Here is a 72089-nt window from a genome sequence, read left to right as displayed (position 1 = left end):
ACCACCATGTCTTCTGAAGAACTGACATAATAGATTGTGTTCCTTTGGTCTCAGTTTCTGTGCCTGAATCTCCAACGACTGTATCGATGAGAGGAATATTCCATGAGCCTTCACAACGTAGATGACAACTTCAAAGACTTCGACGAGGACAATTTTTCAATTTTCTCTGGCCCACGGCTCAATCCGCCTGCGCAGAGTCTTCTTTTATAATATCTGCGCAGGCGGTAAAGACGTTCCATTTTCTGCTCCAACGTGGATGGCGAAGATGCAATTTTTTATGCCAGACCACGCGGAGCTTGTGTAGAAGGCCTCGGATTCCGATGTTGCACTATGTTGAAAGACAATATGCTGCTGGCCAAGTAGATGTATACAAATGACTCCATTGGAAGTTGATAGCAAGATGTGGACATTTTTGCGTTTGGTGGCGGCATTCAGAGCCTCGTTGGCAGGGTTCGCCGTGGGGTTTCGAACCCGTTACCAGCTCCCACCACGGGGAGGTGAGGTTGAATGCCGCATTGTTGGGAGCCAATGAATCCGAGGTCGTGATGGGGGTCCGGGGACAGGCAGAAGGTCGAAGTCAGAAAGGGAAATCCAGAAGGCCTCACAGAGCGTGGAGATGTTTAAGAAGGACCTCTATGAGGTCCTTCGGCATGGAGGTGGTTGAGTTCGCGGGTGTGTGAACGATGCCGATGATGGTGGTGATGAGGCGGATGGAATCGTCTTCGGTGAGGCGCCGGTGGTAGTGGCTGATGATGAACCTCACGCAGTTGAGGCCTTCGTCCTGCAGGCACAAACGGTCCTGCAGGACATCGCAGATGAGGTTAACGGCCCCCGTCAAATAGCCGGGGACCCGGTGGCAAATACGTAGTTCCTTCCGGAGGATGTCGAACGCCCCCGGAAGGCGGGACACGAGGCGTCGGTAATGCAGTACCATTAATATTGGCACTGCATCGGGTGACGGTAAGCGCCCGAGGATGACGGCAGCGAAGTAGGCGAGCAGACTCATAGTCGAGCAAGGGAGTCAGCGAGACAAGTTGAAGGGGTAAACTGATCCTCATCGTCTATGCTGTATATACCCTCCTCATCGTACATGCTGAAACGGTAGTTCGTAACTTCACCATTTTGGGTGGGTAACAGTCCAACTGAATTATGAGGACGTAATTGCGAGGAAAATGCGTTATTTCTTGATTCGCGTGGTGGGTTAAGTCAAGGGGTGTGTAGATGTAGGTAATGTCCACGTAACTGTACTTGATTATGCCAGTGGTTAGTGAAAATTTAGGATATGTGTAGAATGCCTCCTAACGTATCGTTGTGCACATCGTTTTTCAGAGTCATTGTCGCTTCAGTATAGAGCATACGAAGGTGGTAATTAAGTATAATTATCGCCGCTCATTAGCGGCAACAATCATTACCGTTTGTACAACTGTGCTTGCTATGCAACTCTCTACTCAAAGAATTTCAAGTAAAAATGAACTGATCAAGTCATTAATTACCAATATAGACTAAGCTAGATAAACACGCAAAAAGCGTACGCCAATTTCGGCCGCAGCGCGGCGCTCTCTGATGCGATACAATAGTGACGTCAGCAGAAGTGCGACGAAGCTGAAGTGCGTGGCGCGCGCGTCAGGAAACCTTGAATCAACTTTGAAAAAAAAATGAAAGGGAGGAAAGTTTAGTCCGGCATAGGCCGACTTGCTATCCCTTAAAATAAGAAGAAAGAAAAAGTTTCATCGCTATCCCATCGCTGGTGGTGATGCAGGGAATGAAATAATGAGGCCCTTCACAATCAGGGTTTAGTCGGCCGAGGACGCATACTAACCCCCCCTGTCCCCCACTCCTTCCTGCTGTCCTCTCTCCATCTGTCCACGTCTGTACGTCGCTCATAGCTCCGTTACTTCGCGGCGCTAACACCCAATAAAAAATAAAAAAATAAAAAACAATCAGGGTTTTATTATGCTGTACGTATCTTGAGGAATTTACCGAGAACGGCTTTTTTTATATCTCAGCAATTTTCCTGTAAGATGCCCTATTTCGAATACTTTTTTTCCTTCAGCACTCCGTGCTCAACACTCAAAATTAACCTGTTACAGTGCTGCTGTCTTCTTTACAATCCGTTATGTTGAAGGGCAGCTCCCTTCCTACAAACCAACCAATCCCAACACAACGACACATCGATCCTAAGCAAGCTCTGTTCGCTTGCAAGTATTTTTTTTTTCGAACGTATATTATTTTGTAAATACTAGAGGAATTGCTGACTGATGGACATCCTGAAATGCAAACCGCACTCCTAGTCGATAATATATTTGTTCAAATGAAACAGGAAACAGCAATCTCTCCTGGTGACCAATATTCAAGATTCTTAAATGTGTCCTGTAGTGAAGACTAATCTACTCTACAGTTACATTACTATTACTACATTACTCTAAGTATTTGAGCTTATAAATCATAGGCGCGTTCCTCATCCTGTGTCTGCAAGTTTTCCCGCCCAATTTACACCTAGTGTCATCTGATTTAGTCCGGATGCCATCTGAAATAATCCACGTGATATAAAATTCAATCCGAGTACCATCTGAATTAGTCCTTGGCGTTTTCAAGCACTACAACCGTGAATTGACACCAGGGACATTCCTGTAGAGTATTCTAGTGGAAAGAAACGTAGAAAAAAGAGACCTGCTGATGGGAATGAAGTTCTGACGTGTCTTATGTTGAACATTAGCGCAAAGTCGAGGTATTGGGAGATGGAGCGGGAGTATAGCAGACGACACCAGCCCCCCACAGCTCTCGCAAAATCTGTATCAAAATGCGTGTTATTGCGCACGAAGCAATCCGTGCCTCTCTATTGGTCGGACGCCACAAGCGTGTCCGGATTGGTTGCCAGAATTTGAAAACGGCACTTCGCGCCTCGGCGCTTCCTCGCCTGCGTGCTGCGTTCTCCTTCGGCGGTTTCATTTGAAATCTGAACGGTGGGCGCCGCGTTGGCGGTGTCTTTCGTTGGGAGGCAAGTGCGTTCGCCGATCGCCGTTTTATCCGTGTATTATGGTGCCATTGATCGTGTTGTACTGTTTCTCGCCACAAGCATCGGTCTACGAAAAGCCAATCGGATTTCAAACTGAAGTGTTGTCGTGAATTCTGGCTCGATGAACATGTTCGAGCGCCGTCAGATCTGCATAGCGGTGACAAGAAAATACGATTCATGAAGCAGCATTTTATGTTTGACGTGTAGCAGGCAAGGACATGATGATCAAGCGATTGTGCGAAAGTATGTGACAGTTGTTCGTTGCTGGGAATAAGCTGTGTCGATGTGCGTATTTTGCAAGTTTGAACTTTGTTCCAGTGTGCTAGGAAGCGCTACGCAATGGACTCAGTACGCTCAGTGCATGTATATGTGTCAACCTGCCGATTGTGTCAGTATAAATAAATTTGTTCATTACGACACTTTTCACAGTTGTTTGGGAATCACGGAATAACTTTACGACGTGCATGAAAGGTTGTAGACTTAGAGGTGAGTGGTATAGCCGGTACGGGCCAGTATGGAAAGCAGAAGTCAGCAACAGCCAGAACCGTTCGGGCTGCGAGCCGGACGGAAAGACTTCTGATTGGAGGATTGAGGAAGCAATCGCTGCACTCTCATTGGTCGTGTGCCCAGTGTTGCGTGAATTTAGCTATACTATGGGCTCTATGGGGAGTTGTGGAGAGCTGACGACACCACTGGTGCTGTCGTCTGCTACAGAATATCTTCTCACTGAGCCACAGGATATTCCGCGTAGTTAGAAGAGCACGAAAAGTAACGACTCACATAGCAGACGACACCCACTGGTGTTGTCGTCTGCTACACAATTTCTTCTGACTGAACTGCAGGATATACCGCGCGGTTAGAAGAGCATGAAAAGGCATGGTTCACATAGCAGACGACACCATTGGTCCTGTCGTCTGAGGGATGTCATTGGCACTTCCGTGGGACTGCCTGGGTTCTTCAGCGAGACGGACATAGCTCCTGCTCTTCCATTTTAAGCCGATGCAGTGTTGTTGTTTTTTATGCTACGCAACGTGCAAAGCAAAAAGAGAGAAGTAATATCAGTAGTTGATATATTAAACCGGATAATGCTTTGTTGTTACACGGACTCCTCGTTGGAGTTATCACGGAAATATTGGCGCAATATGGGCAAAATGGGCTTGCCAATATGGGCAGCTCATGTTGGTCCAGTATGGAGCCTGGTTGCGGTCCCCATATATTGGTCCCATATCGGCAGCCCATACCGGACCAACATTGGTAATTGGGCACATCCATATGCGTCCAATACTAGCGTCTTGTTTGGACAGTGGCGATGTTTGGGACTTGAAAAAAACATGTTCCAAGTACACCCAAAGAGCTTGAGGTACCTTTTATCCCTCTGTATGTAAATCGCTGGATTTGCGCTGGGCTTTCAGCGATGAATCTTTCCTCACCCTGAAGAGAGGACATCACGTACCACGTGACCTCCTGACGCCAACCACTCAAACGTTGCCGCCTTATGCACTGCTGAAGAGGCCCAGGAACGCCAAAACAGCTGTCTATAGCTGGTGTGGCGACGTTTGGGACTTGAAAAAACATGTTGCACCTACAGCCCAAGAGCATTCGACTACTTTTCCCTCTGTGAATGCAGTTCATTGGTTTTGCGCTGGGATTTCAGTGGTGGGTCTCTCCTCACCCTAACGGGAAGACATCACGTTGCAAGTGACATTCGGACGGCACCCGCTTAAACGTTGCCCAGCAGTACTCGACTGAAGAGGCCCAGGAGGGCCGAAACAGATGTGCAGTGTTGCTATGGCGCCGTCTAAGCTACGAAGTCGTCGCAATGGGAACGTCTGGCTCCTTCGGTCACCTGATGCCGCAGCCGTTTTTAGAATAAAAATCCGTTCGCTATATCGTCCGCAAAAAATTCGTGAAAGAGCACCATTTTTTTCTTTATTTTGATCATTGCGCATCTTCGGAGACGGTCTTTCCTTCACCCCCCAATATGAAAGGGTGAAAGTGCACATGCTTCTCGGGAAAAGGTTAAAAGAAGATAGAAAAGGCAACATATAAAGGCAGTTCCGATAGAGTCACCTGATACGTTTGTTTCTGTTTTGTTTCCGCAAGTTAAAGCCCATCTTCGACGCACGAAGTGGCACCGTGCTCCTTCACCCTCTCACATTAGGGGCGAAGGAAAGACGCTTCTCCGAAAATGCGCAATGAACAAAAGAAAGAAAAAGTTGTGTTTCTTCATCAATTTTTTGCGGACGATCTATCGAACGAATTTTTATTCTGAAAATGGCTCTGGTATCAGGTCACCGAAGGGACTAGATGTTTTTATTGGGACAATTTCGTAGCTTTTATAATTAAAAAGTTAATTATTGAAAGTTAATTAAGACAATGACTTAGGAGTTTGCTAATGCCCTCCTGAGGAGTGCCTTTCAGCATATGCTATACTGCAATTGATTTCATTTCTCAAAAACCGATATATATTAAAAAATATGTTCGTATTTTGCTGGGACACCCTGTATGTATTTGCTTTTATTACTTTACATCAAGTATCCCAAATACTCAACTTGGACTCCAGATAAAACCGTGATGTGCCAAAAGGAAGTTTTGTGCCTTGAAGCACCCTTGAAAAAGAAACTAAATCACTGTTGACAGTCTCCAAATATTGGCAAGAATGTAGTTTCTTAAAATGTTGTTCTGCAACTAGAATGCAAAGATACGCACCCATTATCAGACAGCGACCGATGGCGCGATAAGTTTTGCAATATCAAGGCCGCAATTGCAAGTATGATTCAATTGCTTCCTCTATTGGCAATTAACAATCGCATTTAGCTGGGACATCCTGTATGTGCCTCCCATGACTGAGATGATTCCGCGGTCTAAACTCAACACGAAGTACGTATAAGAGAAATGCAAAACAGATATACCGATAGACTATGTTAGTGCTTAGATTAAATGGACACACACACACAGATACATCGAATCCCCTTCACCTTTATTGGTTGTTCAAAAACGCAGTGGTTACTGTGCTTTTGCACTAGCGAACAGACTTCTGGGATACGTGTGGAGTCCGTTGATTCAGGGATCCGAACTTGAATGACGACTTTGGCGTTTGGCATCCATTTTCCTGCCAGACAAGGCACGTGCTGACGACGTAATATCCGATGACTGTTCCACATACATTACATACTGGGAAAGCCGTATCGTGTTTGAAAGCCCCAACAACTTGTCTCTTACACGTATGGCGTGATTGCTACAACAAAGCGTTTCGCTCGACGATGTCTCCTGTTGTATGTCCGAGTTTTGCAGATGAAAGTCTCTCCTGGGCGCATTCTTCTGTGTTGCCAACCGTTCCACGACATGTTCCGCGAGGACATCTTTGTCAACATTCCTAGTCAAAATAAGGAGGATGGTAGGGACGTTTTACTTTAGGGAGCCGTTATAACGTATTCTGAAGAGGTGACGGAACAAGAGGAGTATCTTCTGTGTCACTTCTTGGTCTCTGGTTCAACTGGAATTCTTGCAGATGAAATTCTCCTGGATACGTTCTTTGACCTCAACTTCCGTTCCAATTCCGTGGCATGTTCTGCGTCGACGTCATTTCTGCGTTCCCTGGGAAGCGTTTATCATAATCATATTTTCGGGCACCACTACCATGTCTTCTGAAGAACTGACAGAATAGATAGCGCTGTTTTGATCTCTATTTCAGTGTCTGAATCTCCAACGACTGTATCGACGAGAGGAATAGTTCATGAGCCTTCACAACGTAGATGACAACTCCGAAGGCTTTGACGAGGACGATTCCATGACATGTTCTGTGTCGACGGCTTTTCCGCGTTCATGGCGAAGTGTCTATCGCAATCTTATTTAGTGCACCACCATGTCTTCTGAAGAACTGATATAATAGATAGTGTTCCTTTGGTTTCTGTGTCTGAATCTCCAATGACTGTATCGACGAGAGGAATATTCCATGAGCCTTCACAACGTAGATGACAACTTCGACGGCTTCGACAAGGAAGATTCCACGACATGTTCTGCATCGGCGTCATTTCCGCGTTCATTGCGAAGTGTCTATCGCAATCTTATTTAGTGCACCACCATGTCTTCTGAAGAACTGATATAATACATAGTGTTCCTTTGGTCTCAGTTTCTGTGCCTGAATCTCCAACGACTGTATCGACGAGAGGAATGTTCCATGAGCCTTCACAACGTAGATGACAACTTCAAAGACTTCGACGAGGACCATTTTTCAATTTTCTCTGGCCCACGACCCAATCCGCCTGCGCAGAGTCTTCTTTTATAATATCTGCGCAGGCGGTAAAGACGTTCCATTTTCTGCTCCAACGTGGATGGCGAAGATGCACTTTTTTATGCCAGACCACGCGGAGCTTGTGTTGGTGACCTCGGATTCCAGTGTTGCAATATGTTGAAAGACAATATATGCTGCTGGCGACGTAGACGTATACAGTTGACTTTGATCAGTAGTAGCGTAGATGTACACATATTTTGCTCCATTGGGAGTAGATAGGTAGATGATGACATTTTTGCGTTTGGTGGCGGCATTCAGAGCCTCGTTGGCCGGGTTCGCCTTGGTGTTTCGAACCCGTTACCAGCTCCCACCACGGGGAGGTGAGGTTGAATGCCGCAGTTGTTGGGAGCCAATGAATCCGAGGTCGTGATGGGGGTCCGGGGACAGGCAGAAGGTCGAAGTCAGAAAGGGAAATACCGAAGGCCTCACAGATCGTGGAGATGTTTAAGAAGGACCTCTATGAGGTCCTTCGGCATGGCGGTGGTTGAGTTCGCGGGTGTGTGAATGATGCCGATGATGGTGCGGATGAGGCGGATGGAATCGTCTTCGGTGAGGCGCCGATGGTAGTGGCTGATGATGAACCTCACGCAGTTGAGGCCTTCGTCCTGCAGGCACAAACGGTCCTGCAGGACATCGCAGATGATGTTAACGGCCCCCGTCAAATAGCCGGGGACCCGGTGGCAAGTTCTTAGTTCCTTCCGGAGGATGTCGAACGCCCCCGGAAGGCGTGACACGAGGCGTCGGTAATGCAGTACCATTAATATCGGTACTGCATCGGGTGATGGTAGGCGCCCGAGGATGGCGGCAACGAAGTAGGTGAGTAGACTCATCGTCGAGCAAGGAAGTCAGCGAGACAAGTTGAAGGGGTAAACTGATCCTCATCGTCTATGCTGTATATACCCTCCTCATCGTACATGCTGAAACGGTAGTTCGTAACTTGACCATTTTGGGTGGGTAACAGTCCAATTGAATTATGAGAACATAATTACGGGGAAAATGTGTTATTTCTCGGTTCGCGTGGTGGGTTAAGGCAAGGGGGTGTGTAGATGTAGGTAATGTCCACGTAACTGTACTTGATTATGCCAGTGGTTAGTGAAAATTTAGGATATGTGTAGAATGCCTTCTAGCGTATCGTTGTGCACATCGTTTTTCGGAGTCATTGTCGCTTCAGTTTAGAGCATTTCTTTCGAAACGAAGGTCGTAATTAAGTATATTTATCGCTCATTAGCGGCAACAATTATTACAGTTTGTAAAACTGTGCTTGCTATGCTACTCCCTACTCTACGAATTTCAAGTAAAATAAACTGATCAAGTCAATATTAATTACCAATATAGACTAAGCTAAATAAACACACAAAAAGTGCATGGAAATTTGGGCCACCGCGCGGCGCTCTCTGATGCGTTACACCAGAGCTATTATTATTCAGCAGAGCATTAAGCATTAGGCAGAGTTATTAAAAGGGAGTCTGGCCATTGGGAGGAGTCACAAAAAGAGGCTCGACCTGTCAATCACAGTTTCGCTCCTCTGATTGGTTCGCTTTTTACCAAGGGGGTCGCCATGACACCATACTGCCACCCAAAATGGCGACAAAAACAAACACTGTGAAGCGGGGATTTCGTGACAAAATTTTTTCACAGACTAACCTGATTTTACGCTGTAAATGTACATCCTAATTTAAATTTTTCAGAAATCAGTTTCAACTTATGCTCATCCATCGATATCTAACTGAAAATAACACGTTTTGTCGCCGGTGTTAGGCCTAGTGAGCACGGCGATCACAACGAAATCATAACAAAAACGGCGCCGTGCTGTACAATCTTGTATTTAACAGCTGGATTTCATGGATATAAACATTCTTGCCTCTTATATTCCAACTATTCATGTAGATTTGTTTAAAAATCATACCGACAACAGAATGTGTCCCAGCAGGTGGTTCTGCCGGCAGCGGTACAACGACGGAAGCAGACGACAATTCCCGACGTGCCTTACGCTCCCTAGGTGGCGCTTATCAAATTTGCACCAACAAACCGCTACTTTTGCAGATTGCGAGAGGTATCCATTTCAATCCCATCCAATCCACTTGCCACCCAAAATGGCGCTGCCCATATTGGATAGGGGGGCAAATAGTGAGGATAGGCTGATTGATAGCGCCCCATATTTCAAGACTTCATTGGTCGGAAAGCTGAAAAAGTGGGTGGAGCTTCAGGTATAGGCATGACCCATTAATGGCCAGACTCCCTTTTAATATATGGCTCTGCGTTACACTAGATGACGTCAGCTGAAGTACGACGAGGACAAAGTGCATGGCGCGTGCGTGAGGCAACAACAACATTGAAAAAAAAGGGAAGAGAGGAAAGCTTAGTCCGGCATAGGCCGTCTTCCTATTCCTTAAAATAAGGAAACAAGAAGAAGAAAGAAAGAAAAGGTTTCATCGCTACTCCATCGCTGGTGGTGATGTGGGGAATGAAATAATGAACCGATTCACAAGGGCAGGGTATTATTATGTTGTACGTGTCTTGAGGACTGTACCGAAAACAGTGTTTCTATATCTTAGTAATTTTCGTGTAACGTGCCATATTTCAAATACTTTTTTCTTGTACGATTACGATTCTTCACTCAAAAATTAATCTGTTATTAATTAAGTGCTGTTGTCTTCTTTACAATTCATTTTGTCGCTCCCTACTAAGGGCAGCTCCCTACCACGAACCGACCAATCCCTACACAACGACATGTCGGTCCTCCGCAAGCAATGTTCGCTTGGAAGTAATTTTTTTTCGAACGTAGATTATTTTGTAATTACTAGAGGAATTGCTGACTGATGGACATCCCCAAAATGCAACCGGCATATATTTGTTCAAATCAAAAGGTAAACAGCAATCTCTCCTGGTGACCAATATTCAAGTGTCTTAAATGTGTCCTGTAGAGAGGATTAATCTACTCTACGGTTACATTGCTATTACTACGCTAGTAAGTATTTGACGTTATAAATCATAAGCGCATTACTCATCCTGTATGTACAGGTTTTCCCGCCCATGCAAGTCCAAGTGCCACCTAATTTGGTCCGGATGCCATCTGAAATAATTCAGGCGCCATTCAGTTTAATCCGGGTGCAATCTGAAATAATCCATGTGATATACAATTCACTCCGAGTGGCATCTGAATTAAACCTTGGCGTTTTTAAGCACTGTAACCGTGAAATCGCACCAGGGGCATCCCTGTAGAGTGTTCTAGTGGAAGGAAAATTGAAAAAATAACTGCTGATGCCGGGACTGAAGTGCTGCCGTGTCTTATGTTGAACATTCGCGCAAAGTCGAGGTATTGGGAGATGGAGCGGGAGCATAGCAGACGACACCACTGGTGCTGTCGTCTGCTGCAGAATACCTTTTGACTGAACTGCAGGATATTCCGCGCGATTAGAAGAGCATGAAAAGGCATGGCTCACACAGCAACGTGCAAACCAAAAAGAGAGAAGTAATATCAGTGGTTGATAATTAAACTGGATAATGCCTTATTGTTACACGGACTCCTCTTTGGAGTTATCACGAAAATATTGGCGCACTGTGGGCAAAATGGGCTTGCCAATATGGGCAGCCCATGTTGGTCCAGTATGGAGCCTGGTTGCGTTCCCCATATATTGGTTCCATATCGGCAGCCCATACCGGACCAACATTGGTAATTTGGCACATCCATATGGGTCCCTGAGGGTCCGAAGTTGGGGAAGTCGGTACATGACAAGTTCACACCACCGCAGCCAGAAACACAGACAAAAGGCACACACAAAACAGGACGAACTGCAACTCACGACTACTTTACTGTTGAACACACATACACTCTTAAATACCAGAGCAGGCACCTGTTCCCCTATGTATCTGACCTATTTTTTTTAGATAACAAAATTCCTCCTGTATGAGGGCGATAGAGGGAGCGCTGACACATTTTTCTCCTTTTTCCTCAATCAAGAATGCTTCGTATATCTCTCGATCCTGCTGTGATCGGAGATTAATTTCTATTCAAGTTTTATCAAAGGCAGGCGAGCATCCACATCTATCGCAGTGGAATGCCAAGTGGCCCGACGGTGGCATCCCTTTCAACAACCCCTCATACTCTATCGCCCTCATACAGGAGGAATTTTGTTATCTAAAAAAATAGGTCAGATACATAGGGGAACAGGTGCCTGCTCTGGTATTTAAGAGTGTATGTGTGTTCAACAGTAAAGTAGTCGTGAGTTGCAGTTCGTCCTGTTTTGTGTGTGCCTTTTGTCTGTGTTTCTGGCTGCGGTGGTGTGAACTTGCCATATGGGTCCAATATTAGCGTCTTGTTTGGGCAGTGGCGATGTTTGGGACTTGAAAAAACATGTTCCAAGGACACCCAAAGAGCTTGAGGTACATTTTAACTTCTGTATGTAAATCGCTGGGTTTGCGCTGGGCTTTCAGCGATGAATCTTTCCCCACCCTGACGAGAGGACATCACGTACCACGTAACCTTCTGACGCCAACCACTGAAACGTTGCCGCCTTATGCACTGCTGAAGAGGCCCAGGAACGCCAAAACAGCTGTCTAGAGCTGGTGGGCGACGTTTGGGACTTGAAAAAACATGTTGCACCTACAGCCCCAGAGCTCCGACTACCTTTCCGTCTGTGAATGCAGTTCACTGGCTTTGCGCTGCGATTTCAGTGGCCGCGTCTCTCCTCACCCTAACGGGAAGACATCACGTTCCACGTGACATTCGGACGCCTCCCGCTTAAACGTTGCCCACCAGTAATCGACTGAAGAGACCCAGGAAGGCCGAAACAGATGTCCAGTGTCGTTATGGCGACGTCTAAGCTACGAAGTTCCCCGAATGAGAACATCTGGCCCCTTCGGTCAGCTGATACCGCAGCCCTTTTTAGAATAAAAATTCGTTCGTTATGTCGTCCGCAAGAAATTCGTGAAAGAACACAATTTTTTTCTTTATTTTGCTCATTGCGCATCTTCAGAGACGGTCTTTCCTTCACCCCCAATGTGAAAGGGTGAAAGAGCACATGCTTCCCAGAAAAATATTAAAAAACAGAAAATGCAACACAAGATAAAGGCAGTTCCGATAGAGCCACCTGATACGTTTGTTTCTGTTTTGTTTCCGCAAGTTAAAGCCCATCTTGGGCGCACGAAGCGGCATTGTGCTCCTTCACCCTCTCACACTGGGGGTGAAGGAAAGACGCTTCTCGGAAAATGCGCAATGAACAAAAGAAAGAAAAAGTTGTGTTCCTTCATGAATTTTTTGTGGACGATCTATCGAACGAATTCTGGTTCTGAAAACGGCTCTGGTATCAGGTGACCGAAAGGACTAGATGTTCTCATTGGGACAATTTCGTAGCTTTTATAATTAAAAAGTTAATTATTGAAAGTTAATTAAGACAATGACATAGGAGTTTGCTAATGCCCTGCTAAGGAGCTTTTATAATTAAAAAGTTAATCATCGAAAGTTAATTGCTAATTCCCTCATAGGGAGTGCCTTTCAGCATGTGCTATATTGCAATTGATTTCATTTCTCAAAAACCGATATATATTAAAAAATATGTTCGCATTTAGCTGGGACACCCTGTATGTATTTGCTTTTATTACTTTACATCAAGTATCCGAAATACTCAACTTGGACTCCAGATAAAACCGTAATGTACCAAAAGGAAGTTTTGTGCCCTGAAGCACCCTTGAAAAAGAAACTAAATCACTGTTGACAGTCTCCAAATGTTGGCAAGAATGTAGTTTCTTAAAATGTTGCTCTGCAACTAGAATGCAAAGATACGCACACATTATGAGACAGCGACCGATAGCGCGATAAGTTTTGTAATATCAAGGCCGCAATTGCAAGTATGATTCAATTGCTTCCTCTATTGGCAATTAACAATCGCATTTAGCTGGGACATCCTGTATGTGCCTCCCATGACTGAGATGATTCCGCGGTCTAAACTCAACACGAAGTACGTATAAGAGAAATGCAAAACAGATATACCGATAGACTGTGCTTAGATTAAATGGACACACACACAGATACATCGAATCCCCTTCACCTTTATTGGTTGTTCAAAAACGCAGTGGTTACAGTCCTTTTGCATCAGCGAACAGACTTCTGGTATACATGTGGAGTTCGTTGATTCAGGGATCCGAACTTGATTGACGACTTTGGTGTTTGGCGTCCATTTTCCTGCCAGACAAGGCACGTGCTGACGACGTAATATCCGATGACTGTTCCACATATATTACGTACTGGGAAAGTCGTATCGTGTTTGAAAGCCCCAACAACTTGTCTCTTACACGTATGGCGTGATTGCTACAACAAAGCGTTTCGCTCGACGATGTCTCCTGTTCTATGTCCGAGTTTTGCAGATGAAAGTCTCTCCTGGGCGCATTCTTCTGTGTTGCCAACCGTTCCACGACATGTTCCGCGAGGACATCTTTGTCAACATTCCTAGTCAACATAAGGAGGATGGTAGGGACGTTTTACTTTAGGGAGCCGTTATAACGTATTCTGAAGAGGTGACGGAACAAGAGGAGTATCTTCTGTGTCACTTCTTGGTCTCTGGTTCAACTGGAATTCTTGCAGATGAAATTCTCCTGGATACGTCTTTGGCCTCAACTTCCGTTCCACTGGCATGTTCTGCGTCGACGTCATTTCTGCGTTCCCTGGGAAGCGTTTATCATAATCATATTTTCGTGCACCACTACCATGTATTCTCAACAACTGACAGAATAGATAGCGCTCTTTTGATCTCTGTTTCAGTGTCTGAATCTCCAACGACCGTATCGACGAGAGGAATAGTTCATGAGCCTTCACAACATAGATGACAACTCCGAAGGCTTTGACGAGGACGATTCCATGACATGTTCTGTGTCGACGGCTTTTCCGCGTTCATGGCGAAGTGTTTATCATAATCTTATTTCCGTGCACCACCATGTCTTCTGAAGAACTGATATAATACATAGTGTTCGTTTGGTTTCTGTGTCTGAATCTCCAATGACTGTATCGACGAGAGGAATATTCCACGAGCCTTCACAACGTAGATGACAACTTCGACGGCTTCGACAAGGACGATTCCATGACATGTTCTGTGTCGACGTCTTTTCCGCGTTCATGGCGAAGTGTCTATCATAATCCTATTTCCGTGCACCACCATGTCTTCTGAAGAACTGATATAATACATAGTGTTCCTTTGGTCTCAGTTTCTGTGTCTGAATCTCCGACGACTTTATCGACGAGAGGAATATTCCATGAGCCTTCACAACGTAGATGACAACTTCGACGGCTTCGACAAGGAAGATTCCACGACATGTTCTGCATCGGCGTCATTTCCGCGTTCATTGCGAAGTGTCTATCATAATCTTATTTACATGCACCACCATGACTTCTGAAGAACTGACATAATAGATAGTGTTCCTTTGGTCTCAGTTTCTGTGTCTGAATCTCCGACGACTTTATCGACGAGAGGAATATTCCATGAGCCTTCACAACGTAGATGACAACTTCGACGGCTTCGACAAGGAAGATTCCACGACATGTTCTGCATCGGCGTCATTTCCGCGTTCATTGCGAAGTGTCTATCATAATCTTATTTACATGCACCACCATGACTTCTGAAGAACTGACATAATAGATAGTGTTCCTTTGGTCTCAGTTTCTGTGTCTGAATCTCCAACGACTGTATCGACGAGAGGAATATTCCATGAGCCTTCACAACGTAGATGACAACTTCAAAGACTTCGACGAGGAGAATTTTTCAAGTTTCTCTGGCCCACGACCCAATCTGCCTGCGCAGAGTCTTCTTTTATAATATCTGCGCAGGCGGTAAAGGCGTTCCATTTTCTGCTCCAACGTGGATGGCGAAGACGCAATTTTTTTATGCCAGACCACGCGGAGCTTGTGTAGAAAGCCTCGGATTCCAGTGTTGCAATATGTTGAAAGACAATATGCTGCTGGCCAAGTAGATGTATACAAATGACTCCATTGGAAGTAGATAGGTAGATGATGACATTTTTGCTTTTGGTGGCGGCATTCAGAGCCTCGTTGGCCGGGTTCGCCGTAGTGTTTCGAACCCGTTACCAGCTCCCACCACGGGGAGGAGAGGTTGAATGCCGCAGTTGTTGGGAGCCAATGAATCCGAGGTCGTGATGGGGGTCCGGGGACAGGCAGAAGGTCGAAGTCAGAAAGGGAAATACCGAAGGTCTCATAGAGCGTGGAGATGTTTAAGAAGGACCTCTATGAGGTCCTTCGGCATGGCGGTGGATGTGTTCGCGGGGGTGTGCACGATGCCGATGATGGTGGTGATGAGACGGATGGAATCGTCTTCGGTGAGACGCCGGTGGTAGTGGGTGATGATGAACCTCACGCAGTTGAGGCCTTCGTCCTGCAGGCACAAACGGTCCTGCAGGACATCGCAGATGAGGTTAACGGCCCCCGTCAAATAGCCGGGGACCCGGTGGCAAGTGCGTAGTTCCTTCCGGAGGACGTCGAACGCCCCCGGAAGGCGTGATACCAGGCGTCGGTAATGCAGTACCATTAATATTGGTACTGCATCGGGTGACGGTAAGCGCCCGAGGATGGCGGCAGCGAAGTAGGCGAGGAGACTCATTGTCGAGCGAGGGCGTCAGCGAGACAAGTTGAAGGGGTAAACTGATCCTCCTCGTCTATGCTGTATATACCCTCCTCATCGTACATGCTGAAACGGTATTTCGTAACTTCACCATTTTGGGTGGGTAACAGTCCAATTGAATTATGAGAACATAATTACGGGCAAAAAGTGTTATTTCTTGACTCGCGTGGTGGGTTAAGGCAAGAGGGTGTGTAGATATAGGTAATGTCCACGTAACTGTACTTGATTATGCCAGTGGTTAGTGGAAATTTAGGATATGTGTAGAATGTCTTCTAACGTATCGTTGTGCACATCGTTTTTCAGAGTCATTGTCGCTTCAGTATAGAGCATTTCTTTCGACACGAAGGTCGTAATTAAGTATATTTATCGCTCATTAGCGACAACAATCATTACCGTTCGTACAACTGTGCTTGATATGCAACTCTCTACTCAAAGAATTTCAAGTAAAAATGAACTGATCAAGTCATTATTACCAATATAGACTAAGCTAGATAAACACGCAAAAAGCGTACGCCAATTTCGGCCGCAGCGCGGCGCTCTCTGATGGGACACAATAGTGACGTCCTGCGACGAAGATGAAATGCGTGGCGCGCGCGTCAGGAAACCTTGAATCAACTTTGAAAAAAAAAAATGAAAGGGAAGAAAGGTTAGTCCGGCATAGGCCGACTTGCTATTCCTTAAAATAAGAAGAAAGAAAAAGTTTCATCGCTATCCCATCGCTGGTGGTGATGCGGTGAATGAAATAATGAGTCCCTTCACAATCAGGGTTTTATTATGCTGTACATATCTTGAGGAATTTACCGATAACGGCTTTTTTATATCTCAGCAATTTTCCTGTAAGATGCCCTATTTCGAATGCTTTTTTTCCTTCAGCACTCCGTGCTCAACACTCAAAATTAGCCTGTTACAGTGCTGCTGTCTTCTTTACAATCCATTATGTTGAAGGGCAGCTCCCTTCCTACAAACTAACCAATCCCAACACAACGACACATCGATCCTAAGCAAGCTCTGTTCACTTGCAAGTATTTTTTTTTCTCGAACGTATATTATTTTGTAAATACTAGAGGAATTGCTGACTGATGGACATCCCGAAATGCAAACCGCACTCCTAGTCGATAATATATTTGTTCAAATGAAACAGGAAAGAGCAATCTCTCCTGGTGACCAATATTGAAGATTCTTAAATGTGTCCTGTAGTGAAGACTAATGTACTCTACAGTTACATTACTGTTGCTACATTACTCTAAGTACTTGAGCTTATAAATCATAGGCGCATTCCACATCCTGTATCTGCAGGCTGTCCCGCCCATACAAGTGCAAGTGCCATTCAGTTTAATCCGGGTGCCATCTGAAATAATTCACGTGATATAAATTCAATCCGTGTGCCATCTGAATTAATCCTTGGCGTTTCTAAGCACTATAACCATGAATTCACATCAGGGACATCCCTGTAGAGTATTCTAGTGGAAAGAAACGTAGAAAAAAAGACTTGCTGATGGGACAAAGTTCTGACGTGTCTTATGTTGAACATTCGCGCAAAGTCGAGGTATTGGGAGATCGAGTGGGAGCATAGCAGACGACACCACTGGTGCTGTCGTCTGCTACAAAATATCTTCTCACTGAGCCACAGGATATTCCGCGTAGTTAGAAGAGCACGAAAAGCAACGACTCACATAGCAGACGACACCCACTGGTGTTGTCGTCTGCTACAGAATATCTTCTGACTGAACTGCAGGATATACCGCGCGGTTAGAAGAGCATGAAAAGGCATGGCTCACATAGCAGACGACAGCATTGGTCCTGTCGTCTGAGGGATGTCATTGGCACTTCCGTGGGACTGCTTGGGTCCTTCAGCGAGACTGACATAGCTCCTGTTCTTCCGTTTTAGGAGCGATGCAGTGTTGTTTTTGTCATGCTACGCAACGTGCAAAGCAAAAAGAGAGAAGTAATATCAGTGGTTGATATATTAAACCGGATAATGCTTTATTGTTACGCGGACACCCCGTTGGAGTTATCACGGAAATATTGGCGCATTATGGGCAAAATGGGCTTGCCAATATCGGCAGCCCATGTTGGTCCAGTATGGAGCCTGGTTGCGCTCCCCATATATTGGTCCCATATCGGCAGCTCATACTGGACCAACATTGGTAATTTGGCACATCCATATGGGTCCAATACTGGACCAATATTCGCGTCTTGTTTGGGCAGTGGCGATGTGCCTTCCAGGGAAAAGATTAAAAGAAACAGAAAACGCAACACAAGATAAAGGCAGTTCCGATAGAGTCACCTGGTACGTTTGTTTCTGTTTTGTTTCAACAAGTTAAAGCCAATCTTCAACACACGAAGCGGAACTGTGCTCCTTCACCCTCTCACATTGGGGGTGAAGAAAAGACGCTTCTCCGAAAATGCGCAATGAACAAAAGAAAGAAAAAGTTGTGTTCCTTCATGAATTTTTTGTGGACGGTCTATCGAACGAATTCTGCTTCTGAAAACGGCTCTGGCATCAGGTGACCGAAATGACTAGACGTTCTCATTGGGACAATTCCATATCTTTTATAATTAAAAAGTTAATTATTGAAAGTTAATTAAGACAATGACTTAAGAGTTTGCTAATGCCCTCCTAAGGAGTGCCTTTCAGCATATGCTATATTGCAATTGATTTCATTTCTCAAAAGCCTATATATATATTTAAAAAATATGTTCGCATTTTGCTGGGACACCCTGTATGTATTTGCTTTTATTACTTTACATCAAGTATCCCAAATACTCAACTTGGACTCCAGATAAAACCGTGATGTGCCAAAAGGAAGTTTTGTGCCTTGAAGCACCCTTGAAAAAGAAACTAAATCACTGTTGACAGTCTCCAAATGTTGACAAGAATGTAGTTTCTTAAAATGTTGTTCTGCAACCAGAATGCAAAGATACGCACCCATTATCAGACAGCGACCGATAGCGCGATAAGTTTTGCAATATCAAGGCCGCAATTGCAAGTACGATTCAATTGCTTCCTCTATTGGCAATTAACAATCGCATTTAGCTGGGACATCCTGTATGTGCCTCCCATGACTGAGATGATTCCGCGGTCTAAACTCAACACGAAGTACGTATAAGAGAAATGCAAAACAGATATACCGATAGACTGTGTTAGTGCTTAGATTAAATGGACACACACACAGATACATCGAATCCCCTTCACCTTTATTGGTTGTTCAAAAACGCAGTGGTTACAGTGTTTTTGCACCAGAGAACAGACTTCTGGTATACATGTGGAGTCCGTTGATTCAGGGATCCCAACTTGATTGACGACTTTGGCGTTTGGCGTCCATTTTCCTGCCAGACAAGGCACGTGCTGACGACGTAATATCCGATGACTGTTCCACATATATTACATACTGGGAAAGTCGTATCCTGTTTGAAAGCCCCAACAACTTGTCTCTTACACGTATTGCGTGATTGCTACAACAAAGCGTTTCGCTGGACGATGTCTCCTGTTCTATGTCCGAGTTTTGCAGATGAAAGTCTCTCCTGGGCGCATTCTTCTGTGTTGCCAACCGTTCCACGACATGTTTCGCGAGGACATCTTTGTCAATATTCCTAGTGAAAATAAGGAGGATGGGAGGGACGTTTTACTTTAGGGAGCCGTTATAACGTATTCTGAAGAGGTGACGAAACAAGAGGAGTATCTTCTGTGTCGCTTCTTGGTCTCTGGTTCAACTGGAATTCTTGCAGATGAAATTCTCCTGGATACGTTCTTTGGCCTCAACTTCCGTTCCAATTCCGTGGCATGTTCTGCGTCGACGTCATTTCTGCGTTCCCTGGGAAGTGTCTATCATAATCATATTTTCGGGCACCACGTACCATGTATTCTCAAGAACTGACAGAATAGATAGCGCTCTTTTGATCTCTGTTTCAGTGTCTGAATCTCCAACGACTGTATTGACGAGACGAATAGTTCATGAGCCTTCACAACATAGATGACAACTCCGAAGGCTTTGACGAGGACGATTCCATGACATGTTCTGTGTCGACGTCTTTTCCGCGTTCATGGCGAAGTGTCTATCATAATCCTATTTCCGTGCACCACCATGTCTTCTGAAGAACTGATATAATACATAGTGTTCCTTTGGTTTCTGTGTCTGAATTTCCAATGACTGTATCGACGAGAGGAATAGTTCATGAGCCTTCACAACATAGATGACGACTCCGAAGGCTTTGACGAGGACGATTCCATGACATGTTCTGTGTCGACGTCTTTTCAGATTTCATGGCGAAGTGTCTATCTTAATCCTATTTCCGTGCACCACCATGTCTTCTAAAGAACTGACATAATAGATAGTGTTCCTTTGGTCTCAGTTTCTGTGTCTGAATCTCCAACGACTGTATCGACGAGAGGAATATTCCATGAGCCTTCACAACGTAGATGACAACTTCAAAGACTTCGACGAGGACAACTTTTCAATTTTCTCTGGCCCACGACCCAATCCGCCTGCGCAGAGTCTTCTTTTATAATATCTGCGCAGGTGGTAAAGACGTTCCATTTTCTGCTCCAACGTGGATGGCGAAGATGCAACTTTTTATGCCATACCACGCGGAGCTTGTGTAGATGACCTCGGATTCCAGTGTTGCAATATGTTGAAAGACAATATATGCTGCTAGCGACGTAGACGTATACAGTTGACTTTGATCAGTAGTAGCGTAGATGTACACATATTTTGCTCCATTGGGAGTAGATAGGTAGATGATGACATTTTTGCTTTCGGTGGCGGCATTCAGAGCCTCGTTGGCCGGGTTCGCCGTGGTGTTTCGAACCCGTTACCAGCTCCCACCACGGGGAGGAGAGGTTGAATGCCGCAGTTGTTGGGAGCCAATGAATCCGAGGTCGTGATGGGGTCCGGGGACAGGCAGAAGGTCGAAGTCAGAAAGGGAAATCCAGAAGGCCTCATAGAGCGTGGAGATGTTTAAGAAGGACCTCTATGAGGTCCTTCGGCATGGCGGTGGATGTGTTCGCGGGTGTGTGAATGATGCCGATGATGGTGCGGATGAGGCGGAGAACTTTTTTTTTATATCAGCAATTTTCCTGTAAGAAGCCCTATTTCGAATACTTTTGTTTTTCTTCAGCACTCCGTGTTCAACACTCATAAAACTGTAGCGGGCCGTGGACAACAACGTGGACAACAACATACACTTTCACGTACACACACATTCATACTGCCATCCTTTTGGCCCTGTATAGTCGTCATACGCATATTCCTACATACGTGCATATCCAGTTCCTGCACTAGTCATCACATGCCATATATGTCATAAGATACTTGGATCCGACTTGGCCTTAGTACCCATCATTACTGCACAGACATAAACAAACATCTCACGCCCCTTTTGTCCTGGCCAATCTCCCTTAGTGGCTCACGGCCATTATCTCATTGGTAGAAGAAGAAGAAGATGGCCACGCGCCTGGAGCACCAGCTTCAGTTCCACCAGCGCGGCCATGGAGATAGGCCACAGTCATCGCCTCTCCGTGGCATCCCATCATCGCCGGCCGGGACTCATGTAGAGGAACAACACCTCCTCTACATTTGGTGACGCGAACTATGAACACCACGCCTTTGTACCGTACTTTGTACGCCTTTGAACTGTGCACCACTTTGGGCGCAATTAGGCCCTTGACCATCCCAAATTTCTGACAACACCATCGACTAGTACTACCACGGCACGCTCTCCCTGGAAGCCCCCGCCATTACTCGACTCATCACGACGACATCACGACCGCTACTCGCCTCTCGATCAACACGCCGACCGCTCCCGTCCCGCTTCCGTCCACGCTTCCGATCCGCTGCCGACCCGACCGACCGACCCGCACCGCTCGACCCGACCGACCACGCAACGACCCGACCGCTCACTGATCATCGCATCCGCCCACTGACCATCGATTCAGGGCTTCCAGGGACCGCTATCCACGGTCTCCGGCACACTCACGACCCACCGCTTCATGCATTTCATGCATCTCGACGCTCATCCCCTGCCGGCCGCGACACCAGAGCAACGTGCTCGCCTCCCTGTTTCGGCAGTCGCGGCAGCCGACGCCACGGCACGTTTTCAGCCGGCGTCTCTGCAGCCGACACGGCTAACGCAGCCTCGCTATTCCTGGGATCGACCCTACGAGCTCTCGCTCCCGTGACGGTTGCGGCACCCCAGGCCACGACTCTGACGCTCGACTCCGACGCCCAACGACATCACCCCTCATCTGCCCAAATCATCGACAGTTTCTGCAAACGGGTGTTGTGCCGTGCCACGAACACATCGAATAGTGCACGTCATCCACGGTCGCTCCTGCTCTCTTCCTCCTGTGTTGACGTAGGTCATCGTACTACTTTGTCGCCGCTCCGCGTCTGAGGGGGGAGCACTGTAGCGGGACGTGGACAACAACGAAGATGGCCACGCGCCTGGAGCACCAGCTTCAGTTCCCCCGGCGCGGCCATGGAGATAGGCCACCGTCATCGCCTCTCCGTGGCATACCATCACCGTCGGTCGGGACTCATGTAGAGGAACTCCACCTCCTCTACAAAACTAATCTGTTACAGTGCTGCTGTCTTCTTCTTTACAGTGCATTATATGCTGAATTGCAGCTCCCTTCCACGAACTAACCAATCCCAACACAACGACATATCGGTCCTCGGCAAGCTATGTTCGCTTGCAAGTATTTTTTTTTTCCCGAACGTAGATTACTTTGCAAATACTTCAGAGGAATTGCTGACTGATGGACACCCCGAAATGCAACCCGCATATATTTGTTTAAAAGAAACAGGAAACAGCAATCTCTCCTGGTAACACAATATTCAAGTGTCTTAAATGTGTCCTGTAGTGAAGATTAATCTACTCTAGAGTTGCATTTCTATTACTACATTACTAACTATTTGAGCTTATAAATCATAAGCGCATTCCTCATCCTGTATCTACAGGACTTCCCGCCCACATAAGTCCAAGTGCCATCTGATCTAGTCCAGGTGCCATCTGAAATAACTCAGGCGCCATTCAGTTTAATCCGGGTGCCACCTGAAACAATCGACGTGATATAAAATACAATCTGAGTACCGTCTCAATTATTCCTTGGCGTTTTCAAGCATTATAACAGTGAATTCACAACCGGGGCATCCCCGTAGAGTATTCTAGTGGAAAGAAACGTAGAAAAAAAGACCGGCTGATGGGACTGAAGTTCTGACGTGTCTTATGTTGAACATTCGCGCAAAGTCGAGGTATTGGGAGATGGAGCGGGAGCATAGCAGACGACACCACTAGTGCTGCCGTCTGCTACAAAATATCTTCTCACTGAGCCACAGGATATTCCGCGTAGTTAGAAGAGCACGAAAAGTAACGACTCACATAGCAGACGACACCCACTGGTGTTGTCGTCTGCTACACAATTTCTTCTGACTGAACTGCAGGATATACCGCGCGGTTAGAAGAGCATTAAAAGGCATGGCTCACATAGCAGACGACACCATTGGTCCTGTCGTCTGAGGGATGTCATTGGCACTTCCGTGGGACTGCCTGGGTCGTTCAGCGAGACTGACATAGCTCCTGTTCTTCCGTTTTAGGAGCGATGCAGTGTTGTTTTTGTCATGCTACGCAACGTGCGAAGCAAAAAGAGAGAAGTAATATCAGTGGTTGATATATTAAACCGGATAATGCTTTATTGTTACACGGACACCCCGTTGGAGTTATCACGGAAATATTGGCGCATTATGGGCAAAATGGGCTTGCCAATATCCTCAGCCCATGTTGGTCCAGTATGGTGCCTGGTTGCGTTCCCCATATATTGGTCCCAGATCGGCAGCCCATACCGGACCAACATTGGTAATTTGGCACATCCATATGGGTCCAATACTGGACCAATATTCGCGTCTTGTTTGGGAAGTGGCGATGTGCCTTCCCGGGAAAAGATTAAAAGAAACAGAAAATGCAACACAAGATAAAGGCAGTTCCGATAGAGTCACCTGATACGTTTGTTTCCGTTTTGTTTCAACAAGTTAAAGCCCATCTTCGACACACGAAGCGGCACTGTGCTCCTTCACCCTCTCACATTGGGGGTGAAGGAAAGACGCTTCTCCGAAAATGCGCAATGAACAAAAGAAAGAAAAAGTTGTGTTCCTTCATGAATTTTTTGTGGACGATCTATCGAACAAATTCTGGTTCTGAAAACGGCTCTGGTATCAGGTGACCGAAAGGACTAGATGTTCTCATTGGGACAATTTCGTAGCTTTTATAATTAAAAAGTTAATTATTGAAAGTTAATTAAGACAATGACTCAGGAGTTTGCTAATGCCCTCTTAAGGAGTGCCTTTCAGCATATGCTATATTGCAATTATTTCATTTCTCAAAAACCGATATATATTAAAAAATATATTCGTATTTTGCTGGGACACCCTGTATGTATTTGCTTTTATTACTTTACATCAAGTATCCGAAATACTCAACTTGGACTCCTAAAACCGTAATGTACCAAAAGGAAGTTTTGTGCCTTGAAGCACTCTTGAAAAAGAAACTAAATCGCTGTTGACAGCCTCCAAATATTGGCAAGAATGTAGTTTCTTAAAATGTTGTTCTGCAACTAGAATGCAAAGAATACGCACACATTATCAGACAGCGAGCGATAGCGCGATAAGTTTTGCAATATCAAGGCCGCAATTGCAAGTATGATTCAATTGCTTCCCCTATTGGCAATTAATAATCGCATTTAGCTGTGACGTCCACTATGTACCTCCCATTACCGTGATGATTCCGCGGTCTAAACTCAACACGAAGTACGTATAAGAGAAATGCAAAACAGATATACCGATAGACTGTGTTAGTGCTTAGATTAAATGGACACACACACACAGATACATCGAATCCCATTCACCTTTATTGGTTGTTCAAAAACGCAGTGGTTACAGTGCTTTTGCACCAGCGAACAGACTTCTGGTATACATGTGGAGTTCGTTGATTCAGGGATCCGAACTTGATTGACGACTTTGGCGTTTGGCGTCCATTATCCTGCCAGGCAAGGCACGTGCTGACGACGTAATATCCGATGACTGTTCCACATATATTACATACTGGGAAAGTCGTATCGTGTTCGAAAGCCCCAACAACTTGTCTCTTACACGTATTGCGTGATTGCTACAACAAAGCGTTTCGCTCGACGATGTCTCCTGTTCTATGTCCGAGTTTTGCAGATGAAAGTCTCTCCTGGACGCATTCTTCTGTGTTGCCAACCGTTCCACGACATGTTCCGCGAGGACATCTTTGTCAACATTCCTAGTCAAAATAAGGAGGATGGTAGGGACGTTTTACTTTAGGGAGCCGTTATAACGTATTCTGAAGAGGTGGCGAAACAAGAGGAGTATCTTCTGTGTCACTTCTTGGTGTCTGGTTCAACTGGAATTCTTGCAGATGAAATTCTCCTGGATACGTTCTTTGGCCTCAACTTCCGTTCCACTGGCATGTTCTGCGTCGATGTCATTTCCGCGTTCCCTGGGAAGCGTTTTTCATAATCATATTTTCGGGCACCACGTACCACGTCTTCTGAAGAACTGACAGAATAGAAAGCGCTCTTTTGATCTCTGTTTCAGTGTCTGAATCTCCAACGACTGTATCGACGAGAGGAATAGTTCACGAGCCTTCACAACATAGATGACAACTCCGAAGGCTTTGACGAGGACGATTCCATGACATGTTCTGTGTCGACGGCTTTTCCGCGTTCATGGCGAAGTGTTTATCATAATCCTATTTCCGTGCACCACCATGTCTTCTGAAGAACTGATATAATAGATAGTGTTCCTTTGGTTTCTGTGTCTGAATCTCCAATGACTGTATCGACGAGAGGAATATTCCATGAGCCTTCACAACATAGATGACAACTTCGACGGCTTCGACAAGGAAGATTCCACGACATGTTCTGCATCGGCGTCATTTCCGCGTTCATTGCGAAGTGTCTATCACATTCTTATTACGTGCACCACCATGTCTTCTGAAGAACTGATATAATAGATAGTGTTCCTTTGGTCTCAGTTTCTGTGCCTGAATCTCCAACGACTGTATCGATGAGAGGAATGTTCCATGAGCCTTCACAACGTAGATGACAACTTCAAAGACTTCGACGAGTTCAATTTTTCAATTTTCTATGGCCCACGACCCAATCCGCCTGCGCAGTCTTCTTTTATAATATCTGCGCAAGCGGTAAAGACGTTCCATTTCCTGCTCCAACGTGGATGGCGAAGATGCAATTTTTTATGCCAGACCACGCGGAGCTTGTGTAGATGACCTCGGATTCCAGTGTTGCAATATGTTGAAAGGCAATATATGCTGCTGGCCACGTAGATGTATACAGTTGACTTTGATCAGCAGTAGCGTAGATGTACACGTATTTTGCTCCATTGGGAGTAGATAGGTAGATTATGACATTTTTGCGTTTGGTGGCAGCATTCAGAGCCTCGTTGGCCGGGTTCGCCGTGGTGTTTCGAACCCGTTACCAGCTCCCACCACGGGGAGGTGAGGTTGAATGCCGCAGTTGTTGGGAGCCAATGAATCCGAGGTCGTGATGGGGGTCCGGGGACAGGCAGAAGGTCGAAGTCAGAAAGGGAAATCCAGAAGGTCTCACAGATCGTGGAGATGTTTAAGAAGGACCTCTATGAGGTCCTTCGGCATGGCGGTGGAAGAATTCGTGGGGGTGTGGACGATGCCGATGATGGTGCTGATGAGGCGGATGGAATCGTCTTCGGTGAGACGCCGGTGGTAGTGGGTGATGATGAACCTCACGCAGTTGAGGCCTTCGTCCTGCAGGCACAAACGGGCCTGCAGGACATCGCAGATCAGATTAACGGCCCCCGTCAAATATCCGGGGACCCGGTGGCAAGTGCGCAGTTCCTTCCGGAGGACGTCGAACGCCCCCGGAAGGCGTGATACCAGGCGTCGGTAATGCAGTACCATTAGTATTGGCACTGCATCGGGTGATGGTAAACGCCCGAGGATGACGGCAGCGAAGTAGGCAAGCAGACTCATTGTCGAGCAAGGGAGTCAGCGAGACAAGTTGAAGGGGTAAACTGATCCTCCTCGTCTATGTTGTATATACCCTCCTCATCGTACATGCTGAAACGGTAGTTCGTAACTTCACCATTTTGGGTGGGTAACAGTCAAACTGAATTATGAGAACGTAATTGCGAGGAAGATGCGTTATTTCTTGATTCGCGTGGTGGGTTAAGGCAAGGGGTGTGTAGATGTAAGTAATGTCCACGTAACTGTACTTGATTATGCCAGTGGTTAGTGAAAATTTAGGATATGTGTAGAATATCTTCTAACGTATCGTTGTGCACATCGTTTTTCCGAGTCATTGTCGCTTCAGTATGGAGCATTTCTTTCGACACGAAGGTCGTAATTAAGTATATCTATCGCTCATTAGCGGCAACAATCATTACAGTTTGTAAAACTGTGCTTGCTATGCTACTCCCTACTCTACGAATTTCAAGTAAAATAAACTGATCAAGTCAATATTAATTACCAATATAGACTAAGCTAAATAAACGCACAAAAAGTGCGTGCAAATTTCGGCCGCCGCGCGGCGCTCTCTGATGCGTTACACCAGAGCCGTATATTAAAAGGGAGTCATGCCTATTAATGGGTCATGCCTATACCTGAAGCTCCACCCATTTTTTCAGCTTTCTGACCAATGAAGTCTTAAAATATGGGGCGCTATCAATCAACCTATCCTCACTATTTGTCCCCCTATCCAACATGGGCAGCGCCATTTTGGGTGGCAAGTGGATGGGATTGGAATGGATACTTCTCGCAACCCGCAGAACTAGTGGATTTTTGGTGCAAATTTGATGAGCGCCAACTAGGGAGCGTAAGGCACGTCGGGAGTTGTCGTCTGCTTCCGTCATTGTACCGCTGCCGGCAGAACCACCTGCTGGGACACATTCTGTCGTCGGAATGATTTTTAAACAAATCTACATGAACAGTTGGAATATAAAAGGCAAGAATGTTTATATCCATGAAATCCAGCAATTAAATATAAGATTGTACAGCACAGTGCCGTTTTTGTTATGATTTCGTCGTGATCGCCGCGATCGCCGTGTTCACTAGGCCTAACATCGGCGACAAAACGTATTATTTTCGATTAGATATCGACGGATGAGCGTAAGTTGAAACTGATTTCCGAGAAACGTATATGACAATGTGCATTTGCAGTGTAAAATCAGAGTAGTCTGTGAAAAAAATTTGTCACGAAATCCCCTCTTAACTATGTTTGCTCTTGACGCCATTTTGGGTGGCAGTATGGTGTCATGGCGACCCCCTTGGTAAAAAGCAAACCAATCAGAGGAGCGAGACTGTGATTGGCAGGTCGAGCCTCTTTTTGTGACTCCTCCCAATGGCCAGACTCCCTTTTAATATACGGCTCTGCGTTACACTAGATGACGTCAGCAGAAGTGCGACGAGGACGAAGTGCATGGCGCGCGCGTGAGGCAACGACGACATTGAGAAAAAGGAAAGGCAGGAAAGGTTAGTCGGGCATAGGCCGACTTGCTATTCCTTAAAATAAGGAAAATAAGAAGAAGAAGAAAGAAAAAGTTTCATCGCTACTCCATCGCTGGTGGTGATGTGGGGAATGAAATAATGAACCGATTCACAAGCAGGGGTATTATTATGTTGTACGTGTCTTGAGGACTGTACTGAGAACAGTGTTTCTATATCTCAGTAATTTTCGTGTAACGTGCCCTATTTCAAATACTTTTTCTTCTTCGATTACGATTCTTCACCCAAAATTAATCTGGTATTAATTAAGTGCTGCAAGTCTTCTTTACAATTCATTATGTCGAAGAGCAGCTCCCTACTACGAACCGACCCATCCCTACACAACGACATGTCGGTCTTCCGCAAGCTATGTTCGCTTGGAAGTAATTTTTTTCCCGAACGTAGATTATTTTGTAAATACTAGAGGGAATTGCTGACTGATGGACATCCCGAAATGCAACCGGCATATATTTGTTCAAATAACAGGAAACAGCAATCTCTCCTGGTGACCAATATTCAAGTGTCTTAAATGTGTCCTGTAGTGAAGACTAATCTACTCTACAGTTATTTATTTATTTATTTATTTATTTCACAATACTGTTGGCTCACTAGAGCCATAACAGGAGTGGGAATTAAATCCTTTAAAAGCTGCTAGCTTGCATTACAATACATGAACAATACAAAAAGAGCAGTACGAAAACGCTGTTGTAAAGAGTGACACTCGCAAGAACCAAGCATTAGTCATCTGGGAATTCATTAATTCTTTTGATGAGCTTCTAGAAGCTTGACAAACTGCACAAATGATTTGGCGGCACATACGTCGGACGGTAACTGGTTCCAATCCGAGATTGTTCTTGGCAGGAATGAATGCCTGAATAAGTCTGTTTCACAACGGAACTCTTTCAGTGAAAAAGCATGGCGGTCTCTTAATGGCAGGTGATCTTTCAGCTCGACAATGTGTTTCAACCTGCACTTGATGTGATCATGAAGGATAAGGTATAGAAGCTTGAGCCTTTCGTTTTGGCTACGGGTTTCAATCGTTTCTAGGTTCGCCTGAAGGCACATGGCAGTAGGGGAGTCTTCCCTTCGATACTTATTGTAAATGAATCTAACAGCTAAGCGCTGAACTCTCTCTAGTTCGGTTTTCAAAGTTTTAGTGTATGGGTCCCAGATGGCTAAATAAATAAATAAATAAATAAATAAAACTTCAACCTAATTTAAATCAAAATAACTTCTGCCATTTTATTTCCCTTTGCCTCTTGATGTTCTGTCCAAAATTTGACTTCAATGGCACTCATATTTATCTCTCAGTCAAGACAGGACACACCTGTATAGCTCTGCGATGCCCATTCCGTTCACTTTGTCCAGTCTTTTCTAAAACTTCAACCTAATTTAGATCAAAATAACTTCTGCCATTTTATTTCCCTTTGCCTCCTGATGTTCAGACCCAAATTTGACTTCAATGGCACTCATATTTGTCCCTCAGTCAAGACAGGACACACCTCTATAGCTCTGCGATGCCCATTCCGTTCATTTTGTCCAGTCTTTTCTAAAACTTCAACCTAATTTAGATCAAAATAACTTCTGCCATTTTATTTCCCTTTGCCTCCTGATGTTCAGACCCAAATTTGACTTCAATGGCACTCATATTTATCTCTCAGTCAAGACAGGACACACCTCTATAGCTCTGCGATGCCCATTCCGTTCATTTTGTCCAGTCTTTTCTAAAACTTCAACCTAATTTAGATCAAAATAACTTCTGCCATTTTATTTCCCTTTGCCTCCTGATGTTCAGACCCAAATTTGACTTCAATGGCACTCATATTTGTCCCTCAGTCAAGACAGGACACACCTCTATTCCTCTGCGATGCCCATTCCGTTCATTTTGTCCAGTCTTTTCTAAAACTTCAACCTAATTTAAATCAAAATAACTTCTGCCATTTTATTTCCCTTTGCCTCCTGATGTTCAGACCCAAATTTGACTTCAATGGCACTCATATTTGTCCCTCAGTCAAGACAGGACACACCTCTATTCCTCTGCGATGCCCATTCCGTTCATTTTGTCCAGTCTTTTCTAAAACTTCAACCTAATTTAGATCAAAATAACTTCTGCCATTTTATTTCCCTTTGCCTCCTGATGTTCAGACCCAAATTTGACTTCAATGGCACTCATATTTGTCCCTCAGTCAAGACAGGACACACCTCTATTCCTCTGCGATGCCCATTCCGTTCATTTTGTCCAGTCTTTTCTAAAACTTCAACCTAATTTAAATCAAAATAACTTCTGCCATTTTATTTCCTTTTGCCTCCTGATGTTCAGACCCAAATTTGACTTCAATGGCACTCATATTTGTCCCTCAGTCAAGACAGGACACACCTCTATTCCTCTGCGATGCCCATTCCGTTCATTTTGTCCAGTCTTTTCTAAAACTTCAACCTAATTTAAATCAAAATAACTTCTGCCATTTTATTTCCCTTTGCCTCCTGATGTTCAGACCCAAATTTGACTTCAATGGCACTCATATTTGTCCCTCAGTCAAGACAGGACACACCTCTATTCCTCTGCGATGCCCATTCCGTTCATTTTGTCCAGTCTTTTCTAAAACTTCAACCTAATTTAAATCAAAATAACTTCTGCCATTTTATTTCCCTTTGCCTCCTGATGTTCAGACCCAAATTTGACTTCAATGGCACTCATATTTGTCCCTCAGTCAAGACAGGACACACCTCTATTCCTCTGCGATGCCCATTCCGTTCATTTTGTCCAGTCTTTTCTAAAACTTCAACCTAATTTAAATCAAAATAACTTCTGCCATTTTATTTCCCTTTGCCTCCTGATGTTCAGACCCAAATTTGACTTCAATGGCACTCATATTTGTCCCTCAGTCAAGACAGGACACACCTCTATTCCTCTGCGATGCCCATTCCGTTCATTTTGTCCAGTCTTTTCTAAAACTTCAACCTAATTTAGATCAAAATAACTTCTGCCATTTTATTTCCCTTTGCCTCCTGATGTTCAGACCCAAATTTGACTTCAATGGCACTCATATTTATCTCTCAGTCAAGACAGGACACACCTCTATAGCTCTGCGATGCCCATTCCGTTCATTTTGTCCAGTCTTTTCTAAAACTTCAACCTAATTTAGATCAAAATAACTTCTGCCATTTTATTTCCCTTTGCCTCCTGATGTTCAGACCCAAATTTGACTTCAATGGCACTCATATTTGTCCCTCAGTCAAGACAGGACACACCTCTATTCCTCTGCGATGCCCATTCCGTTCATTTTGTCCAGTCTTTTCTAAAACTTCAACCTAATTTAAATCAAAATAACTTCTGCCATTTTATTTCCCTTTGCCTCCTGATGTTCAGACCCAAATTTGACTTCAATGGCACTCATATTTGTCCCTCAGTCAAGACAGGACACACCTCTATTCCTCTGCGATGCCCATTCCGTTCATTTTGTCCAGTCTTTTCTAAAACTTCAACCTAATTTAGATCAAAATAACTTCTGCCATTTTATTTCCCTTTGCCTCCTGATGTTCAGACCCAAATTTGACTTCAATGGCACTCATATTTGTCCCTCAGTCAAGACAGGACACACCTCTATTCCTCTGCGATGCCCATTCCGTTCATTTTGTCCAGTCTTTTCTAAAACTTCAACCTAATTTAAATCAAAATAACTTCTGCCATTTTATTTCCCTTTGCCTCCTGATGTTCAGACCCAAATTTGACTTCAATGGCACTCATATTTGTCCCTCAGTCAAGACAGGACACACCTCTATTCCTCTGCGATGCCCATTCCGTTCATTTTGTCCAGTCTTTTCTAAAACTTCAACCTAATTTAAATCAAAATAACTTCTGCCATTTTATTTCCCTTTGCCTCCTGATGTTCAGACCCAAATTTGACTTCAATGGCACTCATATTTGTCCCTCAGTCAAGACAGGACACACCTCTATTCCTCTGCGATGCCCATTCCGTTCATTTTGTCCAGTCTTTTCTAAAACTTCAACCTAATTTAAATCAAAATAACTTCTGCCATTTTATTTCCCTTTGCCTCCTGATGTTCAGACCCAAATTTGACTTCAATGGCACTCATATTTGTCCCTCAGTCAAGACAGGACACACCTCTATTCCTCTGCGATGCCCATTCCGTTCATTTTGTCCAGTCTTTTCTAAAACTTCAACCTAATTTAAATCAAAATAACTTCTGCCATTTTATTTCCCTTTGCCTCCTGATGTTCAGACCCAAATTTGACTTCAATGGCACTCATATTTGTCCCTCAGTCAAGACAGGACACACCTCTATTCCTCTGCGATGCCCATTCCGTTCATTTTGTCCAGTCTTTTCTAAAACTTCAACCTAATTTAAATCAAAATAACTTCTGCCATTTTATTTCCCTTTGCCTCCTGATGTTCAGACCCAAATTTGACTTCAATGGCACTCATATTTGTCCCTCAGTCAAGACAGGACACACCTCTATTCCTCTGCGATGCCCATTCCGTTCATTTTGTCCAGTCTTTTCTAAAACTTCAACCTAATTTAGATCAAAATAACTTCTGCCATTTTATTTCCCTTTGCCTCCTGATGTTCAGACCCAAATTTGACTTCAATGGCACTCATATTTGTCCCTCAGTCAAGACAGGACACACCTCTATTCCTCTGCGATGCCCATTCCGTTCATTTTGTCCAGTCTTTTCTAAAACTTCAACCTAATTTAAATCAAAATAACTTCTGCCATTTTATTTCCCTTTGCCTCCTGATGTTCAGACCCAAATTTGACTTCAATGGCACTCATATTTGTCCCTCAGTCAAGACAGGACACACCTCTATTCCTCTGCGATGCCAATTCCGTTCATTTTGTCCAGTCTTTTCTAAAACTTCAACTTAATTTAGATCAAAATAGCTTCTGTCAATTTATTTCCCTTTGCCTCCTGATGGTCTGACCCAAATTTGACTTCAATGGTACTCATATTTATCTTTCAGTCAAGATATGACACACCTCTATAGCTCTGCGATGCCCATTCCGTTCACTTTGTCCACTCTTTTCTAAAACTTCAACTTAATTTAGAGCAAAATAGCTTCTGATTTCCCTTTGCCTCTTGATGGTCTGACCCAAATTTGACTTCAATGGTACTCATATTTATCTTTGTCAAGATAGGACACACCTCTATAGCTCTGCGATGCCCATTCCGTTCATTTTGTCCAGTCTTTTCTAAAACTTCAACTTAATTTAGAGCAAAATAGCTTCTGTCAATTTATTTCCCTTTGCCTCCTGATGGTCTGACCCAAATTTGACTTCAATGGTACTCATATTTATTTTTCAGTCAACATATGACACACCTCCATAGCTCTGCGATGCCCATTCCGTTCATTTTGTCCAGTCTTTTCTAAAACTTCAACTTAATTTAGAGCAAAATAGCTTCTGTCAATTTATTTCCCTTTGCCTCCTGATGGTCTGACCCAAATTTGACTTCAATGGTACTCATATTTATCTTTCAGTCAAGATAGGACACACTTCTATAGCTCTGCGATGCCCATTCCGTTCATTTTGTCCAGTCTTTTCTAAAACCTCAACTTAATTTAGAGCAAAATAGCTTCTGTCAATTTATTTCCCTTTGCTCCTGATTGTCTGACCCAAATTTGACTTCCATTGTACTCATATTTATCTTCCAGTCAAGATAGGACACACCTCTATAGCTCTGCGATGCCGATTCCGTTCATTTTGTCCGGTCTTTTCTAAAACTTCGACTTAATTTAGAGCACAATAGCTTCGGTCAATTTATTTCCCTTTGCCTCCTGATGGTCTGATCCAAATTTGACTTCAATGGTACTCATATTTATCTTTCAGTGAAGATAGGACACACCTCTATCGTTCTCCAATGCCCATTCCGTTCATTTTGTCCAGTCTTTTCTAAAGCTTCAACTTAATTTAGAGCAAAATAGCTTCTGTCAATTTATTTCCCTTTGCCTCCTGATGTTCGGACCCAAATTGGACTTCAGTGGTACTCATATTTATCTTTCAGTCAAGATAAGACACACCTCTATAGCTCTGCGATGCCCATTCCCGTTCATTTTGTCCAGTCTTTTCTAAAACTTCAACTTAATTTAGAGCAAAATAGCTTCTGTCAATTTATTTCCCTTTGCCTCCTGATAGTCTGACCCAAATTTGACTTCAATGGTACTCATATTTATCTTTCAGTGAAGATAGGACACACCTCTATCGTTCTACGATGCCCATTCCGTTGATTTTGTCCAGTCTTTTCTAAAACTTCAACTTAATTTAGAGCAAAATAGCTTCTGTCAATTTATTTCCCTTTGCCTCCTGATGTTCCGACCCAAATTTGACTTCAATGGCATTCATATTTATCCCTGACTCAAGATATGACACACCTCTATCGTTCTCCGGTGCCCATTCCGTTCATTTTGTCCAGTCTTTTCTTAAACTTCAACTTAATTTAGAGCAAAATACCTTCTGTCAATTTATTTCCCTTTGCCTCCTGATGTTCTGACCGAAATTTGACTTCAATGGTACTCATATTTATCTTTCAGTCAAGATAGGACACACCTCTATAGCTCTGCGATGCCCATTCCGTTCATTTTGTCCAGTCTTTTCTAAAACTTCAACTTAATTTAGAGCAAAATAGCTTCAGTCAATTTATTTCCCTTTGCCTCTTGATGGTCTGACCCAAATTTGACTTCAATGGTACTCATATTTATATTTCAGTCAAGATATGACACACCTCTATAGCTCTGCGATGCCAATTCCGTTCATTTTGTCCAGTCTTTTCTTAAACTTCAACTTAATTTAGAGCAAAATACCTTCTGTCAATTTATTTCCCTTTGCCTCCTGATGTTCTGACCGAAATTTGACTTCAATGGTACTCATATTTATCTTTCAGTCAAGATAGGACACACCTCTATAGCTCTGCGATGCCCATTCCGTTCATTTTGTCCAGTCTTTTCTAAAACTTCAACTTAATTTAGAGCAAAATAGCTTCAGTCAATTTATTTCCCTTTGCCTCTTGATGGTCTGACCCAAATTTGACTTCAATGGTACTCATATTTATATTTCAGTCAAGATATGACACACCTCTATAGCTCTGCGATGCCAATTCCGTTCATTTTGTCCAGTCTTTTCTAAAACTTCAACTTAATTTAGAGCAAAATAGCTTCTGTCAATTTATTTCCCTTTGCCTCCTGATGGCTTGACCCAAATTTGACTTCAATGGTACTCATGTTTATCTTTCAGTCAAGATATGACACACCTCTATAGCTCTGCGATGCCAATTCCGTTCATTTTGTCCAGTGTTTTCTAAAACTTCAACTTAATTTAGAGCAAAATAGCTTCTGTCAATTTATTTCCCTTTGCCTCTTGATGGTCTGACCCAAATTTGACTTCAATGGTACTCATATTTATCTTTCAGTCAAGATAGGACACACCTCTATAGCTCTGCGATTCCAATTCCGTTCATTTTGTCCAGTCTTTTCTAAAACTTCAACTTAATTTAGAGCAAAATAGCTTCTGTCAATTTATTTCCCTTTGCCTCCTGATGGCTTGACCCAAATTTGACTTCAATGGTACTCATGTTTATCTTTCAGTCAAGATATGACACACCTCTATAGCTCTGCGATGCCAATTCCGTTCATTTTGTCCAGTGTTTTCTAAAACTTCAACTTAATTTAGAGCAAAATAGCTTCTGTAAATTTATTTCCCTTTGCCTCCTGATAGTCTGACCCAAATTTGACTTCAATGGTACTCATATTTATCTTTCAGTGAAGATAGGACACACCTCTATCGTTCTCCGATGCCCATTCCGTTGATTTTGTCCAGTCTTTTCTAAAACTTCAACTTAATTTAGAGCAAAATAGCTTCTGTCAATTTATTTCCCTTTGCCTCCTGATGTTCCGACCCAAATTTGACTTCAATGGCATTCATATTTATCCCTGACTCAAGATATGACACACCTCTATCGTTCTCCGGTGCCCATTCCGTTCATTTTGTCCAGTCTTTTCTTAAACTTCAACTTAATTTAGAGCAAAATAGCTTCTGTAAATTTATTTCCCTTTGCCTCCTGATGTTCTGACCGAAATTTGACTTCAATGGTACTCATATTTATCTTTCAGTCAAGATAGGACACACCTCTATAGCTCTGCGATGCCCATTCCGTTCATTTTGTCCAGTCTTTTCTAAAACTTCAACTTAATTTAGAGCAAAATAGCTTCTGTCAATTTATTTCCCTTTGCCTCTTGATGGTCTGACCCAAATTTGACTTCAATGGTACTCATATTTATATTTCAGTCAAGATAGGACACACCTCTATAGCTCTGCGATGCCCATTCCGTTCATTTTGTCCAGTCTTTTCTAAAACTTCAACTTAATTTAGAGCAAAATAGCTTCTGTCAATTTATTTCCCTTTGCCTCTTGATGGTCTGACCCAAATTTGACTTCAATGGTACTCATATTTATATTTCAGTCAAGATAGGACACACCTCTATAGCTCTGCGATTCCAATTCCGTTCATTTTGTCCAGTCTTTTCTAAAACTTCAACTTAATTTAGAGCAAAATAGCTTCTGTCAATTTATTTCCCTTTGCCTCTTGATGGTCTGACCCAAATTTGACTTCAATGGTACTCATATTTATATTTCAGTCAAGATAGGACACACCTCTATAGCTCTGCGATTCCAATTCCGTTCATTTTGTCCAGTCTTTTCTAAAACTTCAACTTAATTTAGAGCAAAATAGCTTCTGTCAATTTATTTCCCTTTGCCTCCTGATAGTCTGACCCAAATTTGACTTCAATGGTACTCATATTTATCTTTCAGTGAAGATAGGACACACCTCTATCGTTCTCCGATGCCCATTCCGTTGATTTTGTCCAGTCTTTTCTAAAACTTCAACTTAATTTAGAGCAAAATAGCTTCTGTCAATTTATTTCCCTTTGCCTCCTGATGTTCCGACCCAAATTTGACTTCAATGGCATTCATATTTATCCCTGACTCAAGATATGACACACCTCTATCGTTCTCCGGTGCCCATTCCGTTCATTTTGTCCAGTCTTTTCTTAAACTTCAACTTAATTTAGAGCAAAATAGCTTCTGTAAATTTATTTCCCTTTGCCTCCTGATGTTCTGACCGAAATTTGACTTCAATGGTACTCATATTTATCTTTCAGTCAAGATAGGACACACCTCTATAGCTCTGCGATGCCCATTCCGTTCATTTTGTCCAGTCTTTTCTAAAACTTCAACTTAATTTAGAGCAAAATAGCTTCTGTCAATTTATTTCCCTTTGCCTCTTGATGGTCTGACCCAAATTTGACTTCAATGGTACTCATATTTATATTTCAGTCAAGATAGGACACACCTCTATAGCTCTGCGATGCCCATTCCGTTCATTTTGTCCAGTCTTTTCTAAAACTTCAACTTAATTTAGAGCAAAATAGCTTCTGTCAATTTATTTCCCTTTGCCTCCTGATGGCTTGACCCAAATTTGACTTCAATGGTACTCATATTTATCTTTCAGTCAAGATATGACACACCTCTATAGCTCTGCGATGCCAATTCCGTTCATTTTGTCCAGTCTTTTCTAAAACTTCAACTTAATTTAGATCAAAATAGCTTCTGTCAATTTATTTCCCTTTGCCTCCTGATGGTCTGACCCAAATTTGACTTCAATGGTACTGATATTTATCTTTCAGTCAAGGTATGACACACCTCTATAGCTCTGCGATGCCCATTCCGTTCACTTTGTCCAGTCTTTTCTAAAACTTCAACTTAATTTAGAGCAAAATAGCTTCTGTCAATTTATTTCCCTTTGCCTCCTGATGGCTTGACCCAAATTTGACTTCAATGGTACTCATATTTATCTTTCAGTCAAGATATGACACACCTCTATAGCTCTGCGATGCCCATTCCGTTCACTTTGTCCAGTCTTTTCTAAAACTTCAACTTAATTTAAAGCAAAATAGCTTCTGATTTCCCTTTGCCTGTTGATGGTCTGACCCAAATTTGACTTCAATGGTACTCATATTTATCTTTGTCAAGATAGGACACACCTCTATAGCTCTGCGATGCCCATTCCGTTCATTTTGTCCAGTCTTTTCTAAAACTTCAACTTAATTTAGAGCAAAATAGCTTCTGTCAATTTATTTCCCTTTGCCTCCTGATGGTCTGACCCAAATTTGACTTCAATGGTACTCATACTTATTTTTCAGTCAACATAAGACACACCTCCATAGCTCTGCGATGCCCATTCCGTTCATTTTGTCCAGTCTTTTCTAAAACTTCAACTTAATTTAGAGCAAAATAGCTTCTGTCAATTTATTTCCCTTTGCCTCCTGATGGTCTGACCCAAATTTGACTTCAATGGTACTCATATTTATCTTTCAGTCAAGATAGGACACACCTCTATAGCTCTGCGATGCCCATTCCGTTCATTTTGTCCAGTCTTTTCTAAAACTTCAACTTAATTTAGAGCAAAATAGCTTCTGTCAATTTATTTCCCTTTGCCTCCTGATTGTCTGACCCAAATTTGACTTCAATTGTACTCATATTTATCTTTCAGTGAAGATAGGACACACCTCTATCGTTCTCCAATGCCCATTCCGTTCATTTTGTCCAGTCTTTTCTAAAACTTCAACTTAATTTAGAGCAAAATAGCTTCTGTCAATTTATTTCCCTTTGCCTCCTGATGTTCGGACCCAAATTGGACTTCAGTGGTACTCATATTTATCTTTCAGTCAAGATAAGACACACCTCTATAGCTCTGCGATGCCCATTCCGTTCATTTTGTCCAGTCTTTTCTAAAACTTCAACTTAATCTAGAGCAAAATAGCCTCTGTCAATTTATTTCCCTTTGCCTCCTGATGTTCTGACCGAAATTTGACTTCAATGGCACTCATATTTATCTTTCAGTGAAGATAGGACACACCTCTATCGTTCTCCGATGCCCGTTCCGTTCATTTTGTCCAGTCTTTTCTAAAACTTCAACTTAATTTAGAGCAAAATAGCCTCTGTCAATTTATTTCCCTTTGCCTCCTGATGTTCTGACCGAAATTTGACTTCAATGGCACTCATATTTATCTTTCAGTGAAGATAGGACACACCTCTATCGTTCTCCGATGCCCATTCCGTTCATTTTGTCCAGTCTTTTCTAAAACTTCAACTTAATTTAGAGCAAAATAGCTTCTGTCAATTTATTTCCCTTTGCCTCCTGATGTTCGGACCCAAATTGGACTTCAGTGGTACTCATATTTATCTTTCAGTCAAGATAAGACACACCTCTATAGCTCTGCGATGCCCATTCCGTTCATTTTGTCCAGTCTTTTCTAAAACTTCAACTTAATCTAGAGCAAAATAGCCTCTGTCAATTTATTTCCCTTTGCCTCCTGATGTTCTGACCGAAATTTGACTTCAATGGCACTCATATTTATCTTTCAGTGAAGATAGGACACACCTCTATCGTTCTCCGATGCCCGTTCCGTTCATTTTGTCCAGTCTTTTCTAAAACTTCAACTTAATTTAGAGCAAAATAGCCTCTGTCAATTTATTTCCCTTTGCCTCCTGATGTTCTGACCGAAATTTGACTTCAATGGCACTCATATTTATCTTTCAGTGAAGATAGGACACACCTCTATCGTTCTCCGATGCCCATTCGGTTCATTTTGTCCAGTCTTTTCAAAACTTCAACTTATTTTAGAGCAAAATAACTTCTACCATCCTATTTCCCTTTGTCTCCTGATGTTCTGACCCAAATTTAATTCCAATGGCGCTCATATTTATCCCTCACTCAAGATATGACACACCTCTATTGCTCTGTGACGCACATTCTGCTCACGTTGTCTAGTATTTTCTAAACTTCAACTTATTTTAGAGCAAAATAACTTCTACCATCCTATTTCCCTTTGTCTCCTGATGTTCTGACCCAAATTTAATTCCAATGGCGCTCATATTTATCCCTCACTCAAGATATGACACACCTCTATTGCTCTGTGACGCACATTCTGCTCACGTTGTCTAGTATTTTCTAAACTTCAACTTATTTTAGAGCAAAATAACTTCTACCATCCTATTTCCCTTTGTCTCCTGATGTTCTGACCCAAATTTAATTCCAATGGCGCTCATATTTATCCCTCACTCAAGATATGACACACCTCTATTGCTCTGTGACGCACATTCTGCTCACGTTGTCTAGTATTTTCTAAACTTCAACTTATTTTAGAGCAAAATAACTTCTACCATCCTATTTCCCTTTGTCTCCTGATGTTCTGACCCAAATTTAATTCCAATGGCGCTCATATTTATCCCTCACTCAAGATATGACACACCTCTATTGCTCTGTGACGCACATTCTGCTCACGTTGTCTAGTATTTTCTAAACTTCAACTTATTTTAGAGCAAAATAACTTCTACCATCCTATTTCCCTTTGTCTCCTGATGTTCTGACCCAAATTTAATTCCAATGGCGCTCATATTTATCCCTCACTCAAGATATGACACACCTCTATTGCTCTGTGACGCACATTCTGCTCACGTTGTCTAGTATTTTCTAAACTTCAACTTATTTTAGAGCAAAATAACTTCTACCATCCTATTTCCCTTTGTCTCCTGATGTTCTGACCCAAATTTAATTCCAATGGCGCTCATATTTATCCCTCACTCAAGATATGACACACCTCTATTGCTCTGTGACGCACATTCTGCTCACGTTGTCTAGTATTTTCTAAACTTCAACTTATTTTAGAGCAAAATAACTTCTACCATCCTATTTCCCTTTGTCTCCTGATGTTCTGACCCAAATTTAATTCCAATGGCGCTCATATTTATCCCTCACTCAAGATATGACACACCTCTATTGCTCTGTGACGCACATTCTGCTCACGTTGTCTAGTATTTTCTAAACTTCAACTTATTTTAGAGCAAAAGAACTTCTGCCATCCTATTTCCTTTTGCCTCCTGACATTCTGAACTAAATTTGACTTCAATGGCACTCATATTTATCCCTCGGTCAAGATTGGGCACATCTCTATCGCTCTCGAGTGCCCATTCCGTTCACTTTGTCCAGTCTTTTCTAAACTTCAAATTACTTTGAAGCAAAATAACTTCTTTCACCCATTTACCTTTGCCACCTGATGTTCTGTCCCAAATCTGAGTTGAATGCTACTCATATTTATCCCTCAGTCAAGATTGGGCACAGCTCTGTCGCCCTCGGATGCCCATTCTGTTCACTTTATCCAGTCTTTCCTAAACTTCAACTTCCTTCAGAGCAAAATAACTTCTGCCATCCTATTTCCCTTTGCCTCCTGGTGTTCCGACCCAAATTTGACTTTAGTGGCCCCCTTGTTTTAGCCTTTTTTTACCAACTAGTGGGCCCTCTGTCTTTAAACTGTGGTACATGTACCTTGTGTTCTCAGTAGACGTGTTACAATTTCTCCAAGTTTTATTTTTCTTTCCTTATTACCTTTTTTGTTGCTTTTTTATCCATTTTAAGAATGTACCACTTTTGCAAAACTCCTAATAACCGATAGCCCTTTCTCAGCTCCTGTAGAATGTAGGCCAAAAGCGAGTACTGTCTTTGTTTATCTTTTCTCAAACCCCAGCAGTGTAATATTTCTTCATGTGGTCTTCTTTACCATGTTCGCTCACCTGAGATCTCTCAACGTTTTTTTCTCTCTGGTAATACTCATACTGTACATCGCTTTCTTATTGTATGTCCTCTGATGTACAGTAGTATAAATATCTCTCCGAAGTGTTCAATGAATCGCACCTGATGAAGAATGGGCTTGTTTTTCAGTAAAATTATTGTTTCAACCTCTTTAAATACTTTTGTTTCTGGATTGTCAAACAACATCCTGTCTTTAAAACGGGCATGCGCACCAGATGATAACTTTGAACGTCAACTGCTACCAGGCTGCAATATATCTTACTACAGTTATTATACCTATAAGCGTCGTTCCCGCGGTGATATGGGGGCACCCATTTGGGGATACTGGAGTGGGAATTGTCTATAATAAAAAAAAGGAAACGCAAGGAAGAAAACCCATACGCCTTTGTGGCTTATGCCTTAAAACGTAATGTCAGAATAATTACATAACTTCTTTAAAGTAATGTCATTAATGATGCACTATTACCCACGATAAAGTAATGTAATGCATTAGGTTTTTTACACAGGGTGTTCCACCGAAAAAGGGCCAGGGGCTAAAGAAAAAACGGAGTGCTCTACATAAATGGAACCATCTGTACGTGTTTCCAGTAGTGTGGTCTATCCAAAAATATTTTTTCATCGCCTCTTGTCAATGAATTATACCGGTAATTAATTTTCTAACTTTTTAGCAATTTGTTCTAATGAGAACATCACATCTCTTCGGTCACCTGATACCAAAGCCGCTTTCGGAACAAAAATCCGTTCGACAGATCGTTCACAAAAATTCGTGAAGGAACACCTTTTTTCATTCAAATTTCATTCATTGTGCACCTCTACAGACGCGTCTTTCCTTCACCTCCAATGTGAGATGGTGAAAGAGCACAGCCCTTTTTTTGTTTTGTTTTGTTTGTTCCTCGTGGCATTCTCTGCAAGGAACAAACAAAAGCCCCTCTTACCTTGACCACGTCTGGAAATCAGCGTCTCGCGTCATTCGAAAAAGTAACGTGCAGAGCGTCAACAAAGACAAGACAATGACTGTGCTCAAACTGGTGTCACAGACGTGAAAAACAAAAATATTGCGAAGAAAATGCTACGCGAAAAACCCAAACTTGCCCCCGTCTTAAAGTAGGCCCACTTTACCCTGTGCCCAGGCGTCAGAAAGACAATAAATACCGAAATTCTTCCTTCCTTCCTTTATTGCTTGGAAGATCAGGGTGGTTGCAGCGCTCTATAAGCGAAGAAGCCTCTGGTATATCTGTGGAAAACGTCGCTCCAGATGACCGTTCTTGACTCCTCGGTCCGCTCCTGGGTCTTGCCGCCCGTTGCACGATATTTTTTTCTTACAGGGTCCACCACAACGTCTTCTGAAGAATTGATATAACAGGAACAGTTTATTCCGTTTCTTTCTTCTAGGAGATGTCCTTCGTTCTGCCATTCGTTCCACGACATGGTCTGCGCTGACATCATTGTCACATTCATTGTCCGATTGCGAAATGTCTATCACGATTCGTGTCCTTGGCCTTTCTTCCAAGTAGATGATACAGTCTTTGGCCTCGCCATTCGTTCCACCACATGGTCCGCGCTGACATCATTGTCAGACTTCTTGTCCAACTGCGAAGTGTCTATCACGATCCGTGACCTGTGCACCGCCATGTCTCTTGAAGAACTGACAGAGTACAATGCGTCCTTTTGGTCTCAGTTTCCGTGACTGAATCTCCAACGACTGTGTCGACGAGAGGAATATTTCATGGGCCTTCTGAATGTAGATGACGACTTCGATGACTTCGACGATTTTCTATTTTCGATTGCAGTTTTCTCTGGCCCGCGACCCCATCCGCCTGCGCAGAGTCTTCTTTTATAATATCTGCGCAGGCGGTAAAGACGTTCCATTTTCTGCTCCAACGTGGCTGGCGACTTTGCAACTTTGGATGCCAGACCACGCGGAGCTTGTGTAGATGACCTCGGATTCCAGTGTTGCAATATGTTGAAACACAATATATGCTGCTGGCGACGTAGATGTATACAGGCGTCTTTGATCAGTAGTAGAGTAGATGTACACATATTTTGCTCCATTGGAAGTAGATATGCAGATGACGACAATCTTGCATTTGGTGGCGGCATTCAGAGCCTCGTTGGCCGGGTTCGCCGTGGTGTTTCGAACCCGTTACCAGCTCCCACCACGGGGAGGAGAGGTTGAATGCCGCAGTTGTTGGGAGCCAATGAATCCGAGGTCGTGATGGGGTCCGGGGACAGGCAAGTGGGTCGAAGTCAGAAAAAAGGAAAATCCGGAAGGCCTCACAGCGCGCGGAGATGTTTGAAGAGGACCTCTACGAGGTCCTTGGGCATGGCGGTTGATGAATTGGCGGGCGAGAGAATGGCGATGGCGATGGAACGGATGAGGCGCGTAGTGTCGTCGGCCGTGAGATGTCGTCGGTGATGGGAGACGACGTACCTGACGCAGTCGAGGCACTCGTCCTGCAGGCACAGATTGTCCTGCAGGACGTCGCACAGGAGGTTGATGACGGCGGAGAGGTAGCCGTCGACGCCTCGGCAGATGGCGAGTTCCTTCCGGAGGTTCCCGAACGCCCCCGGAAGACGGGAAGCGATGCGGCGGTAGTGAAAGACCATCATGATGGGGACGGCATCCGGTGTCGGCAAGCGGCCGAACAAGAGGACAGACAGGAAGGAAAGGAAGCGGGACATCGTGAGCGAGAGTGTCAGCGAGTCAAGTTGAACGGGTAAATCGAAATGTGAAATTGTGGTCGCCCTTCTCGTCTTTGGTGAAACGGTGGTTCGGTACTTCACCTTTTGGGTGAGCGACAGTCCAACTGAATTAGGAGAACATAATTACGAGGAAAATGTGTTATTGTTCGACATGAACGCCGGGTTAGGACAGTGCGGTGTAGATAACGTCCGTCGACGGTGCTTCACTGCGCTTCAGATACAAGTGTATATAAGGAGTCCGTATGACATGGTCGCTGTATTCTAGTAGGTCGTGGATGCGAGCCCACTTTGGCGTCCTGGAATGCAGGATTCTTGAACGTGCGCGGAGCGCCACCGCCTAGCGAGTCCGTGGAGTAACGAGGCATCGTACCTACAGTCATGGCTTCCGAAGTGATTCGTGGTCGGTGGAAGATTCTGGACGGTGAAGGGCCGAGTTAACCTGAACATGGTGTTTTCCTTGTTCGTGTCACCAAATGTAGAGGAGATGGACTTCTTCCACACGAGTACTGACCGGCGGTAATTCAGTGTCAGATCGGGCAGGCGTGCTTGGCCTCGCGCTAGGGCGATGCTGGATGAACTGGCAGTAGCGCGCGCCAGCAAATGTACGTCTTCGTCGTCTTCCACGGTCCACCACATCTGCCTGTGGCGCAGTAAACAGATACATGTTCCAAGCTCCTTGAAATCATCACAATAATACAAGGAACTACAAGGAACGTACGCTGTTCACGTGTGATACGACGCCTCCCAGTGAACCGCGAATATCCGGGAGACGTCCAAAATGTGTCGCAGACATCCAAGACATCAAAACATCCCATGTACGTCCCATGGATATTCGTGATTGGATCCAAACTATGCCGCACATATCACAACTGTAGCTCTGTTCCATGAACGTCACATGGACGTCCAGACTGTCTCCTCAAAATATTTTGGTTGTTGGGGATATCCAATTCTGCATATCATCCGTACGTCCCAAAAAGAATATCTTGGGTACATCTAGATTTGGATATTCTGCGGTGACCACCTCACAAACAAAAAAGTACGTGCCAAACAGGGGCTGAACGACGTCTCTCAGAAACAAAGGGCATTCCTGTGCAAGATTGCAAGATTTTGCTTCTTCTAAAACTGACCGCCTATGTTACATTGAGCACTTACTGCGGAACAGGCAGAGATGCGGAATTCTGGGGCACTCTCAAATTTGACTTTCGATGAACCTACTGAGTGTCTCAGACCAAGAGCAAGACAAGACCCTCACTTGACTGCTGTCTTTGTGCACAATCGAATTATTGTTTGGGAGGCGAGCAGTACCGGCGGAAATTCGCGCGACAAGCAATATATAGCATTTGTTTACTCTTTGCAAGGGAATGCTAATACCTTTCGAAGCATTTTGGACTGTGACCTTTTCCGTTTCTCTGTTTGCTTTATTTAAACCGCCGCGCTCTGTCTTGGTTACGGGAAGTGCCAGAAACGGGCACAGAGGAGAAACAGGGAACGAAACAGTTATGCTGTGGCCACTCACTATAGTTACAGGTCCGTTAATGGTGCCGACACCCACCACCACAACAACTCTCGCAAAATGTTTCAAAATGTGTGTTCCTGCGCACGGATCGTAAGTTGGCGCCAATGGCCTCTGAATGTCCGAATGTCCATTAGTTGAGTTAGTGGGACGTCCCGTGGATATAGAAAAAAGTGGGACAAATGGGCATCCACTGGACGTACATAGGCACAAAAGACAAAAGACGTATATAGGCTCTGTGCGAACCTTCCTGGGATATCCAAATCTCACGCTCAGGATGTTACATGGATGTCTTTGGGATGTAGATGGTTTACTGGATTATGTCATCGAATTCATAATCGGTTGACATTGGCATCGTAGGTCCAGCCCAATCTTAGTTGGACAAAATTATTCAGTTCTGTTCAGTTTATTTTTGCAACAAAAGATTATGCTGGGGGGACTGCGCAAAAATCAATTGAAATGTGCTTGACAAGGCCCAGCCTCCCTGCGTTACATTTGGCTATCAGCTGCGGTTGGCTTAACCCGAGGATTTTTTTTTTTCACTTAACGTTCGTCCACGCCTCCAGGGTGGCTTTTAGACCCGGAGATCAGACTGAATTTTTTTTCAGTGTTATTATTAAGGTTGACGGGAATTGTTCAACACCATTAACCAGATTTGTAAAGCGATACAAATATCGTACACAAAGCTGCATTCACTCGCGTTCACATATTTTCTTGACTTCTCTCCTGTTCTTTCATGGCACTTTAGGCCACAAAATGTGATCTTCAATAAATGACAGTATTCTATTCAGGAAGTAGGAAGCGCTGCCACTGAAATGAAGATGAACCATTGCGCTCCCACAGGGAGTAAGATCCAAAGCGTTTGAATTGTTGGACAAAAACAAAAACGATCGAGGCGTGTTGCACCCCTCCGCAGGCAAATCAATGTCTAACTCAACTGTTCACGCGCTGCACCTGTGTAGCGCCATTTTGTGTCCGAAATAACTTCCAAGTAACTCGTACTTTTTAATAACTCCGTAACAGCGAATTACATATCAGCTTGAGGAACTTCCTTATGAACTTAGTGACATTTTTTACATGGTAACTTAACTCGTAATGTTTTTTTTTTTGTGAGTAACTTGTCGATCTATGCATATCAGCCACTGAAACAGCATCTATTTTGACCTGCTCGTTTTTTTCCATGAAAACTGTCCATAAAAATAAAATAATATTAAAAATCCATAAAAATTTCCATAAATATAAAAATTGCATAACAAATTAAAACACCCTGTATGGTAGTGGAATCAGTACTAGTAGAGAGTAGGTAGAAATAAATGCTCCATACATTTGAAAGACAGAGGGTGAAAAATCAAATTTTTTCGAACAATTTTCCCCCCGATCAGGGATATGGAACATGTTGATGCTGACTACGGTTCAACGATGCTCGTTCAAAGTCCACTCTCACGTATCCGTCGACGACGCTGAAAGCTCTACTGTTTCACAGTGCGTTCTCACTACCCCAAGAAAGTTCCTTGGAGCACAACACTATCCGTGTATCCACATGGGCGACATTCCCCGCAGATGCGGAAGACGCGCAAAATGTCATAGCCCGCTGAGCGTGAGTGCTCAACGTCCAGTGTTCAAGTACACTGCTAACCGTGTCACAGTCACAAGATATTCTTAGCAGACGACAGGAAAGACGCTGATGGCGTCGTCTGCCCAGTGTCGCCTGCCCAGTGTCGCCTGCCCAGTGTGGCCTGCCCAGTGTCGTCTGCCCAGTGTCGTCTGCAAAGTGTCGTCTGCCAAGTGCGCAGTACGCCACTCCCGATGTTCCACTTCGTGTGAATGCTCGCATGACACGGGGCGGAACTTTGTCTCTGCGAGCAGTGTTTTTTGCTTTTTCTTCCGCTAGAATCTTCCATCGGGATGTCGCTCGTGTGAATACGCACTATCCTGCGCGTGCGCCATCTCGTGTTCCCGAAGGCGCTCTTGCCGCAGGAAAGACCCGCAGGTGGAGCACTCATAGATGTCACGTTCCTTGTGTGTGTACCGGATGTGCTGTCTCAGGCTACCCTTCCCTGCAAAGCTTTTGGGACACAGGGGGCACAAGTGCGGCTTCTCACCCGTGTGGGTCCTCTCGTGTACCTCAACGTGGCACAACTGATTGCTGCAGTAATCGCAAAACTTGCACTGGAATGTTCCGTGAAGCTGTCGCTCGTGTGAACACGCACTCTCCTGCGCGTGTGCCATCTCGTGTTCTCGAAGGCGGTCTTGCCGCACGAAAGCCCCGCAGGTGGAGCACTCATAGATGCCACGGTCCTTGTGTGTGTACCGGACGTGCTTTCTCAGGCTACTCTTTCCTGCAAAGCTTTTGGAACACAGGGGGCACACTTGCGGCTTCTCACCCGTGTGGGTCCTCTCGTGTGCCTCAACGTGGCACGACTGATTGCTGCAGTAATCGCAAAACTTGCACTGGAATCTCCCCGTTTTCTTGGCCCTGCAGGAGGGCGTCTTGCGCCGCTCTTCCGAAGATACTGCGGTGCTCCGAGGGAAGTACTGGAAGGAACAGTCTTCTTCCTGCTTGGCGACGCCTGCAAGACAAACAGAGCGACCGTCAAGTTGTGCGTGCGGGGGTAAAGTACGTTGCTCGCATGCTGTCTGCGGCGGGTAGTTCTCTTAGACTACACTCCAAGAAAAAGAGAGTAAAACCGGGAGTTAATTGCAGCTTCTACACCCCTAGTCTGCAATTACTCCCTAATTTAGTCCCCTAACCTGCCATTTAGTCCCGGCATTTACTCCCCGGGACTGCAAAACTGTCACTAAACTTCGCGCATGGCCTCCTGAATGCCACAGTCTACGTAAATGTGTGCCCTTGGTCGATCTGAGCGGCATAAGGCTGTATAACGCGGACAACGTAGCAATTTTCCAGCCGCACAGAGTAAGAAACAGCTAGGGCACCTTTCTTCGCAAGTTGTGCCCTATGTTGTTGCGCAACATTTTGTTTAACTCGATATACAGTGAAACCTTCCTATGTTGGACACCCGCGGTTCAGCCGAGGCGTGTCCTACCTATAGAGGTGTCCGAATTACAGAATGAGGGAAACAAAAAATGGAAAAGATCACAGCTGTGTTGCCAGAAATGTCCCCCCCCTTCAATTTATGATCCTTAGTGGTGCCTCTACTCACTCTTCACTAATAATTATTAGTGATTTTAGTAGGTTCAATTCCGTTCAGATTCCGCTCAATGGCATTACCTCTGGAGCTTTTCGAGCAGCGAGGCCTTGTCTCTGGTGCGTCAACCCGTTTTTAATTGCTTCGGTGCCGCGCGCGTTCAAAGGCTCTAGACAAACCGAAGACAAGTGCTCACATAAAGAATTACAATGTAGACTGACAGCACTTGTTTTTGGGCTCGAAATACTAAAGCAAAAAAATGCTGAGACCAGTACAGGGGAAAAAAGGGGCGAAAGTCAAGTCCACTGGCTCAGTTTGGTGCAGAGATGGGTCGATATTGAGGTAATTTGGCCAGGGTTTTGTCCGACTTAGTAGGGAAAACCCTGTCCTACTTCCGGGATAGGGAGGTGTCCGACATGGAGAATTTCGTCCCCATGTAGTTTCAATGGGAGCCTGCCCGTGCAATGAGATCTTGTCCGATATGGGGAGTTGTCCGATGTGTCTGATTTTGGAGGGTTTACTGTATCACGGCCGACGGTCTGCTTCAAAGTATTTTCATGCAAGCACACCAATTATGTACGCGGGACTCTTAAAACAGCGCGTGAAATGCGGTGTCCACTCTGTAGCATATATTTACTCCCGTGCATTTACTCCCGAAAGGGACTACTTTTTGTGGCAACGCACTTGTTCCCCAAAAAGAAGCAAAAAAACTTTTTTTTTTCTTAGAGTGTACCGTTGGTCCTGGTGAGCTGTTCAAAAACATCCGCCTGATACTTACTGAATCCCTCTGAACCTTCCTCTCCTGCGGGCGCACCCTTGCACGATCCCGCGGACGCTCTTCTTCTTCCTGCTGAGAGAAGCCTCTCGAGGGCTCGTTGATGGTCCGGTCTTGGCTGCTGGGACTTCATGTGCGCCATCAGGTAGCTCTCGTGCGTGAACGCGATGGAACACACTTCGCAGAAATTAGGGCGGTGTGTGTCCCTTCGGTCTGTCCTTTCAGTGTGTGTCCCTTCTCTGGTGTGTGTCCCTTCGTGGCCTTCGACGTCAGACGCGTGCACGCTGGAGTAACTGCAGTGTCGGCACTTGACCGTCTCGCTGTCGGCCCCGCGTTGCTCCTTCCTGGACTCCTCTTCCAGGGCGGATGCGATGCCACGCGGGAAATCTTCGAAGGATATGTCTTCCACCGCCTCCATGTCACCTGTAACCATAGAAACCATGATGAGAGAGGCCAGAAGAAAAGCTGGGAAAGAGAGTAGCGACGGGGAGCGGCCCAGAAGTTGCGCGGGGACAACAACTCCTCGTAACGTTCAAGTCTCGGAGGCGCCATCGTCGGTGTTGCGTGCTCGGCCATGACCTTTTAACACGACCTACTGGATTGCAGTGATGGCCACTAGCTACTTCTACAGTAGTTTTACTATAACTACTAACTATGTATGTGTTTGTCCCTTCTGTGTTGCTCCAGCCTCAGAACGCCAGTTCTCTCTTGTTCAACAGTTTTGCCTCTTGCGTCGATCCCGTCGTATGATTTTGTGTATGAGTGAGAAAAATGTAAGAGTGAAAGGGGGGATGAGTGAGAGAGAGTGGCTGGTTTGTCCCTTCAGATGACGCACCCTTGGAAGTCGCTGAGAAGGCGTGTTAGCTTAACAGCTCAATTGGTAGAGCCCTGGACCGGTAATCCAGAAGATGTGGGTTCGAGTCCTACAGCTGGCTAACCCTTTCAGTGACTTTCCTCTTTCATCAAACTGCTAACTACTTTGTAATGTAGTTTAACTAGTAGTTCAACTATTTTTAGGGGAGGTAGTTAAAACTACTTCTTTAACTACATCTCTGACTACTTAACGTTGTCCATCAACACCAATCCCATTCTACCCCCCCCACCCCCCATTCCCCCTCTCTCTTATCCTGGTCAATCAATCATCGCTCATCGCTCATACCTGTAGATAGGTTTTAACTACCACACTCTCTCTCACATCATCTTTCCCATAATCGTCTCCGACACACTCAGCATAGTTTTGGCGCTCTATGGCCTTTGTTGCCTTTGTGCCATTAAACACATAATCAATCAATCAATCAACCATTCTACGGTGTTCTTGGACACCGAAATATGAATCACAAGCAGCGATGAAAGGTATGCACGGCACAATTGCTCTGGACCTCCAATCTCATCAAACAAGAAGCTGGAGGTAAAACTCGGAAGCACAATCGTGCCGCAAAGCTTGCGGCAAAATCGGAAGTAGTTGGCACCTGCAGTGACCTAACTACTGTAGTTATAACTACTCGAAATAGTAGTTTAAGGCCACAGTCTTGCCGGGTGCCATGTTGGATATTTCCCGAACTTTCTACGACGGGGGCGCCACCGATCCGTTTTCCGTGTATGACCTCGTTAGGGGGAACACGCTTATGTTCAGCACGGCCGGCTTATCTAAGCAGTCCTCTGACCTCGAGTCTCCCCACCGATTCCATTGTACCCAGCGTGTGGGTGTTGGGAGGGGACGACTGGGGCCTCGTAAAACCTTTCTGAAACTGTCGTGCAAGACGACGAGTTGATCTGATTTCCGTGCTCTCCGGCTATGAGCTGTATGGTCCATGCCATGTGACGTACAGTGTGCAAAACATGAATTCCTCTCAAATGCAAGATGACGAAACAATCATAATAAAAAAGACGTTGTAGTCAACAGCTTTTTGCTGCGAAGTTGCTTGTTTATGTGTTTTCACCTTTATTTCTATTATTTCAGCTTGAAATTATTTATAAAATTACCCTATGGAACCGAGCAGTCAGCTCACACCGCGCACGGAAACTGACCAGCATCAATGGCCGTAATACGGAAATGGCATAAACGAAGCAAAATGAGGCGCGTTTTACTCTTAGACCTGTCTCTATTCAGCACGGCAGCCGCGGTGACAGTACCACAATGGGCAGTGCTGTAGTCGCTAATCGCTATACATGACTTTCATTAGCTGAGGAGCGGATGTGCTAAGTTTCTAACCACTAGCGAAAAAAGTAATTTCCGCCACAAAGCTTGGCAGCGGATTCGATGCTGCTACAGCTACTTCGTCGCTATTTCAGTGGGAAAAATGGAAAGAAGTATGCCGTATCTTCAGGGCGTTCCACTTGGACAAGGCGGAGCCGTGTCTTTAGCCCCACAATCCAACATGATCGGGTGATATGGTGACATTTTTTTTTTAATTTCTACGCCAACCTATTCTGTCTAGAATCCTGGTTTCAGGGCTGGTATCGACGATTTTCGTGCTCATTGCTCCTGATTATTGCAACATGTAGTCAAAATGGGTACGTGTTCGCCACAACGCGAATATATAATTAGTTATTCGGAAGAGTGATGTATAACACTATCGTTTAGAAATGAGTAGCGCCGCTTGTAATTGCGCTACTTTTTGGAGGAGTAGCGGGTAGCAGTAGTCCGCTGCCTAAATTTGCTACTGGGCGCAGTTATTGCTTTATGTGATGGTAAGAGGGTGTGTCCTTTCTCAGAGTCAAGTCGCTGATTTCGCTACTTTAGTTCAGTCTTTTCCACCGCGTTAGTTTGCAGTGAAGTGATCGTCCTTCTTGCGAGCGAACAGAGGATCCCTCGTGTAAACCTCAGAGTTCAGTTCAAGAAATGGGTTTCCATAAACTGATTTTCAAATAAAACAGCATCTCGTGGCGAAGGTTTATCACAGCAAAATGCCTGCAACACCATGCCGTCCCCCTTGTCTACAAAAGGAATTTTATCCTGGTTCCTGGAGCACCCGATTCTTGAATTTGAACTTGTTCTTGGAGAGGAAACCTCCCACTCGTGAATGACAGGGGGACGGCTCTTTCTCTTTCTTTTCTCTGGAAGGGTGGGGAGGGGTAGAAGGGAGCATGGTACAGGTGGGGACAAAAGTTTACGGAACACGCGAGCGGCGTATTTTTTCGTCGGTACGACACCCTAGCGGCTGACGGAAGCGGGTGAGTTCATTGCTTCGGAGGGGTGCAAGCGTGCGATGCCAGAGACACAGCGGTAGTTCCGGTATCGCCTGGTTGTGTTTGGGAAGTGGAAGCTACCTCTGTGTGTCGCTAACAGCGTACCCTTCCACCCCTCCGAAACAGTGAATTCACCCGCTTCCTGCAGCCGCTAGGGTGTCGCACCGAAGAAAAAGTACGCCGCTCGCTTGTTCCGTAAACTTTTGTCCCAACCTGTACCTTGCAATTGCAAACAAGGAAACCAAGAGAAAGCAAAGTGAACCCAACAGAGAAGCGTGTTTGAAAGACAAAAGAAGCAAAGAAGTTGACCCACAGCTTCCTGGCTCCACACTCCAAGGGCGAGATTTTGCACGCACCCCTGCTCACACCCCTGCGGTGTCCGCCGCACTGCTCATGTCGCTTCTCGAATTGGAACGCTGGCGAAATTTGCCTCGAAACGGTATCTTTATTTTCGAAAGTAGCACGAGGTAGACATGTTTCAGATGGAATTATGCCTCTGTGAATGCTGCAACGTTTACCTCAGTGGAGCGGACAACGGCACGACCGAGTTGTACGTAACACGTGAAGATCGATTACTCGTTTAGTGAATTTGACTTCAATCAGTCTTCTGCGAGCAAGTAATTTTTCCAAGGTAAAATGAATATAATTTTGAGTGATCAGTTACACGACGAAGTGATTGCTACGTTTTGCATAGTCTAAAGTTCCGCCAAGAGCCTCTCTCCCGCCATTCCAGTTGCGAATGTATTTGCTTTCAGTGTATTTCTCGATGCTGTTTCATCATCCTTGCTCCGGCGTGACCTGGTTATATCGTACACGACGAAAGTAACGCGTTCCATCTTTATCTGGTAACGTACCACATTTCGAGGCCAGTTATTCTTAGAGGTAGAAAATTTATCACACGGTACAGGAATAATTTCAACAGTGATCAGTTATTCTAGAAAAGAGTGCAGTTTTTGAGTAACGCGTACTACCGTCTGCACAAGGCGATCGATCCGGCAGCAGGACTGTGCGTCCTGGGCAGACTTCAGAGGCAACCAGCTGCATACATCCGATTGTCTGCCACAGCCACCACAGTCTGCATGGGGCGCTCAACACTGAAGCACCCGCTCTCAAGTACGTCGCACGTCTGGGAGTCTTGGCCGACTTGAACGTGAGATGAATATGAATAACTAGATCACACGAGAGTGACATGCCCTCACGTGTCAGCGTGCAACGCCGCAGGAATCCAATAGGATAATTGGCGTCTGGCAATTAGGTACAAGGCAATGCTTACGACCATGTCCGAAACAGTAGGCTAATGCCGTGCAGCTGACGCATACGCTCTATCGTCTGAGCGCTAATTATTGGCCATTAGCCACAGAGATAGAAGCCCAACAGTTGAACGTTCCCCTCCCCTCTCCCGCCCTAAAAAAAGAGAAAAGTACGGGGGCCTAAAATAGGACTGAGAAAATACCTGTCAAACCTGCACCTCACAGGGGACATAATAAACCTCTACCCGAGGAACGTCATCATGACGTTGGTAGACATACTGAAACCAAAACAGATACGAAGGGGAGGGTTCCACGAATGGGCATTTGTTCGCTGCCTCCTATTGAAAGAAAAGTAGGACCGAAGGTCGCGTCCCTTTCAGAGATCATCGTAATCCCCCCAAGACCGTGGCTTTCGGGCGCGACCTTGTTTGCCACTAGCATTGAACGTAGTTCATCTCTACCAAATTCGTGGCGCTGTCGAACACAATGACGTCATTTGTTTACAAACAGGGAGAGGTCTATTGTCAGGGTAGAACAACAACAACACACAAAAAAATAATAATAAACGCTCTTCTTCCCTATCTAAATTTAGCTCGAACAGCAATCCGGAAGCACGAACAGAAACACGAAATATGCAGCAAAGATGGCAGCAACGAAATATGTTGCTTTTGCGAGAGAGTGATTTTCTAGGTAGTCCGATTACAATCCTGGGTGATCGAATACACGACGAAATGGTGCGCATAACGTGTCAAAGGCCGAACTTGGACCAAGAGCATCTCCTCCACAATTCCAGTGTGAATGCTCAGTGGTGTTTGCTCTGCAGTGTGTGGGTAACTGGCTGCATACACATCATTGTCTACGGGGAAAACCCCGCAAAAAAACAACGGCAGCACACTCAGTATGAGGAGCTGGGCCTCAAAGCTCCCGCGCTCTCAACCACCTCGCTGATCTAAGCCAAACTGGCTCCATGCGGTTGGTCCGGTGCTCTCAACTCCTGACCTCAACACATATGAGTAAAGAAATCACATGAGGACAACGTGCCAACACGTGCCAATGTGCAGCCCTGCAGTACTACAAAAGGACGATTGGCGACCAGCAGCGGGAAGCATGCAAGCCAGGCCGGGTGGGATGCCTGGCGATTGTTTCGTCAGTGTCCTCGAAAACTAAGTCTTCGGGGTTTTCTGAAAGTTCGTTTACCCTTTACTTGGCCATGAAACCCTTACGGCGCAAGGGCATCTGTGTAGTAGGGGAAGCTCTATTTCGTGCACAAAGCAGAAGTACATCTCTGTCAAGACTTGTCAACGTCTTTGTTGATTTGGGACTGGAACGTAGGGCTCTTTCCTAGCAAAGCATGCGTTGGGGGTCATGGAACTGCGGACGGGTAGTTGTGTGTTTTCCATAGAAGACGAAGGAGAAAAGACAAAGTGGGACAGGGGGCGATGCAGGATTATAAAACTCGGGAAAACAGCGACTTCGCATGTCAGACATCACGGTTTCCCGACACCTGACCTGACAGACACATTTTTTCGCTGCACTTGTCTCTCTACGCTGTAGCCGCACCAGTCCAGGATTCAATCATGTTATGTCGCATTTTCCTTCTTATTATGCCTATGCCTCTCTCTCTCTTTATGCTGCTCTTTTTGCTGCAACACTGATACACTGTGTGCGTGTGTTCATGTCACAAAAGCACGATGCTTGGAGGTTACGTTTGAAGTGCGGTTGCTTTGAGATGTGTGATGAACGGAACAACAGGTCATTATACGGGATGTCCCAAGATAAAATACCCAGTTTGCCATTGGCCGCCATTAGCAAAATAGGTACGACTTTATCTTGGGACACCCTGCAGTTCAAAATTTTTGCTCGGATTGCATATTTTCGCATGGCACACTAGCAGAAGCAGATCTTGTATTGTTCGCGACATTAGTGCTCACATTGTGCGCGCGGACTAATCTATACTTCCTTGCCACGCAGGATAACGTTAAGCCACTTCGATGCCGCATCTCGGTTTCCTGACGGGAGGGAGGACCTCCACGGTCAGGAGGAGAGGTGCCAGCAACAACAAAAGGACCTTCCCTCCAGGAGCGTTCACTTCCACGGGAAGGTCTGGCAGATCTTCCTCACCCGCAGAACAAAATGCAGATCCAGGATGTGATGTCTGAGGATCCTGGGCAATGCCGTACAGAGTACCTGGCGGTGTCCCTAGAGGGCGGTGCTCCGATCCCTCTACTTCCGTGCAATCACTGGCCACGGATAGGTCACGTGATTCCTCCAAGGCACCATGAGACAGCTGCAGAGCGTCAGCCTGGTTGTCACCAAGTGTCGCATGAGCCTTGAGTCTGAAAACCATAGCGTTATCAATAGAGTGCTGGTTACCAAAACATGCACTACGCGTGCAATTTTGCGCGAAACATGCCTTTTTGGTGCAAACATGCATTAAAACGTACAGCGCAAGCATTTAAAATCGCTGTAATCAACCCAAACGCGCCGCGGGTAGCGTTACAGCAAGAGTAACGCGAACAGCCAGCTGGGTTACACCACGAGTAACGGGAAAGGCAGTGGCGTCGGAACTATTTTTCCACCGGGGGAGCGGAAAAAAATGCTACCATCATCATCATCATCATTTATTTTCCTTGAGGGCTCGTGCAGGCAATACAGGGGTGGTACACAAATTGAAAACGTGCTCCAGGCAAATTACGACATGCGCATACTTGTACAGCAGACCTAAACTAACATTGCTGAAGTAGTGTGTATGAATATGTCAGTGAGAAGATAATGTTAATATAATTACAAACATAATTTACATACCTGGGGGAGCCGTGCTCCCTCATCTGTAAATGAGGGGGAGCCGTCGCTCCCCCTGCTCTCCCTGTTCCGGCGCCCCTGCTGAGTACTAGCCAAATATATTCGGCCAAGATTGTCAACTAGCGACGACAGCATTGTTGCATTACTGTCCTGCTTTTATTTTATTTATTTATAAAATACTACAAACCCTGAAAGGGTCCAAGTAGGAGGGGCACAGAAAGTCCAAAATAATTTACAACAAGACACGTATGTCACACCATGTAACTGCGTTTAAGCCTTTCACAAATGCCGTGACAGAGCGGTGTGAGACCTGAGCAGATGACAGAGAATTCCATTCTTCGACGGTTCGAGGAAAGAACGAATATTTAAAGCAGTCAGTCCTGCACTGGAATGGTTTGACTGTGCGCTGATGGCTTAGCCGTGTTGATCTGAGTGCGTGTGGAGTGATATAGTCCTGATGATTGATTCGAAATTGACCATTGAGTAAATGAAAAAGAAACTGGAGCCTATGAGTCTTTCTACGCTCTTCCAGTGGTATTAAGCTTTATTTCCAAAGTTGCTGCTTTCTGGTTTATTCTGGTTTATTTTAGGAAAATTGTCCACAGACGCATGTACACGTTGGGTAAGTGTCCGATCGTTCGTAAGTTGCCAAAGTAAAACGAGACACCCTATCGTGACCGCCACGCAGATAAAATACGTCAGCACAAGTAATCTAACCGACCCTCGTGCTAACAGAAAATGTCATCACACACAACGTCTACTAACACACCCGTATGAAATGGCTTGCTGTTCGCGTTACTCGTGGTGTAAGCTCAGTCACCGCGAAAGACGCCAAGCAAAACAGAATAACAGCAGGGGCGCTGCAGCAGGGGGAGCAGGGGGAGCGACGGCTCCCCCTCATTTACAGATGAGGTAGCACGGCTCCCCCCTGTCAAAGGGCACTGCCGCATTGAGACAATTTCTTGCGCGAATCTTCGTTTAATTGCGAGTTACGTTAGAGAAGAGTTGTTAAGGGTACTATAAAGCAGTCGAGGACGAACCTATGCAATCAGCATGACGTGAGAGTGCTTGACTCAAACGCTCAGCACAACGAGTAATATGTTCAGGAGTTGACTCTAAGTATTTTTAATCGGTAAATAAAAACGCAGTCAAGAATGTCGGGGCAACGCCTGGTGGGAAGAAGCCCTCAGTTTGTCAAGCAACCCTGTAAGCAAGGAGACCGATAAACAGATGGCTTTCCTGTCGGGATTTGCAAATACTACCTTTTGAGAAAAATGTAGCGTGTGTGAAAGAAAATAAACACAAGCCGAATCTTGCACTCAGTAGATAAGTTACACATGGCGCACATGGTTCCAACCTATCAAGTACTTCCGTGGCGCCCGAGGTGCCGCTGTGTTCGGCCCAGAGTCGTGCGCATGAGACATTTTCGCCGCCGTACTTGGCGGAGTGGACGTTTCGCCCGTCTGCTTCGCCACAGTGTTGCCAGTAGATTTTAATTTTGATTTTTTCGGGATCTATAACGTCTATGTGAGAAAATTTTGCGGCATTTTACTCCTGAGGACGTACACAATTCAGGGCACACAAAATATGAGGTTGCACCTCGACTGCTTTATGGTACCTTTAATTGCAACAGGAAGTTGGCCAGTTGGTTCAGTTGACCATGACAGCTTCGGGATCCCCAGACTTATTGCTTCCAGACGTTTTATCAGACGCGTTGGAGGGACAGTCCGAGTGTGCGTCCTCCGGGTAGTTCTCAACCCCCTACGGCGAGACCAGACATGGCATTTTCGGGTCGTTCGGACCATCTACGGTAACCAGATGCCACGTGTCTTCGTCCACAATCTTTTGGCCCCCCCGAGACCTGGGAATTGTCTTTGCACTCTGACATTTCGGGAAAGGATGTAAATTATTGTTCTTTTCTTTTCCTTTTTTTTTTTTTACGTAAAGCGGCTATAGTCGGGTTTTGTGACAGTTGCGTCGTGACTCTTTCCCGCCCAAGAAAAGAGGCCTGATGTTCCGTGGAGTGACTTGTGGGAGCACCGGTTTAACGAGGTTTTATAAGGGATTGTTGGATCAGCTTGAGAGACTCGTGTCCCGTGGTTGGTCTGGAAGGCGGAAGAATGTAAACGCGAGGAGGATGGCAGCTGTTTTCCCGCCGGGGAAGCTTGGGAATACTGTAGCGGCGGTGGCAATAGTGTAGCGCTATGGCTCGGCGATCACGGTGTGCCGTCGAGGATAATGCCGGAAGACACCCCGCCGGTAACGCGTGCGCTTGGAGACTGGGAGGTCCGCGGTTCGAATCCGCGCGCCGGCTGTGCCGTCTGGGGTTTTTCCTGGGTTTCCCTCAGATGTGTAATAGGCGTATGCCGGCACAGTTCCCCTGAAGTCGGCCCATGGACGCAGCTATCCTCTCCCCGAGCGGATTCCGCTCGGTGTTCCACTTCACCCCTTCCTCTCCTCCTCTCCACCACCTTTCCCTTCCCGAGAAACATGCCGCCTAATCAGGCAGGCAGACCTCTCGGGTTCCTCCCAACGACACTCCTCCTCCTCCCTCCTCCTCGACAAGAAGGCGTCTCAGGCCTCTTCGTAGAATCTTCGGACTTCCCCACCCCTATACAGCTAAGTGAAGTTGACGAGACCGAGGTAAAAATTGTTTAGATAGGTTAGCCTGTGCGGCAATTTTGAGTTTACGGATTTGTGCAGCTTGTTGTGTGGCCCGGCGATTGTGGTCCTAAGAAGCAGAGATCACTTTTGTGCAATCTGTCGGGTAGCCTGTTTGGCGATTTTGATTGTGAGGAGCAGAGATCACTTTTATACATCTTGTCGAGAAGCCTGTGTGGCGAGTTTTATTTTAAGTTTATTGAGCTTAGAGTGTCTTTGGGTAATTTGCTGGACAGCCTGTACGGAACTTTAGTGACCGATTGGTGACCGAAGATTGGTCTAGCGTAAACGGAAGCCGTGTATTCATCGCGAGGCCACTGCCCGTAACCCGCTGAGTCCGAATCTTGATTAGCACGGAGCTCCAGACTTTACTCAGTGTCGTCCCGACCTAGCCTGCGACGGGCACCTGTAGACTCTTGCTGAGCCCCACTCCGCGCCAGGAAAGCCTGATTTAATCGCAGAAGGCAAATGGATTGAGGATCAGACGATATTCGCTTCCAGCCCCGGATAATATATTCCAGATTTTCGTTGGGGCTGGTGTCCTACAGTCGCGCTGTAAGGGGATCTTCGTTCCGTGCCGCGGCTCCCACGTAGACATGCATTTCATGTTCCTTCTGTTGCGTCTTCTATTGTTGGGGCTGCCGCATTTGGCAACAAGCTTACTAGACACAAATACAGTGAACCCTCGTTAATATGACCGCCTCCGTTCCCGCAGATTTTGGTCATAAAGCGAATTGTCATAATAACGAGAAAGCGGTCCAGTGGGGACCAGAGGGCATGCACGGCAGAACAAAACGTACGCATGATGCTGTACAACAATTTATTTAATAAAAAAGTCTGTCAGCAACGACTGCTTGGAGTAGCTTGTAGTGATCAGCTTTTCTAACTGTACAAGAGTATTATTGATCACGCAAACTATATTAATGTCATTGTGTTGCTCAAAAAACAATAAAGGCAACCTTCAGTGCTTCACTGCTTTAGCAATCCGAGAAGAGGTATGAGTAATCTCGAGGTCAACAACGCCTTGAGTCACCCTAATCCTTTGTGCCCCACTTTAACTGTGTCACTTTGTTCCTGAGAAACTTAAGCAGCCACTCAAAGGGGTGCGTGACGCGGTCATAATAACGGGAGGATAATACGTGTCTTTGACCCCAGCTGTGCCCAAAAATCTCGGTCATAGTCCGATAAGCGGAATGTCATATTAACGGGAAGGATTTACATGGGGAAAAAACCGTTCCCCACGAATTCGGTCATAAAGCGTGAATGTCAGATTAACGGGGGTCGTAATAACGAGGGTTCACTGTATCCTTGACTGGAAAAAGCCCGCACAAAAAGTCAGCGTTCTCGCAGCTAATAGCGTTCGTTTATCTTTCCTTGCTTGTAAAGTATGTATAAAAGAGATGTAAATTATGTTTGTAATTACATTAACATTACCTTCTCACTGACACATTCATACACATTACTTCCGCAATGTTAGTTTAGGTCTGCTGTAAAAGTATTCACAAGTCGTAATTTGCCTGGAGCACGTTTTCAATTTGTGTACCACCCCAGTATTGCCTGCATGAGCCCTCAAGGAAAATAAATGATGATGATGATGATGTTTATGGTAGCATTCTTTTTTTTCTCGCTCCCCCAGTGGAAAAATAGTTCCGACGCAGAAAAGTTCATTTGCATGAAAATTTGCGGCCTAGCTATCAATATCCTTCGCATGACCTCCATTCTGAAATGGTCTTTTTAGAACGGAAAGGAACGAATATGCTTACCGTCGTTTCTTCCGGAGCATTCGGCAATGCGCTTTTCTGGACTTTCGACGGGCATAACATGGTTTCCTTCTCTTCTGGGTGCTGTCTACACGCCCAACGGAGAATAATGCAACTCCTCAGCACGAAATTCAGCCAAACGGACACAATATAACGGTACGATCAACAAAAATACACGCGGCAGGAACCTGCGTATACGGAATCACGCACGGGGCCAACGTTTCGTAAAGGCCAGTTCCCACATATAGCGCTTTGCTACATAGCACTAGAAAATTGCGCTCTATTTTCCTCCTCGCATTGCTACGAACCGCTATAAAACTGCTCTTGTCGAAGTAGAGCCCCGGTCAACTTTTCTAGCGCTATATTGAGCGGTGAGTCTGCGTTAACCAATCATTAGATTCTTTCAGCCGTGACGTCGCGGAAGCTGTTTTTTTTTTTTTCTTCCGATCACTCGAAGCAGCAAGGCGGGAAGACGACGACGCGAAAGTGGCCACGAGTTTCATCTGTCAATGCATGGGTGTTGGTTATAAGTCTGGTATCGCGATCACAGCATCGAAAGTGTCATCCCCCTTGATGCTGCGGATACCCGACGCCGACAGTAAGCAAACACGGTAGCACCGGTGCATCACGTCGCAAAAAGATATCCCATGACCCCAGCAGGATTTGCTCGGTTGTATGTGAGAACGGCAAACGGAAAAACGGCGCTAGGTTTCGAGCGCTATTTTCTAGCCCTATAGAGGGAAGCGCTACATGTGGCAACTCGCCTAACCCTGTATTCACACGAGTCAGTTTTCTGCCGGCAGCAAGTCCGGAAGGAGTGAGAGGATATCCGAGATAAATGAGGTCACTACGCGTCTGAAGGCGCCCGCTCGTTCTCTTGCATTCACAGTCAGGGAGGTCAAAGAACCGCTACGTGATCAGCACAAAGGAACCCGTGCCATCTCTCTGCAACCTCTTGCAACGCGAAGCTGCCGCTGGTTTCAAACGCGTAAGGCAGATGGCGTTAGTCACCACATTTTCTGCGTTTTTGTGTATTTAGGTGTGCGATTTTGAACCACGCTAGTTTATTAGTCTTTCATTTGTGATAAAACTTTGGACATCACTCCTGCTGATAATTACCCGCCCGCTGATCATATTTTCAGTCGAGAATAAGTACAGCATAGCCTTTTATGGCAAGTGTAAATGTAGCGTTTTTTTTCTTAAATTTGATAGACAACAATCAATTAACGACGCTTTACGCGAATAAAAACGTTCTTGACTTTCCTTTGCATACTGTGCAACGTCACTTTGAAAAAGTTTGACAGCGCTATCTCTTTTCGTGTTCGCATCATCCTTGACTGAAAAACACCAAAAATGGAAGATATGGTCCTACTTCTCGCTTTATAACGCCGCAGCTAATCATCACATAAAAAGACGAGTTCTTGGCTTAGCTTGCCCAAAGAACAAGCTTTCCAACGGTACCAACATAATTCACGTAAGTTGCCGAGAAGCCGTGTAACCTTTGACTGAAAATAACACTTTTCGGGTGATGAGTGGGACCGTAGCCTTAACTAGTACTTGCACACTATATTCCTATTGATAACTACTTTTTAACTACAATCAGGTACTTTAACTGGTAGTTCAACTACATGTAGTCAACTACTGACCATCACTGCTAGATTATAACGATCATGTTATAATTGGCAGCTGCTATGAGGAGCCCATCTGCATGATCCGCTAGGGGTCCTACTCATCATGACTAGACAATGGAAATCTGAATTTTGAACGAGCAGAAGCAGACGTACGGCTACCCTAGCAGACGATAGCAACAGCTCCAATGAAAACGCGTCGAGCGATGATGATAATCAACTTCAGAAAAAAGCATCTGTATAAGTATAAACTAAGTAAGTAAGTATAAGCATCAAGTATAAAGTACTGCAGAAATTGAGGAAGCAATGACCGGGCCGATGAGCAGCGCCACCACTACCTCCCAAATGCGGCGCTGGGAAGATGTGCCGATGACATTGTCGTAATAATCTAGTACATCGTGCCTTTGTACACGTGAAGACCAGGCACATTCGGCACGTTGGTAGCCAATCCAAATCGAGATTGCTTCCGCTGGGTCGGTGTGCTATGCCGTTTGTTTGTTGCGTTTGTTTTGTCCGCTCTCATTGTGTGCGCCCTGACTGAGTCTTATTCCTTAAGGGGAAATCACTTCTTCAGAAATCTATGGGCGATTTTCGTTCGCACAAGACGCGTGAACATTCTAAACTATCATAGCTATATTGGTACTTGCGTGTCCTCTTATCTTTTCTATAGTCAATCACGTATTTTTTACGGGACAAGGTTGAGCCGTCGATTTTTAACAAATTAAAGTTTGGTGCGTCTCGAACATGTGCTGCCATCTCGATAGAGTGTCGCACACTAAAATATTTGCGAATTCTCGCTCAATACCAATCAACGGATAGTCCTGGAATTCTACGAAATGTGTCATTGACAGGAGTAAAGCCAGAGCCGTTTATAGAGAGAGTTTGGCCATTGGGAGGAGCCTAACATAAAGCGCGTCATGCGACGTCACGGCCGAACGACCTCCCTCGTCGCGCTCTATTGTTGTCCAGTCGTCAACCGGTCGGACGCCATATTGATGCTGATCGTTGTTTACTATCCAAGGAGAGAACCCAAGCAGCACAATGTACTGAAAGTCGAGTGCAATAGGGGTGGACGGTATGTGTCTTATCGATGTTCCTTAGTTTCACGAGTCTGTTCAAGGCCTTCCACCTACCCGTCCACCCCTATTGCACCCGACTTTCAGTACATTTTGCTGCTTGGGAAGACACGTGCGTACTTCTTGCTTCGAAAGCCTTTCGTCCTTGAACTGTTTCTGTTCGGCAACAAAGCCCCCCTTATCACTTACGCCAGTGGGTCATAAGCCGGTTATTCCTGTAGATTACACTCAACACGGCCACGAAGGTGTCGACCAGCTGGCGGACAGCATCAATATGGCGCGGACTAGATGGCTGATAAGCGGTATTCCGCTCGGATTCCGGCTTTTTGGGCGGCGCAACGACGACTCTGACGTCAAAATAAGCTCCTCCCATGAGGCGGCAAAAGATCAAAGAATGGCCAAGCTCTCCCTATAAATGGCTCTGGGTAAAGCAAGGAGAACGCGCCAGTACTTCTCTTTCGACGATATTTTACGCCGTTTCTCAGCGATGTGCGAACAAACTTTCTCTACTGTCTTCCGCAGAAGTGGTTCCGGCTTGAAAGGAGACTCCGGAAACGATTCGAAAAAAAAAACTTTAGGTGAGCGTCTTACCTAACGCGGATCGCTTCCTTGATACCGAATACCACATTCGCATTCATTTTTTTGTGCGAGTAATTAATTCGTAAATGAGGACAATACCAAACCGAAACCAGCATGCAAAGCGTACAGCGGTTCGCTCGGAGGAAGATACTGTGACGTCACCTGGCATTGTCGTCTGCTACGAAGCTTCCACGCGGGATGACGTCGGCAGTGTGGAAGTACAGGGTGTGTGCAGAAAAACATGATCCGCGTTTAGGCACATAGCTTGTTGCCTACCTAACTAACGAACTTCCGGTGGCGCACGATGGCGCATTTATGCGTGCGAAATCTGTAGAAAAATTGTGGAAGCCATACCCAGCTTAAAAAATAAACGGAACGACGAAAACGTCGGCTTCCGTGCATCAGAATAGGGCAACATGGTGGACAATAGGGTGTATGTGAAAGGGCAACGTGGTGCACGTAGGAGAGTTGTGTTCAAGTACCGCTAGGGGAGCTATCGGTGCATAAATCGAAACGATGTCCCACATGGATGCTCATCGGTAGTACCCCTAGCGGTGCCTGCACATAACTCTCATGAGACGGAAATGCACTACAATGCACTGTCATGACCGCCCTATTCTAATGCATGGAAGCCCATGTTTTCGCGCTCTGTTTATTTTTTTACACTGAATATGGCTTCCAGGATTTTTTTGTAGCTTTCGGACGCATAAATACGCCGTCGTGCGCCACCGGAAGTTCCTCGGCTAAGTAGACAACGAGTTACATGTAAAAGTGCGGGTCATGTTTTTCTGCACACACTCTGTACTTATACAGTGCTGAAAATACTTGTACGTACCTACGTACGTTATGCGAAACGTGCTGTCTGTCTGTGTGCCTCTGGAACGCTTCTGAGGATGTATCTGCGTGCCCACGGACCACATGGCAACAACTGAGCCGTCGCAGATGGATCGCAGTGATGACAGTGTCCGTGCAGACATTTTATCCCTGCAAAGGAAGTGATCCCTCACACTCTAAGAAAAAAAGGGGTACTTTTAGGGACTAAATGCATTGCCACAAAAAAAAATAGTCCCTTTCGGGAGTAAATGGATGTCACAGAGTGGAGACTGGATTTCACGCGCTGTTGTAAGAGTCCCAGGTACATAATTCGTGTGCATGCATGAAAATACTTTGAAGCAAACCGTCAACCGTGATATATCGAGTCATATAAAATCTTGCGCCATACATAGGGCACAATTTGCGAAGAAAGATGCGCTAACTGTTTCTTACTCTCTGTGGTTGGAAAATTGCTAAGTTGGCTGAGTAATACAGCTTTATGCCATCAAAATGACCAAGGGCCAGTGGCGTCGGAACTAATTTTTCACTGGGGGAGCGAAAAAAAAGTGCTACATTAAACATCATCATCATCATCACTTATTTTCCTTGAGTGATCATGGTACAGTGGCTGTACTCATGGTGGCGTTATACATGGTTGCTGCACGAACTGTAAACGTGTACCTAGCAAATGACATGTGCATATTTGTACAGTAGAGCTAAAGTAACATTGCAGAAGTACTGTAATTAAATAGCGCTTGTTGGTGAATTAGTTCAGTGCGTCCGGCTTTTTTTACTTCTGCGCAGTGCCTAGACCTCTATGGCAAGTAATGTGTAGGGAACTTCGGGTACTTGTCCCCTGGAATCGCCGTCGCGGCATGTACATGTGCCGGGACTGGAAGCGAATATCGTCTGATCCGCAAGCCTTCTGCGAATAAACCAGACTTTCCTGGGCCGGTCTGGAGCTCAGCAAGAATGTGTCCCTTTGTCGTTATAACTCCCGGGCGACTCAATAAGAAAAATGAAAACAGCGGGTAAATTTTGAACATCGGTACGATGGAAAGCGTGGGGTCACCAATCAGGTTAACAGTTAGAATATTCTACTATGACGGGTGGAGATATACACAATATATATAAGACAACAAACAAGCTGCGATACATATCCCATTCCAGAGGTGTTGCCTTCTCCGATGTCTATGGCATTTAATAATCCTGTAACGCTGCTGCAGTCGAGGACTCGGTGGCGCTCCCTCGACGTTGCCACTGCCGACACATGAACACAACACCGGTGCGAAGTTTCGTCTCAGTTCATCGCACTTGTCCTACTACAGGTCTTGTACGCTAGCTCGAAGTGGGCACCCTGGCCACAACCGACTGAAATCTGTGGCTGCGCCTCGCAAACCGCCATTATAACGACCCTCTGTCTTCAACCTGGCGGTTCCTTGGTATCCTTATTTCCCTCAGACGTCTGGTGTCTTGCGTGCCTTTTGCGATTCCCGTTTGCGCCTCTGCCCCCCCCCCCCCCCCCCCGTGGATTGAGTCTGGTGATGCTCGTGGCCCCCGTTACACACTTTCTGACTGATTTATTGCATTTCGAAACTTCGACAGTCCACTTTGTACCACAAACCTTGCCTTGGTGAACTCCAGAACCCTGTGAACCTGACACCATTGGCATGTAGCTCTTCTCAAACGGTCTCCGCACCCAGTGACAGTGGTAGGATCTCTGTTTATTGTTCTCTAAATGTATGGCCACCGAAAGAACACATGCACGCGCGGGCCATTCCGTTAGACCGTAGAAGATTACGACGCTGGGCTGACACTGGGGGAGCCGTGCTCCCCCATTCGTAAATGAGGGGGAGCCGTCGCTCCCCCTGTTCCGGCGCCCCTGCCAAGGGCACATATTTACGAAGACTGTCGCATTCAGGAGACCATTGGAGAAGTTCAGTGACAATTTTTCTGTCCTGGGGAGTAAATGTCGGGACTAAATTTCGGGTTAGGGGACTAAAATAGGGAGTAATTGCAATCTAGGGGAGTAGACTCCCCGTTTTACTTCGTTTTTTCTTAGAGTGCAGGTGTCCACACTCTTAAGAAAAAAAGGAGTGAAATGCGGAGTAATTGCGGCTTCTACTCCCCTAGATTGCACTTATACTCCCCCTTTTTGGTCCCCTAACTCCGACATTTACTCCCCAGGACTGCAAATTGTCACTGAACTTCGCGAATGGTCTCCTGAATGCAACAGTATACGTATATACAGGGTGTTTCAAAAAACGTGTCATTCGCACTTTATAAAAAAACGGGACGACGGAAAAATACGGGGTAAACGGCATTTGTGTGGCAACTGAATTTGCCACCTTTTTTTTCGAAAAAATATTTTCATTTGATTTTAATTGAAATAAATTGAATTTCTTTAATTGAACTCCAAAATTTCCCACGTCAACCTCAAGTTTTTTTTACAGAATTAGAGAGCCCGTAGCGAACTTAGTCAGATCCACTAAGAAATCCGCTCGATATTGCAAATGGAACTGCCCAAAAAAAGTCCCGAAATTGCGGCTTCCAAGTTTGGGGTATTCAACGGCGCACCAAATCAGACGCAAAGATTCGTGGAGAGGAGGACTGCTCCTGCCCCCCAAAAAAAACGTTAGGTTGAGTCGGGAAATTTTGGAGTTCAATTAAAAAAATTCAATTTATGTTAATTAAAATCAAATTAAAATATTTTTGCAAGATGGCAAATTCAGTTGCCACACAAGTGCCCTTTACCCCGTATTTTTCCGTCGCCCCGTTTTTTTATAAAGTCCGAATGACACGTTTTTTGAAACACCCTGTATGTGCTCTGGATCAATTTGATGGCATAAAGCTGTATTACTCAGCCAACTTAGCAATTTTCCGCCCACGCAGAGTAAGAAACAGTTAGCGCTGCTTTCTTCGCAAATTGTGCTGCTATGTACGTTGTAAGATTTTATATCACTCGACAAACCACTGTTGACTGTTCGATTCGAAGTATTTTCGTGCATGCGCACTAATTTCGTTGCTGGGACTCTTAGAACAGAGCATGAAATGCAGTCTCCGCTCTGTGACATTCGTTTACTTTCGTGTATTTACTCCCGAAAGGGACTATTTTTTTTTGTGGCAATGCAATTACAATCAAGTATTGCGCCCATAATTAGCGACTTCGTTAGCAAAAATTGATAGGAAGGTTATGGGTAGCTGCAGCGAATTAGGCATGTTAACTGTCATGAGATATGTGGATATTTTCTCTTATGTGCCCCAAATGAAGTCAGGGAGATTGAGGTCAAATAAATTTTTGACAAAAAGCGGGGAAGGTTTGAAGTTTACCTTGCAGACACAGGAACAGGGGAGATTGCAATTTCTTGACCTTGCTATCTTTGCGCAGGTGTTTGTTAGCAGTACAAACAAAGATGTAAAAAGCCTTTAACCCCGTATGGGTCTTGTATTTCAAAGACTGTAAAAAAATGGTGTAGCTATATCGTAATTAATAACGCTCTGAGCAGGTGCTGCATCCACCTGCTGAAAGCTGGTTGTGTAGAGCAAATTCAGAGGTTAGAAGAAGCAGGATATCCTGAAAACATCATTAGGGATATCTTAAACAGAATCATCAGAGAAATAAGTGGTGGCAAAAAAACCGAAAGCCCTGAAAGAAGGAACTTTGGAGTAATTACATATACCCATAAAGCCTCCCACAGGATAAACAAAGTAGCTAGCAAGTACAGTGTTGAAGTAGTCTTTCGTAAAAAACCCACTTAAGATGTCTGATTAGGAAGGTAAATCAGGAGCAGTTACCTCGGTGCTCTATAAGTCATGAAAATCGGTTTGTGGACTGTACAGTTGGGGTTGTTTATCGCATACCGTTTAGTTGCGGGCATGAATATATCGGGCAAACATCCCGGTGCATTAATGTTATAGGTTAAAGGAACATCGTTATTCGGTTAGCAGGGGGTATGGAAACTTGGTTGAGCATTTAAAAAGTTGCCAGGGTTGTGTTGCTAAATTCCATGAGACAAAAATTTTATATAAGAGTAACAAGGGCGGTGCTTTATTATATCGTGAAGCTTTAAGTATAAAAAAATGCGGGGTCCAGGTGCGTGAGTGTGCCTTCAGTGCTGGTAACTGCTCCAGTCTTTAAGTTTTTGGAAGATTCAAACAGGAGGGTCGCAAGATAAGTCTTGTGCTTTTGATAAAGATAAAGCCACTAGGCATGCTGAGAATGTGATTGGGAACCTTGCTGAAGAGGGCGTTGTTGTTCAGGATATAAAGCGGGTTTGATAATAATAAATCCTTGTTCGTCAGTCTGTGTGTTTGTGTCGTCTTTTGACTTGTTCCCCGGCACGGGGGTTTTATCGCTTTTAAAGTATGCTGCACCGAACAGCCCAATTTTTAACCATTTTCGAAGACGGGAGTCAAGTCCTGTAGATCACATAAACAAAATACAGAAACCGGTTTCTGTATTTTGTTTACGTAACCTCATTTATCAGTAAACTACCTACCCTAAGGCACGATCGCTTTGTTTAGTGATAAGTTAGGTAACATTAGAGTTACTGAAGTATAGCTCAAAATTCATTATTGAAGTGGATTTGGAGGCAAGGCAAGCTACCGTGGCCCTATTAATCCAACTTCACTAAACTAACCTAAGACATCGTCAACTTGGTTAGTTTAGTGATAAGTTAGATTAATTAATGGGGCCCTGACAGCTTCCCCCTCCAAATCCGTTTCAATAACGAGGTGAAGCCCCCTTGAAGACACAAAGCAAAAGAATATCCTTGTTTCGTACCAGAAATGGGGAAGAAATCAGCAAAATCGCGCTAAACAGGGAAGAAACGAAGAATTCAGCAACACACGGCGTTGCTTGAAGTTTGCTTGACCGCAATGCACAGAAGTCTGAGGTGAAGCCACCTTTCAAACTGTGACGCCTACCCAAGGAATCAAGGAATGCCCTGTTTCTATTTGTTTCACTTCCGTTACAAACCCCGAAGCTTATCTTGGTGTACCCTGTAGATTTCAATGTGAAAATCGTGCGGCGGACCTGAACAACGGCTTATATTATAAGGCTCGGTATATGGCCTTCCCTCACTTCCTTGCATTATTTCGCTTTTAAACAAACTCACCAACTTTTAAAAGCCACCAGTCCCACTGTTATAGTACAGCCATTGGTTCCAACAGGTTTCAGGACGTTCGGTCGGTGGATGCCAGTCGCCTGTTTATGCCGAACGTTTACGGTGAGGACAAGCGTGTTTACAAGTCTCTGCAAAGGGCTTCCAAGAGGTAGTACAGTCTTAATAGTTGAGGGTATCACGCGTCCATCCACAATTAATGCACAGAAACATCCTGTAAGACGAATAAGAACGACAAACAGAATAAATAGTTCGTTCGCCGTTCTTCACTGTACCTGCTGCACTTCAAAACACAAAGCTCTGGGCGGCGACATGACGTGGTGACGATGTTGATGAAAAAGGTCGCCTGTTCGATGTTGGTACGTCCGTTGAAATCAGATTGATAACTAAAACCTCAAACAACGTCGGTTCAGTGACGACATCTTTTTTTTTTTCCGAAATCGTGGTTTAGGATTTGGTGGCGTTGAAATTTGGCGATCAGCAAGCCGTACTAGCTTTCATGACGAAAACCCGAGACTGGGAAAAAGACGAAAAACAGACGATGAAAGATGAAAGTCACTGAAAAGGTTAGCCAGCTGTAGGGATCGAACCCACATTTAGGCAATTAGGCAATATGAGGCTTTGTTTGTATCTGTCCCTTCTATGTCGTTCCAGCCTCAGAACATCAGTTTATCTCTTGAAAAACAGACGACACACGAAAACGAACAGACACACAAAACGACACACGACAGACGAAAAAAACACGACGTCTGTTTTTCGTCTTTTTACCAGTCTCGGGTTTTCGTCATGGATCTTAGCCACCAGCTCGCTTGCTTTTTAAGCTTTGGCTTTGCTTTTGGTTTTCCGTAGTACTCATGGTAATCGTCATCGTGTCATGTCTGCGCCCTGATGCTTGAGTCAGTTGCGTCTTGAGACGGG

The 72089-nt window shown here is 44.9% G+C and overlaps 1 protein-coding gene across 2 annotated transcripts; it reads right to left on the bottom strand.

The window, feature by feature from the left end:
* Window positions 1-47364: 47364 nt before the first annotated feature.
* Window positions 47365-71740, bottom strand: LOC135377195 (zinc finger protein 14-like). Of its 2 annotated transcripts, XM_064609471.1 has the most exons (6): window positions 71166-71740; window positions 66071-66219; window positions 61956-62040; window positions 56851-57065; window positions 50294-50713; window positions 47365-48936 (listed from the first exon to the last, which is right to left on the bottom strand). In XM_064609471.1, exons 2-6 carry the CDS (start codon window positions 66210-66212, stop codon window positions 48254-48256), a joined length of 1545 nt encoding a protein of 514 aa, XP_064465541.1. In that variant the 5' UTR covers window positions 66213-66219; window positions 71166-71740; the 3' UTR covers window positions 47365-48253. The 2 variants fall into 2 exon arrangements, with proteins under 2 accessions (XP_064465541.1, XP_064465542.1); XM_064609472.1 differs by lacking the exons at window positions 56851-57065; window positions 61956-62040.
* Window positions 71741-72089: the final 349 nt, after the last annotated feature.

Source organism: Ornithodoros turicata, chromosome 1 (assembly GCF_037126465.1).
Source record: "Ornithodoros turicata isolate Travis chromosome 1, ASM3712646v1, whole genome shotgun sequence".
Taxonomy (NCBI): Eukaryota; Metazoa; Arthropoda; class Arachnida; order Ixodida; family Argasidae; genus Ornithodoros; species Ornithodoros turicata.
The sequence above is the reverse complement of the archived record's forward strand: the minus strand, read 5'-3'. Positions and strand labels throughout refer to the sequence as shown.

Excerpts from the sequence above, each read along its gene's own strand:
- LOC135377195 (XM_064609471.1), bottom strand. The coding sequence starts at position 66,212 with ATGTCTGCACGGACACTGTCATCACTGCGATCCATCTGCGACGGCTCA. Across the intron at positions 62,041-66,070 it reads GTTTCGCATAACGTACGTAG|ACAGCACCCAGAAGAGAAGG; the intron begins GTACGTACAAGT and ends TTGGGCGTGTAG. Across the intron at positions 50,714-56,850 it reads ATCTGCATTTTGTTCTGCGG|GTGACATGGAGGCGGTGGAA; the intron begins GTGAGGAAGATC and ends CTATGGTTACAG.